The 60,948-nt window shown below is 47.3% G+C and overlaps 1 protein-coding gene across 10 annotated transcripts; it reads right to left on the reverse strand.

Moving 5' to 3' along the window:
• Positions 1-7,974: 7,974 nt before the first annotated feature.
• On the reverse strand, positions 7,975-40,198 carry RBBP6 (RB binding protein 6, ubiquitin ligase). Of its 10 annotated transcripts, none has more exons than XM_075719070.1 (18): positions 40,017-40,198; positions 32,327-32,426; positions 30,315-30,353; positions 29,623-29,659; positions 24,729-24,773; positions 22,246-22,334; positions 22,026-22,122; positions 21,100-21,239; positions 20,025-20,197; positions 19,171-19,274; positions 18,375-18,733; positions 17,192-17,288; positions 17,033-17,111; positions 16,879-16,936; positions 15,362-15,727; positions 14,903-15,004; positions 11,748-13,496; positions 7,975-10,590 (listed from the first exon to the last, which is right to left on the reverse strand). In XM_075719070.1, exons 1-18 carry the CDS (start codon positions 40,180-40,182, stop codon positions 9,003-9,005), a joined length of 5,388 nt encoding a protein of 1,795 aa, XP_075575185.1. In that variant the 5' UTR covers positions 40,183-40,198; the 3' UTR covers positions 7,975-9,002. The 10 variants fall into 10 exon arrangements, with proteins under 10 accessions (XP_075575185.1, XP_075575189.1, XP_075575186.1 ...); XM_075719074.1 differs by lacking the exon at positions 40,017-40,198 and adding an exon at positions 39,744-39,793; XM_075719071.1 differs by lacking the exon at positions 30,315-30,353.
• Positions 40,199-60,948: the final 20,750 nt, after the last annotated feature.

Raw genomic sequence — 60,948 nt, forward strand, 5'->3', positions numbered from 1 at the left:
GGTGGGAATCGTCAAAACATTTCACTTTTAATTGAAATCGGCTCCAAGATTATACATTAGGGAGGCTAAATGAAAGCCGTTATGGCCAAGCAAACCACTCTAGCTGCTGTCCTTAAGAAAATAGCAGCGCGACAGCTCGCGGCGCGGCCCCGGCTGCGTGGGGATCGGGGCAGCTGCGTTCAGCCCCTCCTGAACGGCTTCCGCTCGGCAAAACGCGCGGAGGTTTGAACGTTTAAAGCAGAAACCTCCCAGGGCTTTAAATAACGGTAATTAATGTATGCAGCGCAAGCAGTGTCAAAAACCAAGCAGCGACGGATAACGAGGAGCCCACGGCTTCCTTGTTTGGCATCCAGAGAGAGAGAAATCCATCTGCAGGCACTGAAAACATTAAATGTATTTCGGAAGAGACGACGACTGCTCTATTATTTTATTCTGCCCTCCCATGTAATGCATTTGTCGGCTAGAGAGGAACAGATAGACACCAACGCGCGTTTCGGGGGTGAGAGCACATTGTACAGCCTGCAGCCCGTCTGCGAGGACCACGGCTGCAGTAGAAAATAAAGAGAGATAAGGTAGAGGCGTCATCTTCGTAAAATATTGCCTATGAGGTTATATTTACAAATAATTTGAGCACACTGATGGGGACTGGGGGGGGGTGGGGTATGGTCTGGGCAACAGAAATAGAGATGGGAAATAGAAAATAAGATGTGAAATTCATAACTGGAAGTAAAGACTGCGTCCTCTCTGAAGTTACAGGCTAACACGCGTTAAATACCTGCCCCTCTCAGGGCAGGGTGGGAATGGGGAAGCCTGAGCTGTTTCTCCCGTTTTTCATGTATTTGATTCTCTGACATTACCACAAAAGATTTAATCAATATTGTTGCTGAAAATTGTATTTAAAAAAAAAAAAATTAAAACCTAGCTCAGCAGTATTTTGTCCAAGTCTGTAAAAACAATTTAAAGTACTGGCTTAGATTCCAATTGAAATGTAAACTGCAACAAGAATCTTGACTTAATCATTTGCAAAGCAAGACTTACAAAAAAAAAATGAGGCTCCTACACACTCACTCGATAAGCACGAGCGTTTCAGGGGCTGACTCTGCCCAGGCAGATTAGCGCAGCGTTCACAGAGCTGGAGATTTCTGTTGTTACCTCCACTGAGGAGTTCTGCAAACCCATGAATCGCTCACACAATGCAATTACACGGCTGTAAAAGGGGCTAAATAGCTTGGAAATTAAACAGCAAATGGAAAACGCCCTGAAGTTTCCCAAACACAAAAACCGTTTGCAATTTGTAAACTTGGGTTCAAAATCACTAACTTGTTCCAGTGCATTTTCCCAGCTCCAGAGACCGGTTGCAGGTGGTTTCAGCGGAGTATTTCACGGGAGCGTGGGCAGAGCTGTGCCTGGCCGGGCGGGAGTGGGCTGCGTCTGTCCTTGGCTGCGCGGGCGAGACCGGCGTTCCAGTTGGCAAAGCCAAGACAACACCTTCCGTCGGCAAAGCCAAGACAACACCTTCCGTCGGCAAAAGCAACACCTTCCATCTGCAAAAGCCGCCACATCGCGCCACCACAAGCCGGGTTTCCTTTGGGTAGGAACCGCGCGTGCTGGGAGCAGAGCTCCGGGCTGGGGCGCGCACGTGGATGCGTGGAGGGAGCAGAGGGACCCCCGCTCCCCGCTGGCCATGGGTGGGGGCTGCTTCCCCGGCCAGCGATGGGGACCGTGCCGGGTGGCTCAGCTCTACGACCACGGGTGGTGATTAGGGGCTGAGCAGTGCGACGAGGCAGCCCCGTGCCTTTTGCACCCCAGGGGCGGTGCGGCCCTGGAAAGCAAGCCAGGGTGGGGGCTGAGGGCTGCCACATCCCTACCAGCCCCCCCTGCGGGGCTGGGACAAGAGCTTTGCCCCAGGCCCACCCTTCTCCCTGCCTCCATACGCCAGCTCCAGCCCTTGCTGCCAGCCCAGCTGGACCTCCCGGGGCCGGCAACCCGGCACCCCCCGGCCGCCCTCCCCGCTGGAGCCCACCTTCCCCGCGCCAGCCCGGGATTAATCACCCTGGCGCCGGGGAGCCCAGGAATCCGGACCAGTCCCTCAACTGGTCATGAGCTTCGCTGCCTGTTTCCAGCTCCGCTCCCCTGCCCCAGCTGTGCCGGGAGCCTCTCTGCCGTCACGCAGCGGTGCGGCTACGCGAGCACGATGCTCCCAAAGCCGGCGGAGCCCTCGTAGCCTCCACCAGCCCCCACCGCCCAGCGCTGCTCTCCCGTTTTAATTAGGGAGCCTCCTTCCCCCGAAAGGTGCACTCCCCCACCAGCTCACCCAGCATCCCCCAGCCCAGCGGGACTCCTGAAAGCTCCAGGCCTTGATTATCTCTTCCTTTTAATTAGTCTCATTCAGAGGTGTTGCCCGCTTCAACCTTGGGCTGCCTTTGCTTTCTCTTCCTGACCCGCTAACCGAGCCCGGGGGGCAGCAGCTGCCTCCCCCCGCGACGGGCTGGTGCCCTCCCTGCCAGGTCCCCTCCTCGCCACCGACGCTGGAGCAGCCCCGGGGTGCGATCGCTGCCCAAATCTGGCCCCGCTCCCCGGCCGGCTGCGTGGGGCCAACCTGCTCCGCACCCCAGAGCCGCCCCATCGCCAGCCCCACGTCCCGCGCCAGCCGGGTTTGCAGGTAGAACGGCGTGGCAGCTGCTGCATCCATGCAGGACCCACGCTGAGTGGACAGCTGAGCTCACAATATGATTATTTTGTATTAAAATTCCTGCTATGGGACCCAGTTCCAGGGCGATGATGCAAAAAGCAAATCTCAGTTGATCCCGCTTCAGTATAAAACCCAGGCTCTAAAAAACGAGCCCCTCAGCTTGCTAGGCAAGAATACAAGAAACAATTTGGCAACCGCTTCTTTAAAAGCTGCGCTTTCTGCCCGGCATTTAGGATCAGTCAGGAACTTCAAAAAAAGTTCAGTAATAAGCATTACAGTCTTGGAAGATACCAGGCTGCAGAAATTAATCTCTATTTCCCCCCCTTCCACAAAACCCAGTATTTGGTCTAAGTTGCCGAGCGGGGTTAGCTGCCTGCCTAACCCTTTAGGGTGGAGGTTGTTACACAGAGGGCAGGTACGTGCTGCTTTTGCTGTTTAAGAAAACCTAAAAGATGCTGAAGAATACACAGCAGTGCCTTTAACTACGGTGACCGGCTCGTGGGGTGACGTGCCACAGGGCACTGCGAGGTGCATCAAACCCCCGACAGCCAGATGCGTCTCACCCGGAGTAAATGCCAAGATTTTGTAGACTCAGACCCTCTGTGCAAGCTACTCTGGGTGTCGGGGTTTGCCTCTGCAGCTCACACGGAACCGGGGACCGACGGCAGAGAACAGCGTTCTTCTGGGCTTCCAGTTATTCAAGCTGCAGTGCGGGTACCGTGCAGCCTCTCAGGGATTTTGCACAAGACCGTTTCTCTTTTGGTGATACTGTCAGTCATCGACTCAAATTACCTGTTTTGTTCTTCGCTCTGGGGTGGATCAGATGCCGACGCGCTTGTCTCCATCACCTGCAAGGAAGAAACCCTTAGGCTTCCTCCAGCGTCTCCCCCAACCCACTGTTTACTTCTCTGGCTGTTTCATAGAACCATAGAATCGTTTAGGTTGGAAAAGCCCTTTAAGATCATCCAGTCCAACCAGTAACCTACACTACCAAGCCCACACTAAACCAACCAAGGGCAGACCAGACTGAACCATGTCCCCAAGTGCCACCTCTGCCCGTTTTTTGAACACTTCCAGGGATGGGGACTCCCCCACCTCTCTGGGCAGCCTGTTCCAATGCTTGACCACCCTTTCCGTAAAGAAATTTTTCCTAATTTCCAGCCTAAACCTCCCCTGGCGCAGCTTGAGCCCATTCCCTCTCGTCCTATCGCTAACTACTTGGGAGAAGAGCCCGACCCCCCTCCCTGCCCCCTCCTGCCAGGAGCTGCAGAGCGATCAGGTCTCCCCTCAGCCTCCTCTTCTCCAGGCTGAACACCCCCAGCTCCCTCAGCCGCTCCCCACCAGCCCTGTGCTCCACACCCTGCCCCAGCTCTGCTGCCCTTCTCTGGACACGCTCCAGCACCCCAATGTCCTTCTTGTGCTGAGGGGCCCAAAACTGGACACAGCATTCCAGGTGCGGCCTCACCAGTGCGGAGCACAGGGGCACAATCACCTCCCTGCTCCTGCCGGCCACACTATTCCTGACACAAGCCAGGATGCTGTTGGCCTTCTTGGCCACCTGGGCACACTGCTGGCTCATGTTCAGCCGCTGTCGACCAACACCCCCGGGTCTTTTTCGGCCAGGCAGCTTCCCAGCCACTCTTAGACTAGACTAAAATCAGACGACGTGACCCACGCGAACAGCTGACAAAATTGCCACCGCCCTCTTTATGATCACACCTACAAGCCCCATTCCGAATCAAAAGCAGCAGCGGGCAGAAGCTGCCAGGCACGCAGCTCGCGCAGCTCCCGTCTCCCGTGCCAGGCTGAGCTCCCGGAGCTCGGCGCAGGAGGCTCTGCGACTGCTGGCAGCATCCAGCCCGGCCCCTCCCAGCCTTGCTGCACGGCGGTATCGTCTGCCCCAAGCTTCCCTCCCTGCACCTCAGGTTTCACACCCCCATGCAAAGCCCAGGGTCGATCCCTACCCCACGGAGCACCCCGGCCGCTCGGGCACAGCGCGGCGGCCACACGCGTGCTCTCGGCTCTGCAAGCCCCTCGCTCCTAGAGGCGCAGGGAGCGGCACGGCTGCTAAAAATGCTTCAGGCCGAGGGGCACCAACTCCAGACCTCCAACCGCCTGGGCAGCCCGACCGTCACGAGGCACGAGAGGCACCCCGGGCACCGTCGCCACCTTCCCAGGCGCGTTTCAACATATACTCTGCAAGGAGCGTGCGCAAGCGTGCAGGAGCGCTCGCACGTCGCAGCACGGCGCACGGCCCCGGCAGCCCCGGTGCTCCCACCTGCGGCAGAGCTCACGCTTCCACCCCGCGCTCTCGCAACCGGTTTGCAGAGACAGGGCCCGGCCCGACTCCTGTTCTTCAGTTTGCTAATGACCCTTCTTCATCCTATTATCTCCTGTGTGCTTCTACACTGTAAAATATTCAGCCAAATTTGGATTGATATTACAACAAATACGTCAACACATTCCTTTTCCCCTTTGAAGGCAGGTACAAGGTTTGCTCTTCAGCCCTGACACACACCACCACCCCTCCGTTCAAAAAAAAAAAAGCCCTCTGGCTGGTACCCTTACAATTCAAGCAGACATTTCATCTGCACATTGTTTAACACACTCTTTTCTCTAGCCCATGAGCCTTGTATTTTACTAAAGTTCCCTAAAGTTGGTTACAATCAACCTGTTCTGGTGAAGACTAAGGAAAAGCGTATTTGCCACTACTGTTCCAACCATTACTTATTCTCATTAAAAAATGGACATAAGCTTTTCCTTCCTGGCCTTTACAACACAAAACAATTATTAGGGGTTCTAACTAATCATAGAATTGTTTCGGTTGGAAATGACCTGTTAGATCATCCAGTCCAACCATTAACCCAACAATACCAAGTCCACCACTAAATCAATTAAGGGGAGAGGAATAATTCATTTCATGTTTCCTGGCTTGGTGGCTGGAGTATTTTTTAAAGAAAGTAAAACTAGAACAGAATCATTAAGGTTGGAAAGGATCTCTAAGATCATCAGCCCAACCATCAACCCAACCCCACCATGCCCACTAAACCATGTCCCCAAGTGCCACCTCTGCTCATTTTTTTAACCCCTCCAGGGATGGGGACTTCCCCACCTCTCTGGGCAGCCTGTTCCAGTGCTTGAATGAACCAAGATTCATTTTGTGTCCTAGGTTTCTTAATTTTCTCTCTACCCTTGCATGACATTACCCTGCATCTTAGAATCATAGAATCGTTTAGGTTGGAAAAGCCCTTTAAGATCATCCAGTCCAACCAGTAACCTACACTGCCAAGTCCACTCTAAGCCAACCAAGGGCAGACCAGACTGAACCATGTCCCCAAGTGCCACCTCTGCCCGTTTTTTGAACGCTTCCAGGGATGGGGACTCCCCCACCTCTCCGGGCAGCCTGTTCCAATTCTTGACCACCCTTTCCGTAAAGAAATTCTTCCTAACTTCCAACCTAAACCTCCCCTGGCGCAGCTTAAGCCCATTTCCTCTCTTATGCCCTCCTCTTCTTTTTGAGACAGTTCCTTTACTTCAGGGCTGCGGAGGATAACCCACGAGTCTGCCGCCCACTTTGGGGTAGTTTGGTCACTCACACTTAGATTTTCAAACCACCTTCTTTCCCGCCTGAGCTTTTCCAGCTTAAGAGTTGCGGCCTCTTGGTACATTCAAACTGTTCAGGCGCGCTCAGCCTCAGCTGAAGATGGGAGATGAGGTACGATGGCCCAAGGGTTCTCCGAAGACAGGCACAGGGACCTGCCACCGCCTCCACGGAATGGACCACCCCTACCTTCAGCAGATGACCAAGCAGAATTGTTCCAGAAGGAACACATTAAATTTAGTCACCAAGTCAACATCTGTTTCTTATGTCTGAACAAGAGTCAAAACTTACCTTGCTCTGTAAGCACGCTTTCCTTCGCTGGTTAAAACCATCTCCACTGCATGTCAGCACCTGAAGTCAAACGCGTTCCAGGAGCGTTCACCCTCACCCAGAGAGCCCTGTTCGCACACATCCCTTCACGCTACTGTAGGCACTGCATAAAAACTTCAGAAGCTCAGCTGGAAGACTTCTAAACACGACTGCCAGTGAAAATCACCTATTCAGGCCTGAGCATAACTGCATTCCAGGTGTCTTCAGCTCAAAAAAAAACCTGGAAAAAAGTAATCATAAACTCCATGTGCAGAGTAAACTAAATTCATAGGAGACTGAAAAATCATCAGTAATGCTGCTACAGTGCTCTGAAACGAGAGCAGTTTAACTGAGCATTGAGAGGTATCGACTACAGCTTTCTGAGCACAAGGTTATATAGAAATACACCATTTTGCCTGCTTTTATGGAGCTATTCCATAAAGAAACATCTGAAATTTTACTTCCATGCAAATTTACTAATTACTCTGAACCTTGATAATAAAGCATACCTCACACATTCCAGCTCCAGTAAGAATCCCACCTCCCCGAGTCCTAAATTTTCCGTATTTCATTGGGCCAAAGTGTGTTCACAGAGAACAGTGCAAAATAAACCTTCCCTTTTCCGTGGCCTCGTCACCACGAGCACAGGCTACGCAAAGGGAGAGCCCGAGGCTGCCTTCAATCCCCACGCATCTGCCGCTCGCTTCGGCGACAGGAGCTCCCCGGGACACGCACACGAAACGCGGGATGAGCACATTTAACGGCTATGACGGACACGAGCTTTTTGATTCTGGGAAGTAAAAATCTGAGTGTCTTAATCAGAAAGCCTGCTTTACCTCGTGCAGGGAACACCTGAAATCCAGCAGGAACGCCCTGGCGTGAGAAGGTACCAACCACTGGAAGCGAGACCCAGTACTAACTCCGCTCTGTTCTTGGTTTGACCATCAGAAGTACAGGATGCTCAGTCTCTAACCCAATATTTAAAGTGTGACAGTCACCCCCACCGAAACGCAAGATGAATTATCATTTTACTATTTCTGTACTGCTAAATACCCCAGTGACAGTACCTATAAACAATGACATTTTTTGAACAAAATAGTCTCCGCAAGCAGGAAGCCCTGAAATGCTCCTTTAATTTATAGCACTTTCAAACAGAACTCTTTTGGGGCAAATCCCATAGCCAGCTGAATTCAGTTGTTACCGGGATGTTATGCCCTTAACGCACGAGAAATACTTCTTACCATGCTGGCTTTCTAACAGTTAAGCAACACCCACCGCTCCCACCTTTTTTTTTTTTTTTTAAATTACATCTGTCTTAAAATTACCAAGCTAATTAAATTTACATTTTCTAGATTCCCTGTCATTGCCCAAAGTAGTTTAAAGCAGAAGCCTGCCCTTCTAGCGGGCTTTCTTCTGCCAAACTCATCTGCTGAACCCCACATTTAGTGGAAGGGTTAGCTCTGTATCATGTAGCACCACCATATGAAAATACTACTACTAATGCTTCTATTTAAAAAACACAAACATCTTGGTGATCAGCATCGTTATGAGAGGAAACACAGCTTACAGGGCATCTTAAAATACGTGTAAATGTTTGCTGGCAAACGACAACAGCTTTCTAACCAAACTAAACCGTGTTGAAATGTGACAGCTTCATATATAACATTATTTTAAGAGAGTCAGTACCCGCTGTTAAGAGTGGCTGTATTTTGGGGGGCATACGCTACCTTTTACAATATAAAAACAAGCCCACTTGGCACATGGAAAAAAAGCGCGCCTCTCGGCAGTACCTCCCCACATTGCAGCAGTTCAAAAGATTTAACGTCCTACCGGTCTTTTCAAAATTAAACCCGCTGATGCATTATTTTTCATATATGTCAGCTACCGGCAAGCTTTTACGGGTAGCTTTTTTCTGTCCCTAGTCTTCTCTCTGCTAATGTTCAGCTATCACTGGAAATCTCATCACATTGGATAGTTTACTGAAAACTTTTTATTGTAATCAAAAAGTGACATAACAGGGCTGTAATGTATTCTGCAAATCATTCTGCTGATATTTTATAACTGATACCAGCTTCTTCTGCCAGGCAATTAAAAAAAAAAAAATTCAAATGTGAAAATTTTCACAGTACAGTAAACTCCACCCAAACTAATTAACGGTGGTTAAAAATAAGATGCCCCAGCAAAACCTTTCATGTTACATGGTCACAACTCACAATTCTGTACAAAATGTTCACTTTTATAAAGCTCTGATGTAAAAATCAAATAATCAAGCAGCAATATTTTAAGTGCAGCACAGGGTCTTTCATGTCATTATTTACAACGCTTGAATTCGTTTACATTTTAACAAAATTTAATACAGATGACTTAGGAATTAAGTCATTTTTTTTATTATCTGTCATTCTATGTAGTGACAGATTTCACTTTTTGGTCATCTTTCTCTTTATCTTTGCTCTTCTTCGACTTTTTCTTCTTGTGTTTGTGTTTTTGGCTCTTTTCCAATTCCGTTTCGTTTCCAATGTGTTTCTTATGCTTCTTGTGTTTCTTATGCTTCTTGTGCTTCTTCTTCTCTTTTTTCTTTTTCTTTTTCTTGCTGTCTTGACTCTCTCCTGAGCTGGCACTGCTGCTGTGGCTTCGAGTCTGGCTCTCAGAAGGGCTCTGACTCCGGCTGCGGCTAACGCTGGGGCTGCTCTGACTTTGACTTCGGCTTGCTTCGGGCTGCTCAGCTGCAGCAGGCGCTGCTGTATCCTCTTTCACCTTATCCACAGCCTTCTCTTTCGGTTCTTTAGGATTTTTTCCTGCAGCTTCCTCATCTTTTGCAGATACATTACTCTCACTGTCACTTTCATTGTAGTCTGGTACAAACGCAGCCTCATCAGTCTCTCGAGTTAGATCAGAAGAGAGCCGTGAGGAGCTGCTTACCTGAGGCTTGGGCTTGACAACACTTTTATCGTTTTGTCCAGTCACGTTCTCTTTCTCATTTTTTACATCTGGTGATTCTTGTTTCAAAGGTGGTTTATTACCACTTGGCTCTTTCTCTTTATTGCTCTTTACTTCAGGTACATGCTTCTCTTTCTCCTTCTCTTTCTCCTTCTCTTTTCCTGAATTTTTATCTAGAGGTTTGTGCTCCTCCAACGTACGCTTGGAATCGTGAGCAGCTTTGTGATCGGACTGCTTCCGCTCACGTGGAGGACTGTAGCTGCTCCTTTTGGCATCTCCAGCGCCCTTTTTGGACGGCTCTGCTCGTTCATCTCTTGGCTTACTTTTCTGTACCGATGTAGATTCTCTGTTTCGAGAAGGGGAGTCTTTCCTCCTTGCTAATTCACTCTTTTCATCTCTACGCTTGGAACTAGAATGATCTCTGTTGCCATCGTGGTCAGATTTTTTGTCTCGGTTAGGAGTAAAGTCTTTAGCAGTGGATCCACGGCCAGTATCATGTTTCTCTGAAGATCTGCTGTCTTTGGAAGATTGAGAAATATTTTTTCCATTTCCTTGCTCAGTTGCACGTTCCGAGTGGTCTTTTTCCGGCTGAGCACTGCTCTTTCTCTTCTCAGAAGTATCCTTGTCTGACAAAGAATGATCCCGGTCTTTGGTTTTTCCTTTTTCATTCGACAACGAACTTTTCGAACTTTTTGCATCATGCTGGGAGCTTTCGTAACTCGCCTCTTTTGTAGTTTTCTGAGTTTTCTCCAAAGGCTCCGTCTCTTTTTCATTGTGTTTTACGGGATTTGGTGGCTTAGCACTCACATTTTTTATAACACTAGCAGGTTTTCCTACGCTTGTGGGCACCTGGGTAGATTTAACATCCTCCTCTTCAGACTCAAAGTCATCTTTATCCCACTTTGACTGAGGGACCTGGATCATAATAATGACGTCTTCAGCAGGGGCTGTTATATCATTATTATACTCCTCCATGGTCTTAATGACAGTTCGTTTTGTATCTGGCTTTTCTTCGGTCTTTCTAACGGGGCTTCCTCCAGTAGAACTAGTGCTAAGAGGAGGAAAGCATACATTAATAACGGGTGAGATACATGCACCGCCATCTTTTGTTAACATTTTATAAAACGGGTTTTGTTTCAATTCTAAATCTTCAGCATTTTTTCAAAAGATGTTCAATTAAGGGAACAGACAAGAGAAAGGATGAGTCCACTAGCTAAGATTATGAGCAATCAATTAATTTAGTATCTTCCTACCATACATTTAATTAACAAAGACACAGGATTATCAGGTTGGGGACTGTGATCTGGCAACTCCTTCATGTCCTATTTCTACCAATGGTAAGTAAATTAGATATACATTCTTGTTCCAACATGTAAGCAAGCAATTATGGAGAGGTACACACAACCAAAGTTTTATCCTCGTGTCCCAGTGTTGTTCTTTAGAAAAATGTACTTTTAAAAACCTTTTTAGAATATCAAGACGCTATTTTAAGTCTCCAGCGATGTCTTAAATGTTTTGAGTTTGCTTTGTCCTGATTCTTTAGATGCTGAAACGTAAGTAATAACAGCTCCACACTAGATCAGTTCCTCCCCCCACCCCCACACGTCACGCAATGGAATACAGAAGAGAGATCTCCAAGGTAAGTGACAAAAAAAGTTGGCACTGAGCTGGAAGCATGTAGCTGTGTCAACATGGCACTGTGCTCAAAGCTAAAATCAGTACAATATATTGGCAATCGAGCTGCTATTTCTGCAAGGTATAATTTCATGTCATACTGACAAAAGTGGATCGTTACAGTACCTTGCAATTTTTAAAATGCAAAATACTGCCTGGTATAGACATGTCTGTCATCCTTGCCTTTAGCAGTAAACTGGATTTGAGGGAAGACATAGAGGGGACTCCTCAAAGAGTCAACATGCAATGAGTAAGAAGAGGGGAAAAAAAGTGCCAGAAGTAAGGGTCAAACACGTCACCAATGAATTTACCTTATTAGCTTTCTGTGCAGTACAGACAGCGGTTTTGAAAAGAAGCATGTTTGCTTTAACAAAATTTGATTTTGACCCAAGTACAATTTAACAGGGAAGATCACAGATTATTCACTCATTTAGCACGAGTTTAGCTGTTCCTTTCACTAGTCACCATAAAGAATTTTAAGTTTTTTGGGTGGGGAGGAGGAAAGAAAGAATAGGAAAAGAAATGATGAGGTACCTGGTGTAATCTACAAGAGTTGAACTAGATCCATCAGCTGCTGTTACTTTTCTTCTCACTTTTCCCTTTGCTTTTTCTTGTTTAGCTTTACTGCTGCTCGGCTCAGGTTTCTCAACAGGTTCTTTTGCAGGTGGCACATTTTCTGTACTCACAATCTTTTTGCCAGTTTCTCGGTTAAGTTTAATCTTTTTTGCGGGGTTGTTAAGCAAAGCTGATTTATCCTTTTCTGGAGTCCGCTCTCCTTTTTCACCCTCAGGCTCAGTCTTCCCCTTTGGCGATGTTTTCGATTCAGCAGTTTCTGGTTTAGAGGTCTTTGTGGAAGTGGCTTCATGTTCTTTATCAACCTTTTCATCTGCTTTTCTTTTTCTTTTTTCAGGTTTTGCATCAGAAGGTTTGCTTTTTTCAGCAGGTTTTTTTGACTTGTCCTCTTTGTTGGAAGGCTTCTCCGACTTGGTTTCTTTTGGATGGTCTTTCTTTGCCTTTTCCTCCTTGGCTGGTCTGGTTTCCGGGTGATCTTTTGTCACCTTTGGGTGAACTTTCCGTGGGGTACCAAGAGCCTTCTCATCCTTTTGAGAGGAAGATGTCTTCACACTCTCTGTCTTTGGCAACTCCTCCTTCACTTTTTTCACAGGAGGTTCTGTTCGAGGAGATTTTTCACGATCGGTGTCCACCTTCTCTTGAGAAGCTTTAGCTGGTTTTACTACATTGTCCTTCTTAGGAGGAACAGCCACTTCTACTTTCCGCTTTGTCTTGTCAATTTTTGCTTTTGGCTTATCCTTCTCTTTTTTCTCCTTCTCGGACACCGGTTTGAAAGCAATAGAATCTGCTTCCATAGGCTCATCTCGCACGGGGGTGGCATCATCTCTGCTCGGGAGCATGAACAGAGAGTCTGTTTTAACATCTTCTGCTGTAACTGGCTCCCTTGGTTTTCTCGCACCTTCTAACAACTCAGCACTGGGAAATCCTTCATTCTCATCCCCTTTTCTTCTCTTCCGGTGTTTTTTATGTTTATTTCCTTTGCCATCTCCCAGTGGATTTTCCACCTCCTTCTCTTTTGATTTTGTAGGATCTTTGATGCCATGGCTCTCTCTCCCAGAAGGTTTTTCAGGGTAATTTCCAGCTATATTACGATTTCTGTGGCTCTGCCCACCAGGATAATCCTCCCTACGTCCCCGAGCGTATGGCGAATTCTCTCGTCTGGTCCCAGGTGGACCAAACCTATCTGGAGAAAAGTTCTCTCTAGTTACTGGAGGTCGAGGTTGAGCACCAACAGTATAGCCCTTGTAAAACTTTTCATACCATTCTCGATAGTTCCTTTCCCATTCTCTGTATCTTTCCTTTTCAAATGGATCTCTAAAGTCAACAGATCTGCCATAGTAAGCTTTCATATCGTATGGTGGAACTTCTCTGTATCTGTTAAAATACTCCCTCTCTCCTTCCCCTTGAGGTATAGTCCGTTTAGTGGGAGACTGGCCTCTAAATACTGGAGACCTTGACCGTGAATGGTATCTTCTGTATGGGGGCGACCTTGACCTCGAACGGTGATAACCATGTGACCTTGACCTAGAACGATAGTTACGACTCTTCCCTTTGCCTCTTCTTGGATATGGCGGTGATCGTGAGTAGGAACGAGAATGGGAACGACTAAATGATCGTGAGTAGGAGCGGGAGCGGGAAGAACCTGATCTTGACTTGGAGTAGGTATACGAACTTCTAGAGTAAGATGAAGCGCTATAGGGAGACTTGGACCTTAAAAAAAACACAACACAAAAAAAATAAATGAAGTTAATTCCCCAGTTTTTTTCCTCCCAAATTTGGTTTTTTTTTTTTTTTTTAAACTCTCCATATGCTTATGTCAAAGCTTCTTTCAGCTGCTGACATACTACTACTGCAAATTGAAGAACTTGATAACATGTAAAAGTTTCTGCTTACAAGACAGAACAGCTGCTGCTTTGTTAGTGTAAAAACATACAGGAAGGGTAAGTCTATTTCCACTCGCTTCTACCACATGAACTCCCATAGCTATTGATTGATTTCAGGTGGTGCACACTGGCCTCTACTGGTACACGAACGTGCACATTTTTCGCTACTCAGCAACTACATGCAGTGCAAATCATTTTTGTTGCAGTAAGATGCAAAAAGAGCAAGTCTTAATGGCTACAGTGCAGTATCAAACATCAAGAAAACATGATTTAGCCTGAAGACAGTAAAGCTCAATTTTAAAATGCCAGCTTAGTCTATTTAACTTCACTAATCATTTGGCAATTTGTACAGGATGCAAAATACTTGTACTGCAATCCTACATACCGGACTACTTAGTCAACACTTCTAGCCAGATGTCCTAGGAAAATTTTGCACATACCTCTAGCTCTAACCAAGGCTAGTGACCGCATTTCAAGAAAAATCATATCTAAAAGCTTCTAAACTCAGCCGCTAGTAATGTGACTCAATGCCATGACTCTAGGAAAGATACTGACAGCGTTACTAATAGAGAGCTATTCAGACTCCTGCCCAAGTGATTTTTTGGGGTAGAAAGCATCAGCTACCCTGAGTTTCTTCTTTTATTATTTTTTAAAGAACCATTTCACATTATTCCACATATGCTCATTAGCATCATTCCTCCTCTCAAAGTCCTTCACCAATTTAAGATTTCCTTAAAAACAAGTCTGTTCTTTTAATTCCTAAGAAAAATTTAACAATGTCAACAAAATACTAGCAAAAGCCACCAGTTTGCAGTCCAGGTTAAAATCTCTCCGTGTATCCACATGAAAAGAGGAAATGAAGACAATTTCTCTCACATATCTCCTCCGAAGCGCTTTGAGGTCATGGTTACAATCAGAATAGGGAGACGCAGAAAATCCAGCAACTACACCTATTCAGTTTCCAGCCTCTCACGGCTCTCAGGAGGTGAAGGATGCCACTGCAGAGAAGCTTTAGGAAAAGAGACACCTGCTCCTTAACAACTGCCGCCAAATGGTAACTATCAGTCAACTGGAATCCCTGCCATACTTGAGCTGGTAACCTACATATGCAGCTCCTATCACTGCTAATCCCTTGAGTCATCCAATCCATCTAACGATAGAGAGGTGGAGTGGAACTCCTCCTGATTCTTCTAGACAATCTGCTTCTCCATTACGGACATGTAAAGCAGTTACCTGGAAAACGAACGCCTACGCTCCTTTTGAATCTTTTTATATTCCATCAATTCCTTAGCAAAATCATTTGTAAACTCATCAAGTTTGGACTTTTTCTTTTCCCTGTTAAAATAAGTTTGACCTTTATTACAATTATAGTTTGACCTTTATTACAAAAAGACATCAAGAAACAAAACATGGCCAATATGAGAAAATGTATACTGCATGCAAATGCAAAAGGTGAACATCCTATTTAAGCAAAAACAGTTTAGAATTCCTACAAGTTTTAGGGAAAGTTTTAGAATTACATTTGTCTTGGTTTAGTTTTGCATGTTTACCATCTGCAACGAAAAAGTATATTGGAAAAAACACTACGTCATTTTTGCTTATGTCAGATGCACTTTAGTGTAACTGCAGTCCAATATGCTATCGAAATACAAAAATGAAAAACAACACAACTTCATTGAGACAAATACTTACTCCTCTTTAAGCCTCCGTTGTTCTCTGTAAAACTCCTCCCTAGATAAAGGAGGTGCTTGTGTCGTTGGGATGGTGTTTGAATGAGCCGCCGGTACTGCTGTTGGTACCCAAGCTGATGACATGTTTGCAGGAGCTGGGGGATATCCTGGAGGGGGGACAGTGTACCCAGCAGATGGAGGCTGACCAGGCGGAAACTGAGGAGGAAACTGTGGTGGTGGTACCCCCGGAGGAAGAGGAAGTGCATGGGGTGGTGGAGGATACAAGGGAGGTGGAGGCACAGGCACAAAGACTGGTGCTGATGCTGGTAGTGTTGGGGCCTGAGTCCTTTGGGTGCGTTCACTGTGCGGGCGTCCTCGATTTGAGCTTCTAAAGAAATCCAAAAACACGTGTCACTGTTACACTCTGCCCCGATTTTCAAGAGGAAAGCAAGTGAAAGAGGAGCATGGTGGCAAGCACTTCTTGTTCTCAACTTCAGCATTTTTCTCCCTGCTTTCTGTTCATTTGAGACTACACTCGCGTCTGGATCCCCATACTTGCCTTCCACACCCTCACCCCCAACAATTCCCTCGGTCTTCTCTCCTTATACCCAGCTTTGCGACTGCGGACGGAGGCTGCCCGTGCTTCAAGGAGACTCCCGTCTCCCACGGGCCAAGCGCCCACCGCCCCTCTGCCACTCCTTGATATACTTAATACTTCACACTGCTCATCTTTAAAGTACTGCACGGATATGAGCTAATCTTCTCTCAAACTTCTTTTAACTTCTCCCACATACGCTTCCTCTGCTGCTGCCTCATGATGGCCTGTTCTTGTCCCTGAATTATTTTCTTGCTTACCGAATCTGAGATTTTAGATAATCTGTGGGATGGATCCTGGGTTTTGTTTGATTTATCTTTACGATTTTATAAACATGATGCACCCTTACAACCTATCTCTAACAAATATATACAAAAATGAAGGACTAACTTGACACTGCAGTAACAGATAAAACTGACTCCTCTCTGCCCAACTGAGAGAAAGCAGCTTGGCTGTTTAGGATGATCAAATTGAAGAAATTCAAAATTGTCATCAAGTAACAGTGTTGACTTTTCCAATAATTTGCTCAGTCAGTATCAACTAAGTTGTTAAAGAAAGAATGTTGGAGGCTGATTTCTATTGGGAAATCAATTTCTTCCACCCTATTCAGCCAGTAATCAAAAGGATGGCTTTCCATCTGATCTTTTGATTATATTTAATTTTTATATGTAATTATGGCTTCCTCAAAAAGCGTTCATTTTTCAGAGTCCTCTTTTCAATTATGTATTGGAGTTTTATTTTAAATAATCTTACTGCAAGCACAGATCCCCTTTGTTAAAGCTTATTCAAATTACGCCATTTAAAAATTAATTACCACTTGTATTCTCCACAACTATCTGTGCATACTTATTTCATTATAAATCAGCTGTTGTATAAGTTACGTGTTACAGCCTAATTTAACAGGTTACAAGTAGTAATATATTGAATTTCTGTAGAATACTTACAGTTCCCAGACTGGTCTGCCACCTGCTGCGCGAATTGTACTGGCTCTCATTGGATGACCTTTTGGAGCGGGGAGAGGAAAAAGAAAAAAATCCCATTCAGTTTATCTGAAGATAAATTTTTAGAAGAAATTCTAAAGTTACCGGTGGCACTTACCAGTTGTGGGTATTGATTGTCCTTGAGGGCCCAGAAGACTTGGTAATGCTGGTTGTCTTAGTACAGGAACCTGATAGCCCTTGTGAATAAATGCAAACAGTTAGAAAATAAGCTCTACTAAAATACAAGAATTGCTGCTTATGTTGAAATAAAATTTACCTTCTCCTCCAACAAACTGCTGATTGACAGAGACGATGATTTAGAAAGTTCAGCGGCAGTCACCAGAGCAGCAGGAGGTATAACAGCATCGGCATCACTACAACAAAAAAACAATTTATTATTATTCAGACATTGTTTTGAAGTGCTACTTGAACTATTAAGTCCAAGGTGAGAAAAGGCCGACTACTGTAAATGGGGCGGGGGGGGAAATATTCTTCACCAGATACACAAATGTGAAGTTGGCTGATTCCAAATGAAGCACAGATGAGAAGTCTATTTGGGCTACTGGCATTTAAAGAGGAAGCTCACTGGAAAAATACTTTATTAAGCTAGCTGCACGTGAAAGGATGAGAGTACGTATAACCCACACACTGAATCTGTTTTGGAAGATGCAAGAACTGAAATTCTATTAGGAAATGTTTACGTGCTAGTTCAGAGGCTGCCTTAGAGGTTCTTTTGAATTGTGATCCTTTGTATTCAACGATACAGCTGAGCCTGACAGTCTTCCGGACAGAGTGGCTATTTGCATTCAAGGCATACAGTTGAAAGGATATAAGCCCTGAACAATAGTACGGATTTTTAATGTATTTTCGTATGACTTCACTGGGTTGCAAACTTCGACTTTCATGTTTGTAAATACTTCAAATTTACAGTGTGTCAATGTTTATTATGCATCACTGACTACACTGTGTATTACTGAGGATGACTCTGACTTACCATAACATTGACGGTAAAAATACTTAGAAAAAAGTAATGTGAAAATACCTGGTCAGTTTTACCTATAATTGTGCTTTTATTCCCTCAGCTATTATTCCCTCAGTACTAAAGAGAAATTAATGCACTCAAGAAGGTTTGACAACACTAAATGGCTACTTTAGGAATTGCTAGCCACTTAAAATCAAAGGGCTCCTGGGGGAAAAAAGTTCCTCTTTCAGGGTAAAGCTGTACTGAATGACTGATAAGGGAATTGAACAAGAAATACTTCTGAGAAAATCCTTGCATGAGGCACACTTCCAACTTAAAGTGTCCTCATTCAAAGTAAAAACAAAACCCAGAACTTCCACAATTATCTGGACCTGTCACTAATGATACATAAATCGCTAGCTGAGAAGCTCAAGAAGAAGAATCTAACTTAAGCATTCTGGTGTCTTTTATATTCACACTGATCTACAGATTTACTTACCGAAAAGGTCCATCTGGCTTTTCACGGAGAGACAGGGACACTGCTGGAGGGAGATCAGAGACAACAACAGAAGACGGATTTACTGGCAGCCCAGCTGCCACAGATGACTGACCAGGGGCCAACGATGACAAAGCAGCAGCAGAACGAGAAGCCAGAGAAGCTAATGGTATCATTAGTGGATCCTGCTGTCTGGAAATTGTTGGCCGGAGTAGAGGCTGCAGGTTGCGTGTTATTGTTTGCCTCATTAGGGGTGGTGGAGGTGGTGGCGGTGGTGGCTGCTGCTGCTGCTGCTGTTGCTGCTGAATCTGCTTACGGAGCCTTTTTGTGTAGCCAGTTTCATTTTTGAAGTTGTTCACAGCCTAGAGGCAGAAAAAACATTTACAAAAAGGTAGTATGAAACTTCAGTAGATACACGAACAAAAGCCTCCACAGAGTAAAATTACTTGTGTATTCCTGCAAATGCTATTAATCCTAAAATAAAACAACACACAGATACATGAACACATCAATTAACGATTGGTAACTCACAGTATCTGTATTTTAAGTACTTCAGCGTTAACACCGAATTCAAAAGTGAGACAATCATGTTACACAAAAGCGTGACCTGAATTTGCCAGATTGTCTCTAAAGAGTTGTAAGCTTCTGTAACAATCGATAATGTATTTGAAAAGTAAATTCAGCCTTATTCAATTTAGCCTTGCTTAAGGAGATGTAAATTAGTATTTTCTAAAAACCTTTCAGCTTTTTACAAATAGACTTTTCTTACAAACGGTTTACGGAAAAGCAGTCACATTACCTGGCGTAGGAACTTGTTGGCGATTAAAGCATCAGGAGAAACATCTGTCTGATGACACGTTGGGCATGTGTGTTCCTCAGATTCCAGTAATGCTGTTCTAATACCTGTGAATAATGAGAATCATCGAAATAGTTTTTAGCCAAACTAAGGATATTTTTTGGGTTCTAATCAACTATAAAAACATGTATATGATTTAACGGGTGAATATGGTCTTGAATTGAGAGCATGAAGCTATAAATGTTCAACAGTGTAAAAAATGTCTAGTATGCAGCACATAACTATAGTTTTGATATTTCACTACTGTAACATTTGAAGATGTACAGTAGGCTGTGTCTTGATGTTTCCACTAGTCGTTTTTCCATTATCTAGTACAACGAGAAGTCACCAACCTCAAGGCTAATAAAACACATGTCAAAAAAACATTAATAAGTTTGAGTTCTGAAGGTTTTAACCAACCCTCCTGTGGAGAAGAATGTGGATTAAATGCCTAACTATCCCTTTGTTGCAGACCACAGTAAGGCACCAGAGTTGGGTATGTAATTTTGTATGAGAGAAAGGGCTGTGAACAAATTAAATGCATTTGATATCTAATATGGTATCACCTGCACAATGATGCACTTCTCTCATACTCATCCTTCTGCATGTAAAGAGGGTTTAACTAGATACATAAAAGGCGGAAAAAAGCTTTCTGCCTTTTTTTTTTTTCCTTTTATACGAGACGAGTCCTTTCCTATTCTGGGTCCGCTTAAGTATTAAGTAGAAGTGGTAACAAAGCAATTTCGTTATCTCCTATTTCTGCTTTCAGAAGATCAGATGTGATGTTTTGAATTAACAAACATGGGAGTAGCACTTACATTCATCACAGTAACTGTTTCCACAGCAGGGAATAACAACCGCATCAGTCATTATATCTTTACAGATGAGACATAGCAACTCATCTGGAATAGGATCATCTTCTTCCGAGGAGGAGGACGGCTCCTCTGGTAGAAAGGGAGGCTTTTCCTTCTTTCCTATAGCATACGCTTCCCTGGAGGGGGGCGGGGAAAGAAAAAGAAAAAAGTTAAAGATGAGTAAAGGGAAACTTTTCCAAGCTTTGTATTTTATCAAAGGAAGAGAACAGATGGAGTTCTTCTCACTACACATTAGCCTTCTAAAACACAGGCATTTAGTTTGAACTGCTTTTCTATAGCCACAACACCAGAAGACGGAGGGGGGAAGAATCTTCCTTCTGCAGAACTCTCCCATTCATTGGATCAACTAAGAAATTAGCTGAGACTAGAAGAGTATTTTTTTGACAGCTAGAAATCAGGTGAAATGAATCCCACCTCTCCTTTGCTGGAGGGTAAATGTAAATTGCATGCTCAGGATAAAACCAGTCTCCAAGTAATTACATTTTATAAATGAAAGAAGTCTACGTTACAGCTTCTACAAAAGGAGATCCGTTACAGAAAACCAGAAGTGCTACCAAGTGCATTTTAAAGCAGCCACTCTTGTCAGCACACAGTAGTATTTTCTTGGTTTATATCAACAGGAAAACTTCAGTCTGCTTCACACATGGGATTCGATAAGTCAGAGGGGGAGGATATTTCAGTCCAACAGCTATTTGTTAAATTTTGCAAGAAACCTTTGAAATGTAAAACAGAAGCAAAACGAGCTTTCAAAGAGAACAATTTCCAACTATGAACACTACTGAAATGTTTTGCAGAAATACAATTCTTAGCATACCACAAGTTTACCAACTTCCAGGGGTATGAACAACAGGACCACCCTATTTTAATGTTAGAAAGCATCACAGATTTTAAGGTTAAGATACAGTGATAATGTTTCCTCCCCTGTGATTACAGATGCCGGCCAACTTGGCTGCATTGCCACTCAGGCATTTACGCCTTTTTCTCTTGTTCTGGTCAGTCCGATTAATTCCATACTTACGCGTCAATCGTTGGTATTGCGTATTTTCCAGTGTTCGTCAGCATAGCACCCTTGGTATTGGGATCTTTCACCTCCATCATGAAACTCCTTGGAATTCCTGTACTCTTTTTAATTCTGGGAACAGACTCAAAATTTTTGTCCTGTTGAGAAAAGAAACGCAGACATATCTCAAGACCCACACTTAAAAGGAGATGTCAGCGATTATTTTAAGCAGCTTAACTAAAATACTTATTTCCCTAAATTAATATAGCCAGGATGTTCCAAAGGCTTGAGCAATGTTTTGAACTCATTTGACATTCTTTGGCTTAACTTCAGGTTCCTTAAGGGTGACATTATCCCTGCGCTCGCCATCCACGCGGAGAAGAGACACAACCCCGCTCCTCCTCCCCAGCGCAATTCAGCATGAGAGCTTAATGCAGTGCCCTAAATCAGTCACCGGAGAAACTGATATTCACCATCGATACATGAAGGTTGAATTCATACCTCATGCATATACGTTCAGTGACTCGCGTTAAATGGCATGAACACTCAACCAGAGACTTGCGTAATTAAAACACGCAAATATCCAATAGATGGGGTCAACAGAAACATCTTTTTATACGAAATACTAAAAACTGTGAACTGTTGTTAAAGAGTTAAAACCAAAGTTTTCCAATAATACTGAAATACATCAAAATATACATGAAAGTTCAGAGAAGGATCTATAGATATATTTAATGCCCATGACCTAGAAAAAAGGAAATTCTACATTTATAATTCCAGGTTTCCCTTGAATTTGGAAAGGCTTTGCAACATTGTCATATAACTTCTGAATTTCACCCTAAGAGGAACAATTCTTAACACAAATACTCGTGTATTTATTAAGTAACTGCAAGGGTAGAAAAAGTTAAAAACTACACAACACCAGCAGTCCCCCACAACCTTACCCCATTTGTTGGGCAGTTCTTTATATAGTGGCCAGGTTTTCCGCAACGGAAGCAAGTATAAGATGGTGGAGGTGGACCCAAGGGTTTCTTCATGTAACTAGAAGTTTTTTGGGGAAAAAAAGAAAAAGGTATGCATGTGTCTCTCTTGTTAAAACAAACATCTCTACAATTTTTCCATAATCTTCAAAGAACAAATCTGACATAATTTCAAATCACTTACTTGATTGGATCATATTCATGGCCAGACTGTGTCATCATAGCTTTTATTTTATCTTCTTCGGAAGCATTGGCTTCAGCCAGATTGGCAGTCTGTTTAACAGGTAATTATTTGACACACACATTAGAAACACAGTTAAGCCCACACAGCCAAAGACAACACCACTCATCCAATCCTGTAAAGAGCAGCACAACGCTAGCTGAGGTTGCATGAAAACAGCTGCTTATATAAAATATATTTGTCCTGAAGATTCTGGGGAGTCCTTACGCCATTACATGATGTTTATGTGCCTGTTAACCTGCTTGAAAAGTGCATTCTTGGGCACTCAAAACCTTAGGCTCTGTTTGTACCTTACATAAAGACTTGTGTAACCAATCCAATTTTCTTCAAAGTGGACTGAAGCTATGTGTAGAAAAAAATACACTATCTGGTATTTTTAAACTGATTTTTAAGCTCCAGACTATTTGAAGGAGAAGATATCCACTGTACATTTAATTGAGAAATATGTATGCAAGTATCATTATTTACATTTTGCAGCATTAAAAGGACACACAACTTAAGAGTCGGGGAAGTTGTTTCTGCTTGCTGAAATTCAGCTTCTGACACAGAAGCACTGAAAGGAATCACGCTTTTTGTAATCCCTCAGCAAGACAAAAGATTCCTTTCGGTAGAAATTTCACCATCGTGTGCTGTAGGCAGTCCAAACTGCATGTTCCCCCCCTACTAACTTCTTCATATGAAGTGGTTTAACTACAGTAAACAAAACCTGCAGATTTTTTTCCAGTTGACTGTGTCCTTTTAACATACAAATTGTAATATAAACCTTATACACAACTAGATCTTCAAATTATTGAAGCCAGTTGTTTTTTTTAAGTAGTATTTGTTCAAATGTTTTTATTACACACTAGTCCAGATACAAGCAGGGTCTAAGGGAGTGACTGTAAATGATTTGGACCTTCAAGCACCTATCATTCAGATCAACCACTCATGTTTTTGTTTTTAATATGCATTCATTCACAAAAGCAACCAACTAGTTTCAACATTTTATTAAATGGTTGTTTCATATACACAGTTTTTTCTCAACAGTAACATAATCCAGATCGACAGCTATGAAATCATTTCCATTAACATTTACAGAAAACTTTACAGATACTTGACTAATTTGTTTGAACCCAAACGGTTTACAAAACACATCCAAAACCCACAAAACATTAGTAGGAATAGACCAAAATTCAAATATGGCATTTAATACATAGCAATAATAAACCAGAAAACTGTTAACACATTGCCTCCATGCTAAGCCAGTCTGCACTAAAGAGGTCAGAGTAAGTAACAGTTTTGAGCTGCTTTATGTTATGTTCCTGTATTTTTCTGAAATACTTAAAATTTTCTTGAAAGCTTAAATGTGTACACCACTTGGACAGTTTTTCACATTTTAGAGTAAAGCTTCACGAGTTTACAGAACCAAGGACACATTTAGGGACAGCACTAATGGAGACCAATTTCTTTTGGTGGCTACCTTCCAAACTATTTTTTTCTTTTTCCCCCCAAATGTACACAATTTAATTTCTGCAGAGAGAGAGGGAAGAAGTTACCAGTGGGAAGAGATTTCTCTTTCTTGGAAATGAACTCCAACCTTTATTTGCAGAAGAAAGAACTAGCTACTCTGCATTAGGCCCTGCCTTCTCTAATCTTTGTAACTTGCAAGACTCAGCATTTAATTGGCTAGCACTACGCCTTTTCACAAAGTGCAGTCACTAGTGCTTTCCCAGACAAAGTTACACATTGTTGAGCAAAAAATGCAAGCAGTTCCAGAGCAAAACATGGCATTACAACAGTTTCAGAAGGTCACATCTGCTAATATGCCACACATACACATTGGTATATTCCTATAAACAATTAGGTACATTTACACAATTTACACAGTCTGCGTTCAAACAAATTAGATTGTGTTGTCCACTGTATATATACTACAATTTATGAAATTGTGCAGCATTCAAAGAATGGATCTATAACTATAATGACTAGAAATTAAAAAATAGCCATGCAATTGTCCATGTTACACAAAATGCTTCTATTTTGGCTGTTGCAAACCCCCCTGAAATGTCCGTAACTTACAGCCAATTAAATTCTTCTGTAAAAATTGTGTTAGTTTCCAACGCAAAATTAACGAAACGTATGAAAAACGGTAAACAGCTTCTGCAGTGCTTCTTCTTTGTGTCTTGAAGATGAGTAATACTGCAACATTATGTTGAGGCTGATAAGGTACTCCCCTTCTATCTTCCCAAACTGGGAACTACTCTTTACAGGATAGTATCAAAATATACACACATTTTGAAGTTAAAATAAATACTTGGAATTATTAAAAATTAAAGTTTTGTTCAAATTACAACAGTTATCCAGCTATAGAGATCACAGTATAAGATTTAAAAATATGAAGCAAACACTTTTTTTTTTTAAAGTATTTGACAAGAATATATATATACCTTAGTAAGCTGGGCCAGAGAAATAGATGCAGAAGAGTCATCAATCTGTTCACAAAAAATTAAACACATATTCAAGTTCTACAATCAAAACATAGCAACAGTTAACCTCTACTGTAGTCAGAAAGTCTGCACTATATCCTGAGTGTCACTGAAAGAGGCATTGCCAACCTAGTGCAATTTGTATTTGTTCAAAACAACGTCCAAACCTACAACAGCTCAAGAGTGCCTACGTGGTTAATGAGAAGAAACTAAAATAATCAAACCCGCCTGAGTTCAACTTATTGCTCCCAAGTATCTCAGAGAGGGACCCATGTCAAATGCTCACAACTGCTTAAAACTCGAAGGGGTAAGGAAGCTGTCAATTTTCAGTTAAAAAGGATTTAAAAAAAAAAATTAAGTTTATTTGAGAAGGATGCTTCACTACAGGAAACTTATTTTCAGCGTAGTTTGTAAATTAGTCAGTTAATGTCTCATTGTTTATAAATGCACATGGTTATGCTATTATGAACACAGGAGCTGCCTGTCAGAATAAAGCACAGGTGTATCAGCCCTGAAACATGAACACTGCCCATCCTGTCACTAAGTTTAAAAACACCAAACTCACCATAGCCCACAAAACCCAAATAAAAACACCCATCCAAAACATCAGCCATAAAACTAACCCACCACTTTGTCTAGAAAGAACCTGCTTAGATTATTTAAAGGTATTTATTGTGACAGAGTAGCCAGAGTAGCCTATAAAAACTGAGAAAACTGATTTCATGTATTTTATTAGACCACAGGCCATACTATCCAAATCAGTTTGGGAAGTGTGAGAATTTTCCTTGCCATCGGACCAAACCCAATTTTTAATAGCAGCCCAGTACTAAATGAACAAAAGCAAGAAAGTGTAAAGCATACTCTCGATGATGAAAACATGGATTCAGAGCACAATCCTGTAATTTTTTTTTCCTCCATTGCAATCACGCTCCTCCCTCCCAGCTACCTACTGGAACAGCTTGCAGGAATGAAGTCTCCAGGCCACTGGTTAGTAATGGACTGCAGTGTTTGTTGAGAACTAAAACCCAAGTGCAGTTTTTCCACAAGTAAAAAGGGTAACTCTTATCTAGTTCCTTTTCCAGTAGATTAAATTCTCTTATGCCACAAGCAGCAGTTAAGCTCACACCAGTAAAACACTATCAGAAGGACACCTGAATCACTGCTTACTATGTCTTAAGTTGTTCAAAAACGTAGAATAAAATTTCATAATGTAAACTGCACAGCTCTCCTCAAGAGGTCACTAAATTGATGAGAAGAGAGATTAAAACCGTTCCTTGGAAAAAGCTCTTTATTACCTAATGTAGTGGAAGAATTCAAGGGAGCAGTTTTAGCAGACTCTGGGGAAAAAGAAAAAAATCTACGTGCAAAAGACGATTCCTCACTCCAGTTAATCATTCCTTCTCTATACGTTTAGGAAGGCACATGTAACATGATTGTATTACTAACTAAAAAGTTCTTGAAAACGTGCCTTTGGAGAGGAACGCCCAGATCTGAAAGACCCTCTTTCCATTGCAAGTCTTACCAGAAGATTCAACCTTCCTTCTTTTCAGAACAATTTGTGCCTCGTTCTGTTAAAAAGGAAGTCTGATCACGTATTTTGAGGCTTCATGCTCCATATGCCACTCTTTTTTACATGTGGAAAAACAGGCCTGTGTTCTCTCATGGCAGGCACAACCACTGTCATTCTGGGATTTTTCAGAAGCAAACAGGAAATTAGGAAAGCTCTCTACTGGGTTCTAGTGTTAAACAGTCCAGTATTAACCAGTAACTGAAACATAACAGTTAATAAACTATTAATTAGTTCTTGTATGTTTTTTAGGAAGTAGTTGTTATATGGCCTGCAGCCAACAGTCCGATTTCTTAAAGGAGGGGACAGCACTCCTTTCTACTAAAATTATCAAAAGCAGCAAATAGATAATTAACATACTATTTAGTACGTTTGCCCAACAGCCATCTTCCAAAGATCCTACGTTCTTGCATCTGTTTTTTCCTTCCCTTTAAATTTCTACTGAACTATTTCCTGCCAGTCCCTCCAATCAGTCAAGTAGAAACAAGATCTCCATGAAACTTGCATACAATTCTAAGATAATACTGCAGAAGAATTGAGGGGCAAAAAAAAAACCCCAAACGACAAAAAACAAACCCCAGAATTGACAGTCAATGTATTAACTGCCATTTCAAACAGAAGTCTAACAGAAACTAACATAAAGCAAGAGGGAAAGAGGACAGAAAATAGAAGGAAAAGGCTCATCTCACTGCTGGAGTGCTACATTTAAATTACAGTGGTTTCCTAACACCTGATAGCTTGGCTAAACTGAAAATTCAGCCAGGAAGGATCACAGCTGTGCTTGACAGCGCTAAAACAATGGGCAGGGCTCTCTGCATTTCTGCAGCCTCTGAGGACAAACACCAGCTAGGGATCCTTGCAGTTACCAAAACAGGAACACTAAAACAGAGAAGGTCCACTTTCTTGATTTGGTTGTAGTCACAGCAGGACAGCAGCAAATTTGCAAGTGCAGAATGACAGCTAAGGTAAGAGCAAGAAAATGAAGAAATATTCAAAGTCTAAGCTTTTGTGCATCCTTTTTTAAAAAAGAAAAATCTTAACTCATTTTAATTTTGCTGCTTTACCGCTCGGCAGTAATTGGCAAGCTTTCCACTGATGTATTCCTACCGCAGTAAAATCCAGGTTCTGCTTTGAATACATACAGAAATACGTGTACTTAAAAAACCCACACAACCCTCCCCCACTTTAGACCAAGACCTGAGTTAGCTTTAAGAACGCAGCTCATTGTGCCTGCAAGAGCCGAAGCACCCGAGGCTGCAGAGCTGGTACAGGGGCAGAGGGAGAGGACTCCTGAAGAGAGATGCAAGGCTTCCGCCTCCCTACGGCTACCCACAGCCCAAATCGGGGACAGCCGGAGCCAACAAGAAGGGAATGGTTTTACTTTGCCTTTCATTTACTTTAATCGGTTCTAACTAACACTAAGGCTTCCCTCCCACTCCAGGATTCTTCTTTTTTTCTTTTTTGTCTTTTTTTGAGACATCTATATTAGCTTATGGTAAGGTGCTACTTAGAAATGTAATACAGACATGCCAGGGAACACACAAGGCTAAAAGAATGTTAACTTTATTTATGAACATGTGATTTGTGTTTATACACATGCTAGTAAACAAAAAGAAAAGTAACTGTTTTCAAGAAATAAAAACCCATCTGAATTAGATCAAATACTATAAACGTGGTTCACATAAATGCATTACATTAACTACTAGGGTCACTGGGCCAGTTAAACTAACTCAAACTCACAATGAGAAGCATTCACGTCCAAAAAGGAATTCAAATCAATCAGCAATAGAATTATGGATGCAGATTTAGACTGAAGTGTTTTTAGACCTACACATAAGAAGTTTTCAATTTTAAGTTGATTGTATACCATTCCACGAGAATCAGAGGCTGTATTCTTCACAGAACACAGACCCAGAGTTCATTAATTTCTAGATTAAGTTATCCTAACAGCTTATCAAGTGATCAGATCCAATGATCCAGGGTTAGTGTAATGCCTCATACCATTCTAGTGAAGAAAAAGCAGTTACACTTAAAATAAAGATGAAAAATAAAAAACACCAAGTAGTAATTTTTAAACTATAAGGACTATTTTGAAATGCGTAGTTACACGTATTATCCAACCCAAGTGGCAAATCAAGATCTACACCATTACCAGTCAAGTATTTCCGTGTGTTACTTATTTATATTCTAGCAGCAGAACAACAGTGTTTTCAAACCTGAAAAAAATGCTGCCCCTTTTCCAAATGTAAATTCAAAGTGGTGGTATACTAAAGAAAGGCTTAACCTTTGGGCAATTAAAGCAGCATCCAACCCTGAAGTCACCCAGATCCAAAAGCGTACCGCAGGCAGGAATTAAGAAAAATGACAGGGATTTTACCCACAAATGCACCAGGCTCTAACCTTGTGCCAAAATTTGTATTGGATATTTTCATTTGCAGACGAACTATTAAACTAAACTGCTTCACCAGATAAAGTGGAAAGATCAGATACAGAACTTTAGAATACCACTTTGTGTAGCAACGACATTTAAAGTCATGGCAATCTATTAAAGACATTTATGTACTCAGAGGGGCCCAAACAATATTACTTCAATTATACACTTTTAGGAACAAATACCCAAGTACTTAAGGACACGAAAAGGAACCATTTAGCTCCACAGAACTGTCCTCAAAACGTAGGGGATATGTTGGTTTTGGTATTTGTTTGAACCCCCAAGCCAAAAGTAAGAAACAGTACCAAGTTTAACAATAATGGTTTCTCAGTGGTTTTTGATAACATTTTCAAAAACCATTAGGCAAAAAAAAAGTATTTAAAAACAAAAGCTAAGTGATACAATGTGAAAATGGCAAAAAATACACTCCAAACAATTTTTATTGCAAGAAACAAAAAGCACACAACAGCCTATACAAACATACAAATTACTAGCTATAGACAGACAGATGTAGAACATGGCACCATGTTCAGTTGTGCAAACCTTGAACCTACATGATCTAAAAACGATCATACATTATCTGTACAACACAAAGTCATACAGGAAATATTCTAGCATATTCAATATGAAATACAATGCATTACTAGGCACAAATACCAATATTCACATTAGAACTGTGCAAATGATGGCATTACTCAGTTTTTACTATGCTGAATCAAATACATTCTATTTACAACATATACTATGTTTTACTGGAAAATATATTAAGTTAATGTTTGGAAAATTAATAAAAGACTACGTTGTTTAGAATTAAGTGCAGTGTGTAGAAAAAAGTGTGAGATTGTGTTTTTACATACTGCTTTTGATGTTCCACTCACTGGCTCAGTTCGACTTCTAGAAGAAGAAATAAAGGTGATCAGAATTTAAAATAGAGCGCTTGTACCCAACATAAAGCAGTGAAAGCAGATTATAAAATCTGAACATCAAAACATTATGCTCCAATAGTCTAGTGAACGTGGAAATTTATTCATATACGTAAACTGTTCTCTCTTGGTACATTCAGTGCAACTAAAAAAAACCACCCCGAAAATCACATTTCTACTTTGTCACAAATTAAAACTTACAGATATAGAACACAACAGTGCAAGAGGAAGTCCTCAGGTATTTTGTCTCTGCTATGCAAGTATCAAAAATATGAAGTCTGTACTACAGTTTTGTGCTCTTAAATAATCAACCATTAAAATATGAAGGTAACTTTAGCCAATCTGTATATCCCTAGTATTGCAAATAGGTACCAGATACAGTACTTTAGTTTCTAAGAAAGAACAGCGATAGTCTAGACACTTCGAAGTGCAAGTTTACTTAAGTGAAAAAAATCAGTCGTCTGACAAATAACAAAAATGTCAGCAGCACAGTCTTTAGAACAGTGTTTCTTTGTGGAAGCCCAAGCACTGTGTTCAGATATCTACTATATTTAGCCATGAAAGTGCCAAAATACTAAACGTGTTACATATGCTATATTGACTAAAAATAGTAGTAGAAATGTCACCTGAAAGCAGTTTCTAGGATTTTGTGCGATTTAGGAGTCCTGTGACAAAAAAAAAGGTCTTAATTGCCAGAATTTGCTGTAAAATAATCTTGAAAATGCTACAGTATTTTAGGAAGTATTTATTACACTTGAAAACTTGCTGAGATTCCACATACTCATTGATCTGCATCCGCATGCTACTCATCACCAATCAGACATGCAACCATTGGCGTCGTTAACAAACAATTCATACATCATCCAAAGTGTCCCATGAGCAGAGGCAATTCAAGGCTGCTGTGGAATTTAGGCGCAAATAGACCGGCTCGTGCTTCCTGCCACTGCTAGAGCACCACCAGGCTCGCAACTGCAGCCACGTACCTCCTGGAGATGAGGAGGTACAAGGAAATACTTTAGATTACCACACAGTGGTTTCTTCATGTATTTACCCTGAAGAACACACTACAAGGCAAGTAACACGTTTTTGAAGGCCTCTCCACCATTCCAGCATACATTCATCATTCCCGAACATTAACCACTCTACCAGCTGTTTCTGCAATGCTTCCAGCCAAAGGAATAGAAAGCTAGTCTGCCTGGTTAATTTGCAATGTTAGAACAGCAGTGCCATTCTTCCCTTGCCCCCGCATACAGGGATTTGTGAGCTTTGATGCCAGCAGCATCTGTCCTCTCACTTTAGGGCAGCATTACAATACCAGGAGAGGGTGCCACCCTACCAGAAATGAAGGACGCATTGACAAGCCAGCACTAAGCACACATACTTAAATTAACCCCCAAAACAAGGCCATGTTTATAAGCACAAGGCTGTGGCATCCAGAATTACTCGGTAGTGCCTGGAAGCACTACAACTACCACCGCAGTGATATGCCCAAAGTTTACATGTAGAGCCACATAAACTCAGGTTTTTTTTGCTCACAAACGCTTCATGGGCACCAGGATGCTGCTGTACTGTTTGTTCGAGACACACTTAACTCATCAGTATACTTTATTTATTGAGAACCAACATCAGAAAGACATGGCAAAACCACAAGCTAATAATATCTACTAATTGTGGTGGAGAGGCGTTATCTTTAAGAAGGCTGGAAAACATGACCGTTCAAACAATGCTAATGTAGCTGATACAGAACTGGACTGTGTGAATACATAAGTGACAGCAATAATCCTGTAGTCAGGTAGCATTTAGGTATCTGTCATTTTAATCAATATATCCAATTCTCTGTCCTCCATAAATCTTAGGAATACAGAATTAAAACCTGGAGCACAGATATCAGCTTAGGATAAAAACAGTCTTAAAAAGAGAACTAGTAACATTTGGTAATGCGCTAAACTGCTTACTGCGTTTCAAGTTTGGAAAGGATTAACTATTCCTTCATCATACTTGCCCAAAAGGCAATACACTTTATGGTGTCGTTCTCTTTCTCTTGCCTGAAACAGACGGTGTCTTTAGGAAACTAACAGGAATAAGTTACGAATGGAACTTCTTGTTTGCATGGTTTGCCAGCTGGCAACCCTTGGTCTTTCCTATACAGCCAGCATGCACAAACCCTGGACTTGGGGCGTAAGAATACCTGCCGTATCCCACCCTCCCCCCATGCAAGAAAGAGTCGAACACGGAGAATCAGGCCCTTCTGAGATGCAAATTCTAAGTTCACACTACAATGCCTATCTCTCTTTACTATTAAAGCAACAGAAGCAAAGACACAGAATAAGGAATCTCTCCACACAGAGGAAACAGGATCTACAACTTGGGTCTCAGAAAAATCAACCCCAAGAGCCAACCCAGTAGAATCACCTTAAAAGTTACCATTGTTGGAGTTTGAACCCCATGTCCCAGCAGGCCTGAAAATGTCAAGTCTACTTTGGGACAGATACATTAAAATCTACCCATTACAACAAAAACTGACAGCAGCTTTAACAAGAAAGATAGAACCTGAATGCCTCTCTAAACTGGTATCAATAAAAAAAAGTTAACACACTGAAACCCCTAACAAAGAGTACAATGCTTTATGGATACTTACATAACGTATGTTTTGCTGGTAGCTTTGACTCCTCCAATAGGGATTCTTCTAACAATTACCGATGAATTCTTAGGAATCAGCGCGTTATCATCCGTGTATTCTGAAAACAACATAAATACAGAAAAAACATTAGTCAATTTGTAAGAATGTATACTAGTATGTATTTACACAGCACTTCAGAGAATCCCTTTACAGATATAAAAGCAAAATTTTATGTGTAACATCGCCTTTTTGTCATCTCAACACACTAACAGTACATTTCAAGACATCTTCAGGTTTGATAATCAAACACAAGCAACAAAATCTTTTCGGTTTTTTTTTTTTAACTAGTTTGAATGCCAACAGCAAAATGGTTTCAAAAAGCATTAAAGGAGAGTCTGCTAATGCATGAGGTTCTTTCCCGACCTAGCTTAAGTTGCCTTTGCTTCTGTTAGGCTACAAAACCAACGTATCTCTGGAGAAAAACAAACCACAGCGAAGTCTCACCGGCATAAACCAGATTCTAAAGTCTGACTAGCTTGCCCTGCAACAGAACAGGCGCTTCGCTAAAGCATGAAAGCTCTGTGCCATTGCTTTCATAGCTCTTACCTAAAAACGATTCACCTCTGCTGCTAGTGCTCCAGACTGACAGAACGCAGAGGAGAGCCTGCCAGCTCTGCCTATTTCTTGGGGCTTAATCCATCAACAGCCATGCTTCTCAGCTGCTCAGGGCTTTACATTTAAATAGAAAAGAAACTAGCAGTGCTAGAATTCGGATCAGAGAAGTTTGGGGGTTTTTCCGAGGGCAGAAGTGGCTCAAACTACAGCACTATCTCCCCTCCTAAGTTAATCATGTAGTCTGAATTAACTGAAGGGATGTGAATTCTTTCAATTCACTTTTTGCAGAGCAGAAAGACTCAAACAAAATTACTTATGAAGACAGCCTTGAAAAGCCTTTCGAAAACAGCGTATGCCTGAAGGTATCCACGCTTTGCCTTGGCTTACACCATGTTAGTCTTCTGAAGAGGAGGAAAGCCTTCTGAGCTTTTACCTAAGGCCCAAACAAAAAAAACAACTACCCGAGACAGCTGGACAGAGCATGCTTAAAATGCCAAGATCCCTCCATGAGAATGTTTTTTATACTGTACTTACACAAGCTGGATATGACTAAATATTCTAAAGGGCTCTCAGCAGCCATTCCCTGTAATTTGCCTATGGTTTTAAATATTAAAAGCCCTTACCTTTGCAGACCGAATCAGAACGGTGGTCTGAAAACCAGAGATGCTATGTATCTAGCCAAGCTCTGTCAGGGTGGTTTTGCCCCGTGATCACACACAAAATACAAGTATTTCACAGTTTATGGTCCATTATTCAGTATATTATTCCTATGGGCAGGAACCTCTCAGACCAAAACGCAATTACCAGAAGACATCATTTCAACAACAAAATGAAAATTTTACTTCTATTTCCAAATGACAGAATGCTTCTTTGGAAATAATTTAGCTGAAACTAATTCCTGATCCTCCCCTAGGGAACCGAGCAGCGAGCTTCCTCTGGACTTCACAGTCATTTCAAATTGTAGGAGAAAGGACTACTAATGATGAAAACAGAGGCTTTTAGAGAAGTCATATATCCTGAAACCAAGCCCTAGAGCTCTTCTCAAAGGGAAGGCCTCACCATTACACGGCCACTGTCAAGAAAGCCTGCACGGGGGCCGCTGGCTGGCGAAGGAGCCCAAGCAGTACTGAGGCCCAGGCAAGGAGCAGGGCGCTCACGCCAGCCGCAGTTCCAGCAGCCCAAAGCAGCTGTGGCTACCTGCTGAGCAGAGTCACGCAGGATATTCTTGCTGGTCCAGATCACAAACCACTGGACTAAGATTTCAGAGATGTAGGATAAGCAACGGTTTACTACGCCTGTGCCAAACTGAGGACTGCGGTAGTTCTGCAGAAGATTACAAGCGGCAGCACCTCTCCCAGAAAGAGACTGTATACATGAGGACAGCAACCAATGCTTTTATTCACAAATTATGCAAGGCTGCAGAGGTCAACCTGAACACGCACAACAAGTGTACGATGCAAAAAGAGGAGTAAGTCCGGTTTTAGTATTTTGTGATAATTCATTGACCGTTAGAAGAGAAGCATTGACATCTGCCTTCTGAACAGCCTATCCTTGCATGTGTGTATACAGTCATAATATCATTTAGGTTGGAAAAGGCTTTTAAGATCAAGTCCAACCATTAACCTTCATTAACGCTACCAAGCCCACCACATATAGATGACATATGCTTGTTTTCAGTCCCCTTGTTAAATGCACAGTGAAGAGAGCTCCAGCTGTCTAGTAACAGACTGATATAAAAATGAATTCACCTTAAAAGTCAATCAGAACACGTTTAAATGGATGAACAGAAGAGTGACAATAGCTTGTGAAGTAAAGGCTTTATTTGTATAGGACACTTATCACAGCACGTATTTCTATTTGGTACTTGGAAGTATCCCACTAGCTTGGTCACCGTGTCAGAGAACTTGTGGAAGAGTGTTTACATACAGCAGAGTACATTGCTGAATTAGTTCTGAAGGGACTTGATACCAGTTGGCTTCAATACATTTATTTTTCCTTCACCTCAATTCATTTTGGCGATGAAATTTTATTAAAGGTGAAGTCAAACAATGTAGACTAAAAAGTTAACTTCCTTTTTTCAATAGGAAAGGACTAAAGCGGAACGCTATTCCTGAAGTCCCTGGGAATTTTTGTTTGCTTGGTTTGAATTTAACAGATGCTAGCTTAGTCTAGCAGCTCTCAGGCTAAACTGGCATCTCCCAGCAGGAACCCGTTCCCCGCGGGCAGCAACGTCCCCTAGCAGGGACTTGGCAGCTGCCGGGACATGCGAAGCAGTGTCACCCCGCCTCACCACGTGACTCAACATCTGCAAGCGAGCAGCGACTTCGTGCTCAACAAGGCTGCTTTTCACACTTGTCCAAGCAGGGCTCCAACAGCAACGTTCAACAAAGCTGGAGGTAACAACATTGTTGATTCCTACTCCTTTATAGCACAAAGCTTGATTTACTGCCAGCAGTGGCCAGTAAGCGGCTACTGGGCTTTTGTCCACCTGACCTGTGATAAAAAATAAGGATTCAATTAAGTCAGAAAGCTTGCAAAAGCAAAGGAAGATTTGGATGTTCTATTGAAGTCAACAGCAGAAGAGACACAACAGTCTAAAACCTACTATCTATTCTACAAGAAAATAGCATGCTTGAAAGAGTCAAGGGAAAGAACTATTAAGGAATGAAAGGAAGCAGGCAAGTTAAACAACAGTTACTTTGCTGCCTCACACTGACTTGAAAATCTTAAATCAACAACTGCATTAGTGTCCACAACCTTCTTCCTGCAAAAAAGTGCAAACAGCTCAAGTTATGCTCTGAATTTTATACTGCTTTACATTTAACACACAATTTAAAAACCCCACTTTTAAATTCATCTATAATTCTGAAAATCTGCTAGTTTTAATAATTTGTGTCACACGTACGCTATAAACAAGTTACTGAAAAAAGTTCCTACTTTATTTTATGGCCTGCTTTAATCCACCATTTTGAGTCTGACAGCACTGCAAAAGCATCTCTCTGAGCACCATCTAGAGAAGTATTTTCACCCAGATAAAATACAGAAGCTTATCAAAACAGAAGTCATCAGAAGGCAAGCCTATATGTGAAACTACAAAGAAAAGCCTTTATTAGGCTTAGATGCCTTGCTAACCAGCTATTATGCTAACGGGGGAATGATCTGCAGAGTAAGAGATGAAAACGACTACTAACATGCCAGACGGTTTCTACCAGAAAGCAGGGTAACTCCCAAGAACACATTTTCTCCCTAGCGCTTAAAAAAATGTGCTTTTCATTATGTGATTTTTTTTAACTCTGTTCTAATCAACACCACTTGCACACTTTGCCGCAAACAACCCATCTACGTAGCTGGCACTGAAAGCGCTGCCTCGAAACATCCTGATTAGCAGACTGGACTACTATTTCTGGATTTTCAGCTTCCACCAAAATAGGTATCAATGATCTCATCTACAAGTGGTGTATCATCATTTCTTGCATTACCTAGTTCAGTAGGCCAAACAGTTCACGAAACTTTCATTTGCACCATTATTATACAGCACTGTGCTCCAAAAGAGCACCTATATTGCTTTGAAAGGATGAGCCAATAAAATCTAACACGCTTTCAATCATTATCTGATTATACAGACCACCCAATGCCTTAATGTCTTACTGGCACTGCTTGCCGTTTTCCCAGTGTTCGACTGGGAAAGCAAAAGGAACGCTGGAGACAAGGTGGTAATGAACCAAGCTGAGCCTGCCCGAAGCAGCTGGCCAAGGGACACTAACCTAGCCGACAGCACGCCCCAAGAGGTCCCAAACCTGCTGGTGACACAGCCACAGCAGCTGACTCCCACACAGCGCGTGAGCTCCGCTGTAACATCATGCTTTTTGAATGGGCACATAACTTGCCCTTGACCCAGCCAGGGACACAGGGAACTCCGCATCCTCTCTGAAAGCTCTACACAATAATGCTGCATGGCAGCCCAAGAATTAATTGCACTGAGGCGTAAACCAAAGGAATCACCCATACTAGCGCTGCAACACAAAATGGCAGAGTGAAGGGCAAGGGGGAAAAGCTGCTTAAATGTCTTCTCTAAAATGCGAGGTCTGCACAGTGCTGAAGATGCTCCGGTAGGCAGACAGACATCAGCTGTGAGGCCAAGCGATTACATTCGGAGTTAGCAGGAGTTTCTTTTGAAGACATCACATTGTGGCATCACTAAAACTGTCAAGTGCATGCTGCAACACTGAACTCAAGCAAGTTCTGCGTTTGAGAGACAGCCTCAGAAGACCAATATTCTTCCTTAAAACCGTTCATCTGAGACCAGTTCAGAGTCCCATTGTTGATTTTTTTTTTTTTTTTTTTTTTTTTTAGTTTGCCTGACAAGCAGAATAGCACATTCTCCAGGAGTTTTGAGCCAGAATGTTACAGGGCAGGAAAGAGCACTCAAGAAACCCAAGTTCTGGAGTTCGCAGCTCTTCCACAACATTGTGAGAACACCTATTATAAAAGACAGGTCAAGAAATTCACATCAGATTAAAAGGAGGCAAGTCTAAATGCATCATTCTTGAGTACAGGCTTTTTGAAGGGAATTCTGCCTTTACAGAACATGCCTCTAGAGTAAGCATGGAAGAGGACACACCCCCTCCCCCCCCAAAAACAGGTCCCAAACACCCATTTTGCCTTCCCAGCATCTTAAAGAGTCCATCATATCATTTTTTCCACTGATATTTAAAATCTTGTCTATTTTTAGCTTATATTAGCATTGCTTCTATTACTAGATTTCCATTATGAAAACTAACAGCTACTGAACTGTAAAAGGTTAGAGTACTTGGAAAAAAATGAACAAGTAGGCCATCTTCACTCAAGGTTCACTTTGTTCTTTCCAAGATCATTTCAACGTTTAGTCAGGACTCATGCACAAAGTTATAAAAAACCAATACTTTATGTCCACATCTAAGAATTCCAAACATCTCATTTAGGTAGAGTATCCTGGTCTTTTTTTTTTTTTTCCTTTATCTTCTGAAGGTGAGTTTAAGCATCTACATCTGATTAATAAAAACGGAAATTCACAATTATGCATATAAACCAAAAATTTGGCATACATACATACTGCACTGAAGTGTATTCTCTAGCTTTGCTCTGAAAACCACGGGGGGATTTTTGCATTTTCACGTGGAAAACACCCTTACGAAAACTTCAGTAAGTATCTGTGTCACTAATACATCATTTAGAATTTTCTACTCATTTTACAAAGGTTAAAGTGCAACATGACCTACCTAGAGGAGGATCTTGTCCCTGTTAAACAAGAGGGATGCGCTTTAAAGCATGAAAGATACTCCTTTAACTTCACCTTTAGGCAACACCACATTTAACAGAACCTAGTGAGGCAGGTACTTTTTCTTCACTGGATTCTGATTACGTATGAAAACAAAGCAACACACTTGGTAAAACTGCTATGATGTATATCAGAGTAACACTTTATGGGGTCACATCTTTATGAGCATAAATTTTTCTTCTGAAACTTTACTTTCTGTTCCTCACCTGCTGTAACAGAATCCATGTGTTTGGCCTATTTAAAAACATTTTTTCTTCTGATGGTAATAATCTGGCTCCATCACACTTATCGCCATCCATCAGTCCGGTTCTAAGGCTCTGTTTGACACAGACCCAGCGATTAGAGTAGTGACGTCAGCCAGCCGGCCCATTCACCCCGCTAGCATTTGTGAAGCTGAAAGTACCTTAGCAACTGAAGACAAAATTCAGAGACCCTTCTGCAGCAAAGCCCTTAAAGCAAATTAAACGTTTTTCAAAAGCTCCTGACAATTTTATTCAGTACTACTAGGAAACTTCAAACCTTCCGAAATGTACCTCTACCTACGTGTCTCATGCAATCTAATGGCATCCCTAAGACCCCAACACTGTGCTGTTAAGCCTCTTCCCAGACACCCTGCTGAGCATAGTTTAAATACCTGCAGATGAACAGCGAGCTTTAGGTCCAACCACTTCAAAGGCTAGGGCTGAAGTTACAGTTACCACAGCGTACATATCATTCTGTTTAAGTTTTAATACATGAAACAGGAAGACAAAAACCCGCTAGTACACATTTTAAAGAAAAGACTGTTGTAAGAGTGTCACAGAACCACGGGGGGGAGGAATGTAATGTTTAAGGAACAAAAACACTTTACAATTATCTTTATTTCTGAAAAGTCACATCCCAAAGTCTTTAATCACATTCAAACTTATCAAGATGGCACATACCCAAACTGAAATACCATACTAAGTAATACGAAACCGTTATCATCCCTGAGAATCAAGCACCAGTTATTAGATTTAAAAGAATTTATGACTTCTCTAAGAACATTTCTTACATATATTCACAATAAACGTTCTGCCATAAAACTTCAGTACTGCCCTGATATGGTTAACACGTAATACCGGGGGGGGAAGGGTTAGAAATGAATGATGAAATGATGCTCAATAGCATCTGAATGACAACGTCTTTTGCATAGAAGTTAACAAGAAATTCCAAAGTATAATTTAGATAGAGAACACTCATGGGCAAGACGGCTTTTAAAGGGTCTGCACAGATTGTAGCTCACAGACACACGCGTGATCCAAGACGTTGCTAGCGAGCAATTTCTGCAACAGGCACAAAAGCAGGTTACCAATGAAGTGTGGTAAAAAGAAGCTGAAGACAAAATTAAGTCACCAAAACCACTTTCTTCAAATTAGCCATCTGTTCTATTTCTATCGCGTTCAGCCTTCTCCCCCAGATTTCACAGAAATCTGGCGAGTTTGTTATTACAAGCTGCCCTCCCACACTGCCTTATCATTTCACCTAGAATTCCAGGAAACCCAAACTTTGGGAAGCGCCGCACGCCGCGCATCGCCCCGCGTCCCGCCGGCCCTTGGCAGCGCCGGGAAAGCAGCTCCGCCAGGCCCCCGGCGGGCCCCGGCCGCCGATCGCGGCCGAACCCCGCCGCCCGCCCCGCTCCAGCCCCGCCGGCGGGACGGGCCCCGGGCTGACTCACGCTCCGCGGGGCCGCGGCACAAAGAGCAGGCCGCGGCGGGGCGGCCCCCCGGGCCCCGCCGTCCCCCGGGCCCCGCGCACCTTCTTTGGTCTGGGCGTTGGTGATCTGCAGGTCGCAGTCGGCCGCCTTCAGCTTCTCGCGGCCCATGATCTGGCGCTTCAGGTCGCACAGGGAGATGTGGAGGCCGTCGAAGGTGACCGTGTCATAGTTCAGCTTGGAGGAGAACTTGTAGTGGACGCACGACATGGTCGGGGCCGGGCGGTGCCTGCTCCGCGACGGCGTCTACCGCGGCCTCGGCGCCGGGCTGGGGCCCGCGGCGGCGCGGGCAGGGCCCACCGAGGCGGCCGGGCCCACCGAGGCGGCCGGGGCGAGCGGCGGGGGCTGCGCTGGAGCGGGCCGGCGGCGCTCAGAGGCCGCGGCGCTCCGCCATGGCCAGGCCCCGCGGCCTCAGGCAGACTCGGCCGGCGGAGGCCTCAGGGCTCCATCGCGGCGGCGCAGCGAGGCCCCGGCCCCCGCCCCCGCGACGACTCCGGCCCGCGGCCCTCAGCGATCGAGCTGGGCCGCGGCGGCGGCGCCCGCCCGGCTCCCCCTCGCAGCCCGGGCGGACGACGGGGAGAGGCCCCCGCGGCCCCGGCTCGGCCTGCGCTCCCTCTCCCGCTGGCAGCGCGGCCCGGCCCGGCGCCCGCTATGGCGACTCGGCCGCCCCTGCCCCCGCGTCCCGCCCAGGGGTTTCCCGGCCGCCAACCGCACGGGCCGCCGCGAGCGCCTCACTGCGCACGCGCCGCGGCGCGCCGCGCCCACCCGCCCCCCGCGCGCCCCACGTGACCCAGCGCATTATGACAAAAGACCCGCGTCACGTGGGGGCGGCGGCCCCGCCCTCTTCGCCCGACGGCCCGGCGCCCCCTAGGGGAGGGCCGCTACCGGTCGGTGTCACCGTCCCGTGTGCTGTCACCGCCCGGGCCGCTCCTGTCCCTGCTGTCACCCCCGGCCTGTCACCACCCGTGTCCTGTCACCCCCAGGGCCTGTGGTGTCCCTTCTGTCACCCCCCAGGTCTGTCACTGCCTGGTGTCCTGTCACCCCCCGTGTCCTGTCACCCCCCAGGCCTGTGGTGTCCCTGCTGTCACCCCCCGTGTCCTGTCACCCCCCAGGCCTGTGTCCCTGCTGTCACCCCCTGGCCTGTCATCCCTGGCCTGTCACCACCCAGTGTCCTGTCACCCCCCCCGGGCCTGTGGTGTCCATGCTGTCACCCCCCAGGCCTGTGGTGTCCCTGCTGTCCCCCCAGCCTGTCACCACCCAGTGTCCTGTCACCCCCCAGGCCTCTTATTGCCCGGTGTCCCTCCTGTCACCCCCCAGGCCTGTCACCACCTGTGTCCTGTCACGCCCCAGGCCTGTGGTGTCCCTCCCATCACTCCCCGGGTCTGTCACCACCTGGTGTTCTGTCACCCCCCATGTTCTGTCAACCCCCAGGCCTGTGGTGTCCCTCCTGTCACCCCCCAGGCTGCTGCTGTCCCTGCTGTCCCCCCAGTGTGTCACCGCCCGGTGTCCTGTCACCCCCCAGGCCTGTGGTGTCCCTGCTGTCCCCCCAGTGTGTCACTGCCTGGTGTCCTGTCACCCCCCGGGCCTGTGGTGTCCCTCCTGCCACCCCCCAGGCCTGTCACCACTCGTGTTCTGTTACCCCCCGGGCCTGTGGTGTCCCTGCTGTCACCCCCCAGGCCTGTGGTGTCCCTCCTGTCACACCCCAGGCTGCTGCTGTCCCTGCTGTCCCCCCAGTGTGTCACCGCCTGGTGTCCTGTCACCCCCCAGGCCTGTGGTGTCCCTGCTGTCCCCCCAGTGTGTCACCACCCGTGTCCTGTCACCCCCCAGGCCTGTGGTGTCCCTGCTGTCCCCCCAGTGTGTCACCACCCGTGTCCTGTCACCCCCCAGGCCTGTGGTGTCCCTCCTGCCACCCCCCCAGGCTGTCACCACCCCATGTCCCCTCCTCTCAGCAGCCAGCCGGGGCAAGACCGCCGGCGGGAGACGCAGCGGCGCGTCTTTGCCGCATGGCGTGGGGCCAGCGAAGGGAGGGGACCTCCCTCCTGGCACCCCAGGAGCCGCGGGGGCTTCGGCCTCCCAGGCGGGGAACGGCCGCGGTGCAGCCCGTACTTCCGACGTTACGAGCAAGGGACGCGGTGCGTTGCCGGGCTTCCATGCTCGGGGGGGCCGCGCCAAAGCAGCCCCGAGCAGCGGTTCGGCAAAGCCCCCACCGCCCATCACCCGCGGGGGAGCGGCCCCGTGCCCCGCAGAGCTCGCAGCCCGGGAGGCTGCGATTCCCCACGGGCATCTTTTAACCCCTGAGACAGTTGCCAGGAGTTGCTGAAGCTTTGTACTCCTGGCTCCATGGGCGCGAGAGGGACCCAGCGGCGCTGGGCAGGTGTTGGGAGCCTGTTGGCACTCGTGAACGGGGCACGGGTGACAAAAATGCCAGAAGAAAATAATAATGTTATATCTTTGCGTCTGCAGCTGAGAATGTCCCATGCAAACATACATGAGGGAGCTGGGGGTGTTCAGCCTGGAGAAGAGGAGGCTGAGGGGAGACCTCATCGCTCTCTACAACTCCCTGACAGGAGTTGGGGCAGGGAGGGGGTGTTGGGCTCTTCTCCCATGTAGTTAGCGATAGGACGAGAGGAAATGGGCTCAAGCTGCGCCAGGGGAGGTTTAGGTTGGAAGTTAGGAAAAATTTCTTTACGGAAAGGGTGGTCAAGCATTGGAACGGGCTGCCCAGAGAGGTGGGGGAGTCCCCATCCCTGGAGGTGTTCAAAAAACGGGCAGAGGTGGCACTTGGGGACATGGTTCAGTCTGGCCTGCCCTTGACTGGTTTAGTGTGGACTTGGTAGTGTAGGTTAATGGTTGGACTGGGTGATCTTAAAGGGCTTTTCCAACCTAAACGATTCGATGATTCTATGATTCTACCCTTGACTGGTTTAGTGTGGACTTGGTAGTGTAGGTTAATGGTTGGACTGGGTGATCTTAAAGGGCTTTTCCAACCTAAACAATTCTAGGATTCTATGATTCTATGACTGAATTTACAAAGCAGTTATGGCACTGACGCACAGCCGGGCATCGCCCCGGCATCAAAGGCACGTCTGACAGGGTGACTGATAAAACAATTAAGAGCAGATTTCAAACGCACGAGGTCTGCTCTCTTTTCAAAGGGAAGGATGGTTAGTCCGGACCAGAGAAAGACAGTAATCAGAACAGGGAACACAAGTTGAGGAGCAGGAATAAGGAAATTAAATGCTGTGTGTAAACAGCAAAATAAACTGCATGAGGACAAAAAAATATTATCGTCTCGTGCAGGCAATGACTGCAACTTAAAATATCTATTAATGTTTCATTATGCAGATTATTGCTTTTTAGTAAAGGAGCTATTTGTTATTTCCACAAATCTATGACGCATACTTTACTCTCCTTCCAGGCATGAGTTTTTTACAAGATCAACTAATTTATACCATGCACATTTCTGTATGAATCCTCATTTTTCCTTTACCAGTTATTTGCCCACCAATATACTGCAGATAATTAAATTACACAATTAATATTAGTCACCTTCTTGTGGATTTCACGTTTTTATTAATGCCATGATTAAACCCCCAACTGTTTAAAGTTATGTACTGGTTGCACGTCCAACCCATTTATAGGGGAGTAGGTTGTCGTTGGGTAAGGTTTCAATAATTAGAGAACGTCAGCATACCCAGCTTCCCGTTTTTTAAATCAGCTTGCACATAAGTACCAGATCTGTGTACTGTGGATCACCTGCCGCACAAATTTGTTCTCAATCAGACGTGGACACAGGAACAGCGCGTCGAGTCAGAGAGCACACGCCATAGGATTCAGCACACGCCATAGGATTCAGACAGCACACACACGCCATAGGATTCAGACAGCACACACACGCCATAGGATTCAGCACACACACGCCATAGGGTTCAGCACACACACGCCATAACGTTCAGCACACACACGCCATAGGATTCAGCACACGCCATAGGATTCAGCACACGCCATAGGATTCAGCACACACACGCCATAGGGTTCAGCACACACACGCCACAGGGTTCAGCACACACACGCCATAGGGTTCAGCACACACACGCCATAGGGTTCAGCACATGCCATAGGGTTCAGCACACACACGCCATAGGATTCAGCACACACACGCCATAGGGTTCAGCACACACACGCCACAGGGTTCAGCACACACACGCCATAGGGTTCAGCACACACACGCCACAGGGTTCAGCACACACACGCCATAGGGTTCAGCACACGCCATAGGATTCAGCACACACACGCCATAGGGTTCAGCACACACACGCCATAGGGTTCAGCACACACACGCCATAGGATTCAGCACACACACGCCACAGGGTTCAGCACACACACGCCATAGGGTTCAGCACACGCCATAGGATTCAGCACACACATACCATAGGGTTCAGCACACACACGCCATAGGATTCAGCACACACACGCCATAGGGTTCAGCACACACACGCCATAGGATTCAGCACACACACGCCATAGGGTTCAGCACACGCCATAGGATTCAGCACACACACGCCACAGGGTTCAGCACACACATGCCACAGGGTTCAGCACACACACGCCATAGGGTTCAGCACATGCCATAGGGTTCAGCACACGCCATAGAGTTCAGCACACACATGCCATAGGGTTCAGCACATGCCATAGGGTTCAGCACACACACGCCATAGGGTTCAGCACACGCCATAGGATTCAGCACACACACACCATAGGATTCAGCACACACACACACCATAGAGTTCAGCACACACACGCCACAGGGTTCAGCACACACACGCCACAGGGTTCAGCACACACACGCCATAGGGTTCAGCACACGCCATAGGGTTCAGCACACACACGCCATAGGGTTCAGCACACACACGCCATAGGGTTCAGCACACGCCATAGGGTTCAGCACACACACGCCATAGGGTTCAGCACACGCCATAGGGTTCAGCACACACATGCCATAGGGTTCAGCACACACACGCCATAGGGTTCAGCACACACACGCCATAGGGTTCAGCACACACACGCCATAGGGTTCAGCACACACCACACTGCCTTTATGCTGCCGTTTGGCTTTGCCGCTGCTGGGCGGCGGGCGGTACCTGATCTGGGTTAAGGTCTGCCGGGACAAACTTACCGCTTCGAGAACCCTCAGAACAGATCTGTATCAGCAGAGTTTGTGCCAGGTCAGCACATTGCATGGGGCCGTCCCAGCCCTTTTGATCTGGTGTTAGGTGTCCTAAAATGAACGCAAGGGCTGATGGAGCCCGGCCTCAGGGTCTGCTCCATCAGCCAGCAGATAACGCACTGATAAGCCACCGAAGCGGCCGATGGCTTTATGCCTCCCAGCTCTCCCCAGCTCTCCCCAGCGCTGCCCTGCCCGAGGCTGATCCCCCTCCGGAGTCCAGCAGAACCTGCTTGGACTGACCTGGTGATGCTCTGCAGCTCAGGCTGTTCCAGCTAAGGCTGCTAATTCGGAGCGAAGCAGGATAAGGGATGCTCCCAGGAGCAGCCGAGCTGCGAGATCGGAGGAGTAGCCTGTGGCAGGAGGGTGGTGAGAGCAGCTGAAGACGGCGGTCGGGGCAGCAGCCACCCAGCTGCACCCAGAGGAGGATGTGTGTGACCAGGTCCCGACTGCCTGGGAACGCTGCCGTGTCTTTACCTGGACAAACCCGTCTGACACAGAGGGCTTGACGTGCCTGCTAAAGGACGTTTACCACACTCAACAGAAATGCTCACGTCATAACGAACAATTAGCTTACTGTTGCAGCACATAAGAAAGTATTATCAGCTACCCACATTTATAACTTTAAAAACCAAATTGGGAACCTCCTAGGAAGGCAAGGAAATACCCCGTGGCTTTCAGCGGGAGCTGGGTAATGTTCTGAAGGTTGTTCAGAAAAGAGAGCAGCATCAAGGCTCAGTGTCCTCTGCACACCTGTTGGCATCGGGGCTATTTTTGTAGCTTTAAGTTACTTGTGTAACTTTTAACTCTTTTGCTTTCCAATGCATTCAGCAGCAAATTGTTCTCCAAGTTCTTTAAAACAACCTAAAATGTAAGTTACCCAAGTTTTGTTGTCACTATTTTAGGTCATACTCATACATTAGTTAAAAAAGAGCAATAAAGAGAAACTATTTGCTTTAAAAATGTAGTTTCAGTGTTTTACCATTACAGATTATTAAGGGCTGTGTAGGGAACTTCATCCCATTTACCACTTTCTTGATTTAGAAACAGCTTATCTACGTACAGTTCTGCTGCGCTGCACTGAGCGCCTTTTGCTGAGCGTGCTGCTTTAATTCTGAAATTCTGAGGGCTGCCTGAGGAAGAATTGTTCCTGAGTGTCTGCAAAGCACCTGTTGTACAACTGAACGATACAAAAAGAAACAAAAACCCCCTCAAACCCAAGACTCTACGATTTTTTTTTTAACTTTAGCTGTGAGTTCTGTGCAAGACAAGAGGACGTTGCAGTGCCGTGAGTGCTCAGGGCTTGAGCGACTGGAGAGCCCCGATCCCTGCTTGCAGAGCCGGGGGCCCACGTGGCCGGTTTGGCTGGAATATCCACATTGCTCTCTAAGTCACAGTTCCACGGCTCGGTGTCATCAGTCCGGCTTCCGAGGTAGCACAGCTGCTGTGAGTGGGCACTCATTAGAGCTAAGCTTTAATTAAGAATGACAATGTCATTAATACACTTAAAAAAACCAAACCAAACCAAAAACCCAAAACTCTGATTCTTATCTGCTCCTGCTCTCTTCTACTTAGCTCCTCTACGCTCCATGTGCGTGCACCACAGGCACACCAAACCATGCCTCACCACCACATCACACCGACTTATTACCATTGATAAATTATTACATTTTGAGCACAATTATCGAACTTGGAGCCTAGAGGGTGGTAAACAAAGGCATCTAATTAGACAAGAGGAATATCATGCAAATGTCTGCACTTTTGCATTGCTGAATAAAGCAAGCAAGCAGACCATGGAACCAGCACGCCAACATCTGTACACAGTCAGTAAGCACATTAGGGATGGCAACACATCACGTTCACTGAATTTCCATCTTAGTCTTTATATCCACAGACCATTCATGTTTATTGCTATAAACCAAGGTACTTCCCAAGTGTGGCACCCCCACGGTTGCTTGAAATCTGGCTGTCTTTACTCAAACGCTCACAGACTTTAGGAATAAGAAGTGAATCATCATAATTTAGTCTATTCCTCTGCATACTGCATTAAAACTCAGAGCAGTGGATGAATCACGTGTGATCTTGACCACATTCCTCCACCTCTAAGTCTGGTCCCTTGGGCACGATGAGGCTACTGCAAGCTCGGGTATGGTGGGGTGGTCTTGTGTCAGGAGGTCCTCACTTGAGCTGTGTCCCCCCTTTGCTAGTTCCAGTTCCGTATTGAAGCTGTGGGATTTGATTTCTGTGCAATTCTGTTGGTTTTCCCGCTCACCTGCAAGCTCAAACCTCTGACCATCCTGTATCTAAGCCAGCCTCGTGCAGCCAGGATCTCCCCCACGCCGTGGGCATCCCCAGCTGTGCCGCCCACCTTTCCAGCTACAAAGCAGAAAAGCGGACAGAGTTGGATCTTTCTGGTTTTGTAGAGGACTTTTAAAAACTATTTTTTGAAGGGAGAAAGGGAAGGGGATTTTTGTCACATAAAAGACAAAGGACCATTCCAATCGGGTCACGCTCTGCTCATGAGAACAGGCGGCACGATAATCTATTTGCAGGAGTAAAGCCCCCACTTGCTCTGAGGCTGCAGAGCCGTGATCACCTGCTCGCACCTCCTCCGGGCACCTTCCTGGGTTAAAGAGGAGGCTGCGATTCCCAATGGGCATTTTTTTAAACCCCTGAGATATTTTCCAGGAGGAGTTGCTGAAGCTTTCTAACTTCTGGCTTCCCGATTCCCGAAGCTTCCCAAGAGAGAAATGCCTTCGCAATCCCAAATGCCAGTGCAGCGTGAAGGAGGGGAGGCACGCGCCTTGTGAGAGCACCCCTGGGCCACCCACCCCTCCAAATTTCTTCTGTAGGACAATAGTATCAGCTGAGAAAGAAATCCAGACTTTTGCTTCTCTTTGCCACTGTAACTAGAAGGAACTTTGTCAGAAACAGAGCAAAGCTAATCAGAATGCATCCGCTTGTCTTTAATAAATATCCTGCGCCGCTGTTCTGATTCAAGACTGAAAAATGGTGTTTTGAGCGCTGCCTGGCGAGTAGATGTGAAATGTGCTGGCCTGATAGCCCAGGTGCGGAGCTGTGAATCCTCCGGTTATTCTCAGAACAATACAGAATAATTATGGGATGAAGAAGCAGAATTCTGTCATTTCGTGCCCTGCCAACATCCCTAACTGAATGATGGGCCCTTCTGCTGGGAGAGCGCAGGAGGAGCTTGGCTGTGACATCTGTACCCGTGCCTGGGAACTGGAGAAAGCCTGCGAGCTCCTTTTGCCCCACGGCTGCCCAGCGGATTGCCCAGCTTGGCCATTATCCACTTGGCTGAATTCAAACTAGCTACCCAGATGTGGAAGCTGATTCTGTTAAAGATCCTCAGACCCTTCCCACCCACCAGTGTCTGCCTGCCCTGTAAACCGCCCAGTTACTTTTTAATGAGAAAATCCATTGCAGCTCCAGGACAATCCGTGAGAGATTAGGCTCCACCCGACTCATTCGTAATGGTCAGGGCTGCAGCACCAGCCAGCCATCTGTGACCGGAGCGATAGCCCTGCACGGAGCGCTGCATCAGGGTGCCAGTGCTCGGATGATGTATCGGCGGCGGACATCACTACGGTACCATTGCTCTGCTGACGTATGGCTTCTGGGGTGGCACTGCCTGGGATGAATGGGCCCAGGGGCCCAAGTAAGGTGTTATTTATTATTTTAAATGCTAATAAATATTATGCATATCTGTGAGGAACTGTTCTGCAGTTTATGAACTGAAAGGGAGAAGAAATAATTAAAGGAGAAGGACCTAGAGATCCTAAGACTCTGAAGAGCAGTTTGATTTCACAGGACTGTCTTTGGTCTTTTTGGCAATGCCGCGCGTATTTCCCAAGATTAACGAGGGACTTAACTCTCCCCACAGATTTGGTAACTGCTCTCACAGATCACCAAAAATGCTCAGATGTTTTGGGATCACTCGTCCCTACAGCTCCTTTGCAATGTAGCACGTGAACAAAAATACAACGCCTCTGCTGAAATCTGGCATCCGAGGCAGTGGGGAAGAAAACTTTGTGTGGGTTTTGTCCCGTTACCGCGCAGAGGCACACAGGAGCTGGATGGCAGCTGATGCATTTCGGCCCAGCTGTGTTTGCCCGGGCAGCCCACGTCCCTGCTGCAGGCAGGCTCTGTCCCTGCTCGAGACCCCAGTGCAGCAGAAACTTGCACACGAGTGCCATCAGAAAACATCCAGCAAAGCATCATTATGGGTCAGGCCTCTTCCTGACCAACCTGTTTATTGGGGTTGTTACATGTTTGTGCTTTTCATCTGCAAATTGCTTCTCAAACGTTAATTAAGCCTTGAAGTGCAGGAGAAGACAGGAAAGGCTGTAACTCCACAAGCGCCCGAGAGGCGCAGGTGTAAGATGGCAGTGCCAGACGCCTTCAGAGGGTTCCCAGGCTCTGGATCGTGCCTGTGAACTGGGGCTCCCAATTCCCTGCCGCCTTGCGTGGCACCGGTACTTTATACCTGTGCAAACCAGCCCCTGGGTGCAGAGGAAACGGCACCTTTCATCCCCGCGCTGCCTCTGCTTGGCTTCCCCAGGAGATGCCTCTGCAACCTCACTTCCCAGCCCCTGCTCCTTTCACCCGGGCAGGTTTACGGGCTGAAACGAAACCCATGTTTTCGTCTCAGCCTTCTCAGCTGGAGGATTCTGTGAGCAAGCAGCCCAGTCTCCATCCCCAGCTGGACACCGGTTGCCATCTCGGGACTGGGAAACCTCGGAGCCCTGGGGCGCGCCGGTGCCCTGGCCGGAGGGCATCGTGGTGACGGTGTGCCCAGACCTCGGAGCCGACTACTCCCACAACATTTCAGGGACACCCACCCCCTCCCAGATACCCTGCTCAGAAAATGATACTTTGGATTTTCATAAGATAGTGTCTTTTACCATGGTTAGTGTCCTGCCCTGGTTGAAGGTGCTCGTGGGCTCTCCCTGCCTTGCTTCCGAGAGGTCCAGGGGTGGGAGGTGGGCTCGGACACCTTGGTGGCACTGTGTCACCCTGGGACACTCTCTGTGGAGTTGGGATCTTCCGACGGACGTGGAGAGCCCAGGGCTTCCTTCATGGCATGGCACGTTCCTGTCCGTGGTCCAGGAGCCCCATGGCCAGCTGAGAGCCGGGCTCGCAGAGCCTCTCAGCCAGCCCACAGGCGAGACCAGCGCTCACTGCCCCGCAGGGTGCTCTCAGGGTAGCACTGTGCGAAGGACCTGATTTTTTTTTAAATGAAAAAAAAGAAAAAAAGACATTTTGTCATGCTTTAAGTTAATTTAACATTAGACCATGTCATTGTGGCAGAGACAGGCATGTATTACATCTCTTTGCAAAAATGTCGCCTAAATACCAGGGGGTTAGGAGGCAGAAGAGGCAAGGAGCCTCTCAGCAATTCAAACGCGAGATCAAGAGGAAGCGAGGTTCTGCTGCGGGGCCGAGCCAGCAGCGCACAGCGACAGCCCCTAAAAAAGGAGGGCATCGCCCAGCCCGGCCGCCCCGCAATGCCCAGCCCAGGGCTTACGTAGCCGGGCTGCCTTTTTTTCCTAGTTCTGTTCACAAAACTTTGGCATCTTAATAAAGCCCATGTTTTATGCAGCATTCCTGCCCAGCGGCGCTGCAGGTGTTTGAACCCCAAATAACAGAAGTTTGGGGAGAAAACCAAGGCTGCTGCACACTGCCAGCCCCATGACCCTCCCACAACCAGGCAGGGGAGAAGGGAGGCCCATTGTCATGAAGAAAAACCCTAGAAATGTATGGAAACACAGAACCAACAGCTGACCAGCAGCAGAAACCCATCCACAACAGCCGTTCCTTTGGGCAGAGCATGTCTGGGTGCTAGCGTCCTGGAAAACTGGGAAATTCTTTCAGCACAAGTCTGCAAGTGCTGGCACAGGCCAGCTGCTTTGTTGCCTCAGCCGTTTTCCAAAGTCCTCTCACAATTTGCAATCCACTCCAAGTTTCTGATGTTTGCCAGCTCCCTTGGGCTTGAGGGACTTAAGAGTTGAGGGAAACTGCAGAAGTTGTGCCGAAATACAGAAAAGAAATCCAGAAACCTGCTTTTATGTCATGGGAAACAAACAAACGAGGAAGTAAACAAGCAAAACCCCAGCCTGTAATTACCGAGAGAGCCTGTAGGTCCTGGGAGCTGCTCCCTCCGCAGCTCTGCTTGCACCCTCCACCACGCCGCAAACCCTACATGCCCGTGTAGAAGACCAGTGGTTGTGTTGACCCGGTTTTCAGCAGATCTCAACGCTGGGCAGCCCCGCTGCAGCCGGGAGGAGCGGTGCTGCCGGTGCCCGGGCAGACGATGCCATCGCTCAGTCCCGGGTACCAGCGCAGCCCCGCACCCTGCCAGGTCTGGGCCAAGCCCGCCTGAGCCCCCGCAAACCCTGGGGGGGACCATGCCAGTGTGTTCACGGGAATATAAAAGTATGAAAGCCCTAGATGTGAGCCATGACGGGCAGAAGTAAACCAGTGAAACTCCCCAGTGCAAGGGCCAGCAATTTTCAATCTGGGCATCCTTTGTCATGAATTTACATGGATGTCCGAATTTATTACCCTTTGTACTATGGAGAAGAAAATTGACCCTACCAACTAGTCAGAAGGAAGATGAGAGCTCATTCCTCGGCAGGGGTTTGCCATTGTCACAAAATTAATCAGGAGAGGTATAGCAGGGCAAGCAATTCCTCCCTGTGTGAACAGTATTCTGGAGTAAAAGTAACTTAGAATCATAGAATGCTTTGGGTTGGAAGGGACCTTGAGAGGTCATCTAGCCCAACTTCTGTAATAATCAGAGCCAACTTATCCAAGAAGTCAAATAGCCATATAAAGAACTTCATCAGTGAGTTTCCCCCTAACGAGTCTGCCCTGGGACCACTGCTGCTCACACCTGAAAGCGTGCAAGACTCGCAGTGCCGGCAGCGTGCACCCCACAACGGAACCTGTCCTGTTGGGACGCTGCTCTTCCCCTCGCGATCCCAACTGAAAGGGAGATCTCCTCTGCAGAGGTTTTTCCTTTGATCCTATCCCAAAACGATGCCATGAGATGAGCCCACCTCTGGGTCCGGCGTCGCAGCGCAGACCTCTGCGACATGACCACCAGGCGAGCAGCAGAGCAGAGGACCCGGTCAAAAAGCAAGCACACCGGCAGAGTTCAGCCCTCCCGCCAGCTCGTTGCGCCCGGAACCGCGGGCGCAGAGAGGGATCACGCTGCTGGCAGGGACGTCTCCCCTTCCGACGGGGAATCCACTGGCTCCGGGGAAACGCCGGCTCATTATCTCGCCGTCACCGACACAGAGTGGCACCACCTCTGAATCTCATCCTCCCTCTCGGCGTGGAGAGCGCCAGGGGTGACCTTGCTGCTTAACAAATTTCGAGTCACTAATTATTCTGCTCAGTGAAACCGAAGGCAAAACTAACTCGCCATTGCCACCTCGTGAAAGAAGGAGCCCAATGTCTTGCAGCAGCGGCAGCAGCATGAAATGGCTCTTGGGGCTTGCAGCCCTGCTGAGCCCGGAGGATGGTGGCCCATGGCCGGGAGGAGAGGACCTTCACTTTGGGTCTGCCCCTGCTCCAAACGCTCTCAGCAGCGGGGGGGGAAATGTCTCTGGACCCTCCACGGGCTGGGATTTGGGTTCACCTCTCACTTCAGGGTTTTGCTACATACCTCCTCTGCGTCCCGAGGCAGGACCTCTGCCTGTTCCCCTGCACGCAGAGCTTTGCCATGGCCCCGATGGTGGGGGAAGCCCTCCGGGTAGAAGGTGCAGTGCTGACGAAGGACTCTCCTAGGTGTGGAGGAGCCTAAAGGTGCAGAGTACAGGTTCCTGCGCTTCTCCCATAAAGGACCATTACAATGCGACGTTCAGAAGATGGACAGAGCCGCCCAGAGCGTCCTCAGCGTGAGCTGGCCAGACCTGCCGCGTTTGGCCCCGTAGCCATGGCGGTGCCTCAGAGCTCTCCGTTCCGGTCTGAGACTCGAGGCTGACGTGATGCTGGGAAGAGGGACAGGCAAAGGTGTTGGCACTTCAACATGAAGTAATGCAAAATATCTGTTACCCCTCAGTTCAGAGCCTGCACTCTCGAGCAGGGCTCCTGCCTGCTTCCTGCACGGACAGGGACACTTCTGCACCCAGCTGAGGACGGAGGTGGAGGCACCGCAGGAGGATGGAGCCGCGCCTCCCACCACGCTGCTGGGCAATACCAGCTCTTGTGGCACTTGTGCCTGCACTGGGACACGTGGCAGCTCTTCCCATCACCTCATTTTCGCTGGCATCGCAGCAGTGCTGGGGAAGGACTTCTGCAACTGCCCAAAGCCAAGTTTGGGGAGCAGCAGGCAGGCCCTAGAGGATACAGTGCCTGTGCACCTCCTCCTTCTGCCACCATGCCTGCCAGGGGCCTGGCTGGCAGGAGGGGACCCGGGCAGTCTTAGAATCATAGAATCATTTAGGTTGGAAAAGACCTTTAAGATCATCAAGCCCAACCATTAGCCTAACACTACCAAGTCCACCACTAAACCTATTAAGGGCAGAGCAATAATTAATTTCATGTTTCCTGGCTTGCTGGCTGGAGTATTTTTTAATGAAAGTAAAACTGGGAATCACTAAGGTTGGAGAGGGCCTCTAAGACCATCAGTCCAACCATCAACCCAACACCCCCATGCCCACTAAACCATGTCCCCAAGTGCCACCTCTGCCCGTTTGTTGAACACCTCCAGGGATGGGGACTCCCCCACCTCTCTGGGCAGCCTGTTCCAGTGCTTGGCCACTCTTTCCGTGAAGAAATTTCTCCTAATATCCAATCTAAACCTTCCCTGATGCAGCTTGAGGCCATTTCCTCTCATCCTATCGCTAGTCTTACCCAGAACAGGCTGATGCTACTACTCAAACAAATAAATATACGCCAAAACGCTCCTCGGCAAAGCAACCAACAGCCAGCCACACTGCTGTCAGCGCCATCAGTAGGCTCCAGAGTCACCATGGCACTGGGGCAAACGAAGCAGAGCCAAGGTTCATGGAGCTGGTGCTTCTGCAGGCTCCCAAACCGGGGGGGATTTCTACAGCAACTGGAAAGCAACGGGGGGGGTGGGGGGGGTGGGTGTGTCGCACTTTGCTTTTTTTTTTTTTAATTTTTTTTTTAAAGAAAACGAACTTTCCTGCCCGCACCGCGCCCCTCCAGCCCCCCTCTCCCCGCAGCCAGCTCGCCGCGGGCCGGCCCCGGCCCCCGCCTGCCGCTAGAGGTCATTTCAGCACCGGCAGCCGCACCGGCGCCCCGCGGGGCCCGGACCCGGCTCGGGGCTCGGGGGGCTCCGGGGCTTCCAGCGGCTCAGGGGGCTCCAGGGGCACCAGGGGGTTCCAGGGGGCTCCAATGGGTCCGGGGCTTCCAGGGGCACCAGGTTTTCAGGGAGTTCCAGGGGCACCAGGGGCTCCGGGGGCTCCAGGGGCTCCAGTGGGTCCAGGGCTTCCAGAGGCACCGGGGCTCAGGGGGCTCCAGGGGCACCGGGGGCTCAGGGGGTTCCAATGGGTCCGGGGCTTCCAGGGGCACCCGGGTTCAGGGAGTTCCAGGGGCACCAGGGGCTCCGGGGGCTCCAGGGGCTCCAGTGGGTCCAGGGCTTCCAGAGGCACCGGGGCTCAGGGGGCTCCAGGGGCACCGGGGGCTCAGGGGGTTCCAATGGGTCCGGGGCTTCCAGGGGCACCCGGGTTCAGGGAGTTCCAGGGGCACCAGGGGCTCCGGGGGCTCGGTCCAGGGCTTCCAGAGGCACCGGGGCTCAGGGGGTTCCAGGGGCACCGGGGGCTCAGGGGGCTCCAGGGACTCAGGGGGTTCCAATGGGTCCGGGGCTTCCAGGGGCACCGGGGGCTCAGGGGGCTCCAGGGGCTCCAGTGGGTCCGGGGCTTCCAGGGGCACCGGGGCTCAGGGGGTTCCAGGGGCACTGGGGCTTCCAGGGGGTCCAGGGCCACCGGGGGCTTCAGGGGCTCAGGGGCTCAGCATCCAGTGAAGCACCATTTCCAGCTGCAGAAGCCCCCGGACCCCGGTGGGAGTTTGCTCCTGGGTGACTTACAGGGTTCCTGTTTGCTGGAGACCCGTGTCCTTCAGCAAACTCCGATCCCACGAAGAGCAGGGCCGGAGGGTAGCGGGTCTGCAGCCACCGGCGGTCCCGGCGAGCGGCTGCGGTAGTGATTACTGCTGGGAAAAGTGCTGGTGCCTGCGACGGGTGGTCGTTTCTGTTAGGAAGGGCAGGAAACATCCCCTTGGTAACGCACACCGTCACATCTAGTGGCAAGGTCGGTAACGGTTTACGCACAACGCAGCCCCGTGCACGTGGCCCTTCCCAGCACCCCTGTTCGAGCGAGCGCAGAGAACGTGGAAGTCCCGCGAGCACGGAGCAGCCGGGGCTTCGCTGCAGCATCAGAGCCCTCTGCACAGAGGAGTTTGCACAGAGAGCAAACGCAGCCGGGCCACAACTGACCGGCAACCCGGCAGCTTGTGCGCTGTCCCCCCGTGCCACCGCGCTCCTCCCGGGCCCTCCAGTGGGAGCACCGGCGGGTCCGTCCCCATGGGTGCTCATCAGCCCCCTCTGCTCCCAGGTCCTTGCCTCAAACCTTTCCCGCCTCCCCTGATCCCTGCCCTCTGTGCAGCCTCTTGGCCACGTCCACCCACGCGCATCAAAGCAAGCCCAGCTTCCCTCCTAATTCTTAGCTTCGTAATACATTTTAGTCTGGTCTACCCTTGATTGGCTTAGAGTAGACTTGGTAGTGTAGGTTAATGGTTGGACTGGATGATCTTAAAGGGCTTTTCCAACCTAAATGATTCGATGATTCTAGGATTTTAAATCAGAGTTAATTAGAGGGATCAAAGGCCCCTTCTCTACACCCTCTCGAGCCCTCCTCCCCCAGCCCCGGCCAGGCCTGGCTGGCTGTGCGCCGCAGCTATCGCAAGACACGGACGCCGAGTTTCAGGAGACGGAGAGCCAAAACGGAGCACGTCTCCTCTGCAAACTCCCTGTGCGGTTGCGCTAATTGCTCAGGAGACGGTGCTGAGCTTGTGGAATTGGCTGATGATGGGACCATGGCGGTCGGCTTTATCCCTTGGATGCTGCCTTTCTTTGAGTCATCTCAGTACTGAGTCATCCCGTAGCGATAACGGCCTCATCCGGCTCTTTCCACGCAGGTACTTCTCCCTCTGCGCTTATGCTTCAAAAAAGGAATAAATACATAGAATCATAGAATGGTTTGGGTTGGAAGGGACCTTGAGAGATCATCGAGCCCAACCCCCCTGCAGTGAGCAGGGATTGAGCCTGTGAACTTGGCGTTATTAGCACCACGCTCTAACCAACACGTGCGAGCTGAGGTGGCGACGGGAGCACGCCGGGACGCGCGGCGGGGCCGCTCACCACGCCAGCACCCGTGTCACCTTGCTGCAGCCAGCACCCCGGAGCCGGGGCTCTCAGCCACCCCTGCTCGCGGGCTCGGGGGCTCCTGCCCCTCCGGGCACCGCTGCCGCGTGAATCGCCCTGCGGGTAAAGCCCTGCCTGTCCCTGCTCCCCACCGGAGGCACGGGTCTCCTCTGCCCCCCCGCACGGCTCCGCGCCCCCAGAAGCAGGACCGCACCGTGCGGAGCCACCCCTGCGATCGCTACACCGCCCTCAGCGAGGGCGAGCTGGAGCCGAGCGTTATGTGTAGCTTTCATTCTAAAGCCTTCTACGCATCCTTCGGGAAATCCTTCCCAGGTTAGTTTCACCCTTTGTTAAAATGCGGGTTTTATTTCCAGCTTCAATCTGTCTGCTAAACAACTTGTTATGCCATCCATTAGCAAAAATTTCCACACAGGTACTCAGAGACCACAATCGAGCGATCTTTTAACGCCCTCTTTCACAAGATACACGGGCTCACCTCTTCAGCCTCTCTCGGCAGCAGATTCTCAGACCTCGAGCAGCTCGTGTAGCTCCTGCCAGGACTCTGCAGTTCATTAACACCTTGCTGGGAGGGCAGACACCAGCACCGGCCACAGGACGTTACCGGTCGCACCGGTGCTGTACAGAGATTACATCCTCTCTGTGGGTGTTGCTTTGGTGTTTCCCCGTCGGTACCTGGCAATCGCATTAGCTGCAGCATCGCGCCGGGATCGCGTGCAGCTGGTACCTGCCCTGCGCCCTGGAGCCTTTCACGGAGCCACGGCTCCGCAGGACACCTTGCCTGGCCCCTCTCTCCTGGATGCGCGTCCTCACCCCTCCGCCGCACCCACTGCAGAGCCCAGCCTGCGAGGCAGCCCCTGCCTTGCACCCAGCGCGGGCGCAGGTGGCACTGACCCCGGGAAACGCTCTTTGGTTCCCTCTATATTTTGTTTTTCTTTTTGTTACCTGCAGGTGTACACGAAGCGCTCTGCTGTTTCCAGGAGAAAACATCTCCTTCCAGTCTCACCCAAAAGCCAGAAGCAGGAGAAAAGGCTACATCCTCTGTTGCAATGAGGGACATCTGAGCATCGAGTGCTGCCTGACCTCATCCCGGCCCACCTGCGCTCCCCTCGGCGCCCGCTCCCAGCAGCGGGCTCAGCACCGCAGCGATGCTGCTCTGCCGGTCCCCAGCCTTGCTGATCAGCCCCGAGGGTGGGAAACCCTCCCGTGCCGGGGCTGCCCTGCCATGGGCTCCCTGGGGCTCAGCTGCGCTGCGTTGGCCTCACCCATTTCTCGGGGATGCCTTTCTCCTGTGTCATTCTCTGTAACCCAGGGAGCGGAAGCCACATTTGTATGCAGAGTTTAAGAGCTACTAGGCAATTAAATTGAATTCTAATTACTGTATATCACATATTAGCAATTTCTACCATGCTAATATTAATTGCTAACAAGACGATAAGACATATCAGGCGGTCATGATGGAGCGTGTGTTTGCTTGCTTGGGAGTGATGTGTGGAAGCAGAGTGTCGGAAGTGAGATGCAGAAGTCGCTGCAGACATGGATGTCAGACAGCTGGAAGCTGTTGCCTGGCCTGGGAGCGCTGGGGTTTGGTATAAGCCTTCAGCCTTCCCGGGGCTGGAGTTCAAAGCAGGCTGAAATTCCCAGTTCTCAGGCTTGACTTCCTGAAGAAACAGGGACGTTTGCAAGGTCGCGTTGTATGCAACCGCAGACCGGTTGTGTTGAAGATGTGCACGGGCCCTCCTGCCCGTCTCAGGGTGTTTGAGCATATCTTGTTGCATTTATGGAAAGTTCAGTCAAAGCAGCCCATGACCGGTTGGTTCTCGAGATGCAGCTCCCTAATCCCTGTCCAGAGCCGCTCTCCCAAGCCCCCACAGAGATGTTCCTCCAGACAGTGACAGGGAGGCGGCAGGATGGGCATGGGGCAGGAGACTGAGCATTTTGTCCCAGTGCCATCACGCCTGTCACATTTGAAGCAGTCGCTGTAGTGACCTCCACCTCTGCCAGGCTGGTAGCACAATTAAAATGCCGCCGGCGGCTGTGGGGATGGACATGGATGTCCAGCTTCAGCTGAGCAGCGCGGCTGCCATTCTGGTTCAGCAGGACCTGCTCGGAGCTTGCCGCAGACGTTCTGGCAGGTGCAGGGCTACCAGAAAGTCCTCGCCCTGTCACAGCCAGCGCGTTAAACAACCTTACGTCACGCAGGGAAAAGCAAAGAGAGCAAAGCTGAGGCAGCTGGAACAGCCTCTGTGGATAAGCACATCCCTTTGGAGAGTTACTCAAGGACAGAATGAGCCCCAGCAGCTGTGAAATCAACCCAAACAGAAATCTTGAAAGGGCCTGTGGGAACGGAGAGCTCTTGGCTTGGAAGGAAACCCTTCCCGAGGAGACGGGCTCGGCGGCTGCTGGCCCCGGGGCTGGGCTCGTGGGGGCTTCAGGGGGGAAAGCCGGCCAGCTGGGAGCACAGGGATGTTCCCAACGGCCGGAGCGGCAGCTGCAATGAAATCCTCGGCGTGTTCCTGTGCCAGGAGGGAGGAGCCGCTCTGGAGGCAGATGGAGAGGGCTGTTGTGCAGGGGAGGCTGCCAGCGCGCGCGTGGAGCTGGGGCGAAGCTCGGTGGGTGGCAGAAGGGCACAGGCTCCTCCGAGCATCCCCTCCAGGACCTGCATCTCCGAGCATCCCCTCCAGGACCTGCATCTCCGAGCGTCCCCTCCAGGACCTGCATCTCCGAGCGTCCCCTCCAGGACCTGCATCTCCGAGCATCCCCTCCAGGACCTGCATCTCCGAGCGTCCCCTCCAGGACCTGCATCTCCGAGCATCCCCTCCAGGACCTGCATCTCCGAGCGTCCCCTCCGGGACCTGCATCTCCGAGCGTCCCCTCCGGGACCTGCATCTCCGAGCGTCCCCTCCAGGACCTGCATCTCCGAGCGTCCCCTCCGGGACTTGCATCTCCGAGCATCCCCTCCGGGACTTGCATCTCCGAGTGTCCCCTCCGGGACTTGCATCTCCGAGCCGCTCAGCCTGGGCCCCTCCTGCCTTGGGCTGTGGGCAGCGGGCTGGAGGGGGCTGCCTAGAGCAGGCTCCGTTCACCTGGAACAATAATGGTTTAATATCAGTTTCCTTTCAATGAGGTAATTTTGTCCCAAGGGTTATTTATCTGTCTATTGGAAAAAAAGAAAAAAAAAAAAAAAAAAGCCCTGTGTGAGTCAGACAGTCTGCACTACAAACCCCTGATAAATTACATTTGGACATATGCTAAATGACATTTACCAATAAATTTATGCAGATTTCTTCTGTAATCCTTCTCCTCCATCAAAAGTAGTAATACTTTCTCTAATGCAAATGCACTGCTAGAGCCTCACCACATCAAACAGGAGCTGTGCTCATTTGTTAAGAATTCTAAATGGTAATCTTCATTGTGCTCATGAATAATCATTTCCTATAGATGATTATTTAACAATGCCTCGCCAGAGCCTGACGGCTCATGGCCGAGCCTCCTTCGAGGTACAGCTGTTCCGGCTGCCCAGGTCCATCAGCTCTGATGAACCTTGCACCCAGATTTCATGCTCATTTCCCTTCTTGCTTCACGCATTGCTTGCGTAGCATAAGATTTAATGGGCTCCGCTAACGAGCCCAGAGAGGGAGCAGAGCAGCGTGCTCCGCGCCGCTGCAGCACACTCGCAGCCGCGCCGGGTCCTGGGCCGACCCCTTCTCTCCATCCAGCCGTGGCTGCAGCCCCCGCTACCAAAACCTTCCCTTGCAAAGCCGGTCCAGCTCGCGAGGCTGCGTGCAGGCTCCATCACGGAGCAGGCGGCAGCTGAGTCTGGGAGGGCCCAACCCCCAGCTCAAACCATAACCATGGCACGCATCCCTGTTCTTGACCAAAACTTCTGGCTTTTTCTGAAGACCCTGCAAAAACGTGGCAGCGGCTGCTTCTCCAGCTTCTAATTCAATTGTGCGCTCGTCGCTTGCGTTGCAAGGAAAGGCTCCCGCTCGCCGGTCCCTTCTCGGAGCTGCTTTGCTGGAGAGGGCAGCAGAAAGCCGGTGGAAAGGTCGGGTGCGGGACAAGGCCTGGAGGCTCGGTGACATCTCCGGCACCCAGGGCTGAAAGCAGTTACCCCGTAAAGCTACAGGGCGTCGGCGGGTTGGACAGACCGGAGACCACAGTGGAAAATACAGGGTGCCGGTGGGTGGCACGCTGGAAGTGCAAAGCCCTTTGCCACTTCTTACCAGTGGGGTTTACATTTTTAATCATTTTTAAAGATGATTACATTTTGAGCAGCAACGATCTAAGCTAATGAGCAGCCTGCCACTTTGCGGCT

The sequence above is a fragment of the Pelecanus crispus genome, chromosome 11 (assembly GCF_030463565.1).
Source record: "Pelecanus crispus isolate bPelCri1 chromosome 11, bPelCri1.pri, whole genome shotgun sequence".
Lineage (NCBI taxonomy): Eukaryota > Metazoa > Chordata > Aves > Pelecaniformes > Pelecanidae > Pelecanus > Pelecanus crispus.

Excerpts from the sequence above, each read along its gene's own strand:
- RBBP6 (XM_075719070.1), bottom strand. The coding sequence starts at position 40,182 with ATGTCGTGCGTCCACTACAAGTTCTCCTCCAAGCTGAACTATGACACG. Across the intron at positions 29,660-30,314 it reads ATCCTAGAAACTGCTTTCAG|AAGTCGAACTGAGCCAGTGA; the intron begins GTGACATTTCTA and ends TTCTTCTTCTAG. Across the intron at positions 21,240-22,025 it reads AGAACTGCCCAACAAATGGG|GACAAAAATTTTGAGTCTGT; the intron begins GTAAGGTTGTGG and ends TTTTCTCAACAG.